The sequence below is a fragment of the Sceloporus occidentalis genome, unplaced genomic scaffold (assembly GCF_023333645.1).
Source record: "Sceloporus occidentalis isolate IW3139 unplaced genomic scaffold, rSceOcc1.0.p SCAF_1, whole genome shotgun sequence".
Taxonomy (NCBI): Eukaryota; Metazoa; Chordata; class Lepidosauria; order Squamata; family Phrynosomatidae; genus Sceloporus; species Sceloporus occidentalis.
Genome location: NW_028316981.1, coordinates 235,857,988 through 235,911,865, shown reverse-complemented (window position 1 = coordinate 235,911,865; position 53,878 = coordinate 235,857,988). Strand labels below are relative to the sequence as shown.

The window sequence follows — 53,878 nt, the reverse complement described above, 5'->3', positions numbered from 1 at the left end:
TCATCACCACCACCACCATCATCTCCTGCCCTTCTCCCAAATCTAGGACTCAGGGCGGCTGTTCAATCTTGCAATGGAAAGATACAAGCAGTGAGGTCTCTCGGGGATCTGCATTAAGCAGTTTACTGCCCCTTGAAGCTGGGTTCCAATCTAAATTGCCAGTAATAAACCTACCTCAACTGTAAGATGACCTCATGTATGTTGGAGGGCAGTTTTGGGGGCCAAAATTATGGATTTTGATATGACCCATAGATAAGTTGAGGGTAAAATTTAGGGGCATGTAAAGATGAAGCAAAGGAAAATAGTGCCAAAGAACTTACAATATTCCAACAGGAACAGTTGTCTGTGCTCACCGTGAAGGCTGGATAGAGGAGAGGGTAGAAAGTGTCAGTGCTTTCAGGACAGATTACATGATTCTTTTAAAAGGGAAGTTAAAGTACCGTACTTACATTGGTTTGTGGACAGGTAGACGCAGATTAATTGGGTCAATTTTTTGACTAAAATTTCTAGACTTATACATAAGTATATACAATATTCACCATCAATATGTCTAGTTCCTTTTAAAACCATGTAAGCTAGTAGTCATAGTTACATCTTGTGGTCAATCTATAAATGAATTATGCTTTGTGTAAAGTAGCTGATTCATTGGAACCTGAATACAGATCCAATCCTATTATGCCAATTACATGCCTCATGTAATCTGAGATCAGAGTTTGTAGCTTACAAATCAGCAGTGATGGAAGTGTTTTGATTACATGTGTATTGCTGTTTACATCAAAATAATGTTGTCATCAGGAAACATAAAGGGAATACAGTAAAATAAAAATAATAAAAATAGGTGACTTAAAAATAGGTCTAGAGAGACGGCAATTTACTGTAACAGCATGATTAGAATAGTGTTTATTCTAAAACAAGGGTAGGGAACATCTTTCAGCTGAAGCACCAAATACAGTTTCAGAGACTTTCTCAGGGGCCACCTTTCAGGGGTAGGAAGGGCCAAAGGTAAAAGGGTAGAACATACAAGGGACTTTTCATACTACTCAGTTATAGTGCTATGATTCTGCTTTAACTGCCATGACTGCATCGTATGGAATCATGGGTTTACTAGTCTGGTGAGTTACTATTGCTCTCTGGCAGAGAGTTCTGAGCACTCCTCTCTAGACTGCAAATCCCAGGATTCCAAAGGATATTGTCATGGCAGGTAAAATGAAACCCCAGTGTTATGTTCATGTTTGTGAAAGGGTCCCAGAGCGACTTTAAGGTTAGAGCTTTTACTGCTAATAACTAAAGCTGTACCTGCACTGTAGAAACAATGCAGTTTGACACTGTTTTAACTGCTATGGCTCAATGCTATGGAATCCTGGGATTTGTAGTTTGTTGTGGCAAAAAGAGAAGGCTAAATATCGAATTGGATTACAAATCCCAGAATCCCATTGCACTGAGTCATTGCTAAAGCAATGTCAAACCGTATTAATAGGTTAATAATTCATAGCTTAATACTATAGATGCAGCCTAAGACATAGAAGAAGCATTTCAGCCTTTTAAAATTAGGGGGAGGGTGTCCAAAGTTCAGATGTGGCTTGTAGTGAATTCACTCTGGGCTTTAATGTCAAATTTAAAGGAAATACTGAATGTTTAATCTGAAATTTAAAGGTAATGAATCTTATCCTTCAAATAGGTCTAGCATATTGGGTAGCACTTTTAAAGTCTCGACTAAAACATCACCCTAGCAACACAAGAGAGTCATCAGCTGCTACTGTGAAAGCTTAGAACAATGTAAGAACTGTGGAAGGGAACAGGGCCATCCAGGGGACTCCAGCAGGCTAGACTGGGACCTAAGGGCCTAATGTGCCCACCCTGTTCTAAAACATTTTGAAGAAGTATTCATGGGTAGCTATGCTGACCATTGAGCAAAATAGAATAAAATAAAATAAAATACAAAACCCACTAAAGAGCTATCGGCCAGCCAAAATTCACAAAACACATAATGCAAGCTTTTGAAGCTCCACTGGCTTCTTTATCAGGTGCAAGATGTAAAAAAAATAAATATGATTGTGTTGGAGTCACAGGCCAACATCTTTTATAAAAGTTGTCTCTGCTGTAGATCAATTGGTCTGAAGTGCAAGCTGAGGCCCACACCTCTCCTGGCCATGTGGGGACTTTAGACAAAGGACAATTAAAGGTGAATTCAGTTGCAGCAGTAAAGTAACCTCACTTGGGATCTAGGGTGTCTCAATCTCTTTACTGCTGCAATTGAGTTCAAATTTCACTATCTTTTGTCAAAGTACCCATATGACCAAGACATATGTGGCCTCGGACTATATTGATCTCAAGTTAACTATAGCAGAGATAACAATACAAAATGTAAGCCTGTGACTTCAGCACCATCACTTTTCCCCCAGTTTAAAAACACCTTTCATCTGGTGAAGAAGCCAGTGGAACTTTGAAATCTTGCATTATGTGTTTTGTTCATTTTGGCTTGCCAATAAATGTATCACTCCTTTGTGAGGCTTGAATTTTGTTTTAGTTGAAAAAGATCTTTTGAAGCGGTGGTATCCTCACCCCTCGTGTCACCTGGTGTGGGGGCTGACACCCAGTCGGGCCCTCCTATCTTTGCGATGAGATGAATGTTGTTCTTGTGCACTAATATTCTGTTGCCTGTCTTCCAGGAAGCAACTAGTGGTGTGAACAGAATGCTGGACTATGGAGGCCCCTGGTGTTATCCAACAGACTTCCTCCTAGATTCTTATCAAACACCCCTAAATTAAACATAGGAAAATTATTATCTCAAAAGTCCCAGGATAAAGAAAGCTGTCAAAGACAACAGGAGCCAAATGGCCATATTCAGAAATAAGTTATTTCAAAGCAACAGCCTTATCACACCAGTTTAATTGTTAAGCAATCACATCATTTTTGGAGCTGCCTCTAGAACATCACCATAGAACGTCTTCTTTAGTAGTTGTTTTTCTCCAATGTTGAATTCACTGTGTATGAAAAATCCTGCCAGTGGTATCACTAGGGTTGGTGTCACGCAGCACAGCAATTCATGGTGTCACCCCATGGGCCTCCTGGGGTGCAGAGGAGGATCTCACCCTGGGGAATCTAGCATCCTGCTGCCTCTCCCAACCAAGATAGCAAAGACAGGAATCCTCTTGAGCATGAACAGTTTTTAATTACAAAAGTTCTCCCCTCTCAAGGAAAGAGGAAGTCACAGCAAACAGCCATGCAACATCACAGACAAACAGATCAGAAGGGGAAGGCTGTGGGAGGGAGAGCAGAGAGGAACGTCCATGGTTTCACTCTCATCCTCATGCTCCCAAAGGGGAGTGACATGTCAAGAAGAGGCAATGCCTTGGTGCAGTCTGTGCCCCTACTGTCACCACTGGATCCTCCTGCCATTTAAGCGAGGCATTTCATGCAAGTCTTTCCAACTCACCCATTCTTGATCAGGGATGGGCAACTGCAGTGGACCCTGGAGTGTGAGAATGTGGCAAGATGAAACAAAGTCAGAATGTCCAGAAGCATATCCTCCAACATTCACAACTTGATAGACTCCTGATTAATCCTATCATCTTGATTTTTCAGCTACTTTAAAATGTCCCAGTTTCTCTCTTTTTCAAAACACGTAATTGATTTTATTCTCAATAATACCATACAACATATAAAATAAATCATTGCTAAATATTACCATTTTTGCACCATATATATTTCAGCCCCTCCCCACTCATCCCTCTCCAATGGCTATAAACAAATAATTTAGTATCCAGTACTAATAATATGGAATATTTTACTAAGTTTCCCTAACTTCATTGTACCCTTTTTCAGCTTTAACTTTCTTGATCCAAAAGCCCCTTGTCCCAGTTTCTCTAACCTACTCCCATTTTCCCTGTTTGTTCTTGGCTTACTGCAAACTGCATTCATAATGTTTACCAAGAGTGGGGAGAGGAGAGGGCAAAATCTTGTCCTTCCCATCCAGGCTCAGGCAAAAGCAAATTGCTGCAGCTTCTGGTTTGTGTGTGTTCTTTTTGCTATCTTGACCTCACTCTGATGGTGCTTGGCCACATATCTTCTGATTTTCATTTGTGAGATGTTGAAAGATGTATTGGAAGTCCATTTCTGACTCTGAAAAACAGATTTTTAAAACATTAAACAGCACAGAGGCTCTTTGCATTCTGTCCAGAAGGTGAATAGCTGTTGCTGGAGGTTTCCAGAAGTGATTCATTCTTAGTAGGGGAAGAAAAAAGATGGTCTGGAGAGCCTGGCAGGGTCAAGGGCCACAATAACAGCTGTAGAAAACAGTGTAGGCCATAATTGGCCAGTGTCATGGCCAGTCACGAGGAGGATTTGGAGGACAAGGAGGAGGACTTGCCCCCTTGGCAGCAGATAAATATATTGTGGATCATTCCAGAACAAGGATCTCACATAGACACTGGATTGAGGGGTCTGTGAAGTTCACATGGAGTACTCTTAAAATGTATTTTATTGGTTATGTTTATGTCCTGCCTTTGTTCCAGAGACCTAAAGGCAGTATTGCTGTCCTTCTCCCCATTTTATCCTCACAAAAAAATTCAAAAGTAAGTCAGTCTGAGAAAGAGAGAACAGCTGGGTCAAAGTCATCCAGTGGGCTTCATGATTCAAGGGGGAAGGCCGGGGGTGAACCCAGATTTCCCAAGTCCCAATCATAGGGCTGGAGCACCTTAAATAGCTTCTTTAAATTTTCAGGGTAAAACCTGGAGCAAATTCATCATTTTGAACACCCCTTCCCATTTTAAAAGGCTGAAAAAAGACAGGGGCCCTTTCACATCACATTTAGAATTCTCTGGCAGATAACTCTAGTTCCTCACCAAACTACACATTCTAGGATTCCATAGCATATTGCCATGGCAGTTAAACTGGAAACATAGGGCTATAATAGTGTAGTACAGTCTAAGAAAGCACAGAATTTGAAAAAGTTGCTGGCTTTGTATTACAATTCCCTAAGCCTGCAAAGCGATTCTGGGAGTTGTAGTCTCAAACATAACTTTTCCAAACTCTGATCCCAGTCCAAATTGTATTACATCACACTGCCTCTCTCTCATATATCAGATCTCTGGAGAAAGTCAGAGTTGGAGACAAGCCAACATATTTTTTTGGAATATGCATTAATCTGATTTTGAATCTGGAATTCAGCTGAGGGGCCCAAACTCGTTTTGTGCCACAGAAAATCATTAACTCTGATACAGAGACTAACTCTGATACGGAGACTAAAACCTGTTTCCTAGTAGCCTCTTGGCCTTAACCTAGTCATTTGCCCTGAGTCATTGTCGCTGTCTGACACATTGCCGTTCAAATGGTAGAACTGGTTTCAGTTCAGCCAAAATCATTGAATCATTAGAGTTGGAAGAGACCTTGAGGGCCATCCAGTCCAACCCCCTGCCATGCACGAATTCACAAAAAAGCACTCCTGACAGATGGCCATCCAACTTGTTTAAAAACCTCCAAAGAAGGAGACTCCACTACACTCTGAGGGAGCATATTCCACTGTTGAACAGCTCTTACTGTTAGGAAATTCCTCCTAATGCTGAGGTGGAAACTCTTTTCCTGTAGGTTGAACCCACTGCCCAGGTCCTAGTCTCTAGAGCAGCAGAGAACAAGCAAGTTTCATCTTCAATATGACATGCTTTCAAATATATAACATGGCTATTAGGTAATGTCTTAGTTTCCCCAGGCTAAACATACCCAACTCCCTAAGTCTCTTTTCATTTCCAGACCTTTCACCATAAAGGTGCCGATTCGAATTGTTGAACCCTCATAGTATGCAGTGGTGTGGTAATACAATGTGCACTCACTCTGCTTTGCTTGAATCCACATCACATGACTTGCTTGGAATCGAACTGACTTCTCTTCCCCCTCACTTCAGAAGAGCAACAGAAAGGCAACTAGGTATGGTAAAACATCACGTTTTAACCTTAATTTGCATTGCTAGACAGGAGTGGCTCTGGATCTGGTGTGAAAAAACATCATGCTTTGCATTGCTAGAACAGGAGTGACTGCGGATCTGAGCTGCAACCCCTCACGTGTGATAAGGTCCCATGTCGGTCACCTTCCTCTGGACATGTCCAGCTTGTAAATATCCCTCTTAAATTGTGGTGCCCAGAACTGGACACAATATTCCAGATGAGGTCTGGCCAAAGCAGAATAGAGCGATACTATTACTTCCCTCAATGTAGACACCATGCTCCTACTGATGCAGTCTAGAATCAGATTGGCTTTTTTAGCTGCTGCATCACACTGTTGACTCATACTCAGCCTGTGGTCTACTAACACTTTTCTGCCTAAGTGTAGTACCTTACATTTCTTCTTGAAATTCATTCTGTGAATTTTGGTCTAGCTCTCTAAACTGTTAAAGTTGTTTTGAAGCATAGGTAAGATGTTAGTCGTTATCCTTTAACTGTTGTCTTTTAACTCTGATGACAGCTGAAGCTGCTTCGCTTTTGCGTGACATCAGCTTTTATCTCCTGCCATGTCAGTTTTTCTATGTCATCTATTTTGTGAAGATTTTTTTCTATCACTCATAAAGTAAGAGCAATACAATATTGGCCACAGAGCTGTCTTGGCCTAAGTCCCAGACAACAAGGTCACAGAAGGAGAAAGTGTTTTTCATCACTAAATATTTTAGTTCATTCCAAAAACCTATGCAGAAAAGGAAGAAATTTAGTCAAGAGGTCATGCAGTAGCTTATTGGTGAGAAGTTTTAAGAAGTTTGGATCTCTTGCTATTGTTTTCTGTCTTCACAGAAATTTTTCTCCGACATACTGACTAGCCAGGATGGGCTGAAAAATTACTGACAAAATATTTCACTTATTTCAGATATAATGATATAGTCTGACTACTACAGCAGGTATTCCGGGGGTCAGACTACAGCATCCATTTCTTTTTCCAACAAATTGTATAGGACAGGAACCTGCAATTCCTTACCACGGTCAGAAAGAATGATAGCCAAAGTTGCATCCTTTGTATCCTTAGTGGTAAATAGCTATGAGTGTCTCAGTGAACATCTTGAGTAAGGATGAATTAGAACAGAGTTTCTAGTTCACATAGTTTGGTGGGGAGGGGAGGAGAAGAAAAATAATTTATTTATTTATTATAAAAAATATCCAAAAATATTCATCTAATTTCTGCCCCCCTCACCTTTGGAAGACAAACAGATAAGATGCTATTTTAGAATTCCTTTGTTTAAATTATTATTGAGGTTTTATGTTGCAAACGTTGTTTTAGATGTCTTGCCTAATTTTTAATAATGTTTTTATTTTGTTTTTATAACAGTTCATATTATACAGACGTTGATTTATTATTCTTTTTGTTTTGGGGGGTAGACATTACAGCAGATTCAAAGTACAAAATGTTAACTCCACTTGTCTATCAAAGTACATTTAAGATGCAGGTGCATTTCTTTGTCCAGGAACATCAATATTCACTAAACATTTATGAGCAGAGGTGTGTTCCATATCAGAATAGAAAGTAACCAGAAGAATTATTATCCTCTTAGCATACCATATTTGCTTTTAATAACATTTCCTGCTAATTTTCTGACTCAGGGTCATAAAATGATGTTTCTTGGCAGGTCCTACTCATGCATACAATCACACACAGAGAGAAACACAAAGAGTTAGAAATAACTGGCTTGGTATGCTGGACAATTTCTGCCAATGTCTTATTTAAACTTTTGATTAGAAGTTAGATGAAATTAACTAAAAAAAATGAATATCTTAACTCTCTGATCGCTACCTCCAACTCACACACACCACACACACATGCAATCTCACCTCTAATATCAGGAATGGTGTTGCCAACAAGCCTTGAAGATATTTCCCGGAATGTTTTACCAAAAGCCAAAATCCCAGGAATTCCCCAATATTTACTGGAATATTCAGTCAAAATCCCCGGAAAGAATTAAATTCCCGGGAATTCCCAGGAAATTGGCATAGGCCTGTTGTAAAAATGTGTTAGTGTTTTAATATAAATTTTATTAAACAAATTAAAATTTAAAAATGCTACATCCATTCCATCACATTTTAAATACATTGTGTACATCAAAATACAGTAACAAAGTTTCATAAAAAAGAAAAAAACACAGATAAAAAGAAAAAAACCAAAAAATACATATAACATAAAACAAGGATGAAGAAGTTTCTTAAGTTATTGCATTTCAACTATAGTCCTCCATAGTAGAGGACTATAGTCAAATTTCTTTCCTGTCTTCCTCACACAAACTTTGTCCTCTTTCTTACCCTTCCTTCTACAGTTCTGTACCAAATCCTCTCACAATCTCTCCATCTTTTCTCTCTAAACCCAAATCCTTCCATTTATGGTAACCTAAGCTTTCTTCCTTATCACTTCTCACATCACAACACCTTCCCTGTCCCATCTATACTTATTCCACTTTCACACACCCTCCTCAACTTCCTTTTATCCTCTTAACTACTACTTTAATTCACTTCTTCCATTCTCTTCTTCATCCATACCATTCACTCTTAACTTCCTTCTTACCCTCACTAGATTATTTAATGCTTTTCAATGACCTTCTTATCTACATTACCCTAAGTAACTATTATTATAAGTTTGATATAAGTCTTATCTATTCCACCACTTGATCCAATTGTGTATTCTTCCATATATTATAATCTTACCTCCAAGTATTATACATCCGACTACTGCGGTTTTGTTATCTATAAAACCATATTCAAATATCTTTTATATTTTATATTTCATCATCTTATCTTAATTATAATACATTTAAATGTACATAATACCTTAGACTTCAATTTCTCTAATCATAGTAAATTCAGTCTAATCTTCTTTTTTACATATATATGATTTGTTTTTATTTTTCCGCGTATCCACATTTCCCCACCACTCTCAACAATCTCTATATTCCAATATAAATTTATTTCCTTATCAGGTTTTACTTAGTTTTCACTTCCCTCCCTTGTTTTCTCTTCCCCTTCCCTTTCTCTCTCCTTCTATTTCTCTTACATTATTCTTTTAGAACTTAGAAGCTAATTGAGGCAGTTTTCCCCCATTCTTTTTCCAGATAAATCAGGATCGATACCCACTCATTTTTAGTATTGCTTATTATCTTAGATCTCAAAAATTGTGTTAGTACATCCATCTCAATTGCATTGTATAATTTTGTTAGCCATTCTTTTATGCTTAGGATACTTTTAGATTTCCATTTTTGCACAAGTGTCACTCTTACAGTCATAATCAAATAAAAGAGGATTTTCCCAAAAATTTCTATCCGAATCTTCATCCCACATATTCAACAAATAAGTCTCTGGACGGAACTGCAGCCTCCTCTTGAGGATAGAGTTAATAACTTCATTCACCTTAGACCAGTATTTTTAAACTAATTTACATGTCTATAAACAATGATATAGTGTCCCTGGTTCCTTACCACATAAAATGTGTTAGTTTTATGTTTCATGATTGGTTCAAATATCAGGCCTGTGGCTGGGTTGGGTTGAGCTTTATCTCAGAGCCAGCCTAACCACGACATTTACTTTCCTCTCAGGGATGGATCAAGGGCATGTCTCTCTCTGTGTTGTGTGCCTTCAAATCATTTCTGACTTATGGCAACCCTGAGGAGACTCTATCATGGGGTTTTCTTGTCAAGATTTGTTCAGAGGAGGTATGCCACTGCCTTCCTCTGAGGCTGACTGCCTATGATCTGCCCAAGGTCACCCAGTGGGTTTCATGGTCAAGTGGAAATCAAGCCCTGGTCTCCAGAGTCATAGTCCAATGCTCAAACCACTGTGCCATGCTTGCTCAAGTGCATGTCTACGGGCCAAATCAAGTGGTTTCCCCCAGCCTCATGATGATCTTTCTTCATCACACAGGGCCAAATCCCCGATTCAAATGTGGACTATCTTCATGATGTAAGGCCAGTTCTGCACTGAATCTGCTCTTTCTCTTCCTTAAATTGGCTTAATTAGCTCTGGAGCCAGAATACTCTCAGAGCAGCCCAAGTAGTCTGGCTGGTGTAAATGAGCCCCAACACAATTTATTCCCCAGGTGCAGTCATAAATGGTGTGCATTCTTTCACTTCAGTCAAAGACAACCATGAGCTTTAAAGAGTTTTTGACACATGAGTCAGATAATTATAATAAGGAATTTATGAAAAATTGTTATTGTTTCATGACACCCAAATAGGGTTTCTAGACCTCAGGCGCTGGCCTAATTTCTTAGGTCTATGTGGCGAAGCAATGAATTGCAGAGTGATAGTACTTCTCTGAAAACACAGTATTTTAATTCTTTATTTATTTTTACTGTCTGCTGTAATCTGCTCTGAAGAAGCTGCTATAAGAAACCTCATCTTGCTCATCTTAAAAAATTGCATGACATAAGTTCAGCAAGTGCTCAATTGAGACTTATATATATTATGCTTAATTAACTCACTAGGCCCCGCCCACTGTGACATCATCGGGGGGTGCAACCTCAGATTTCAGCTGTGAAATCTCAGGGCACATGATGGCACTAACCTGGCAACCCTACACCCCAAATCTACCCCCAAGGTGAGTGCCTCTGTCTGCCTAATGGAAGAGCTGACTCTTATTCCCTTACTCTGCAGATACTGGTTTTCTTTATGTATCTAATACTTATAAGCAGTGCTTGCAAAGATGAGAACGATATCTGATTGTTGAGGACTTTTAGCGGTTTTAAATTTTTAATGGCTGAGAGTATGCATGAGTCAAGGGGGCTATAAATCAAAAATGGGAATTGTGGTAAGATCTGGAAGCAGATGATGGTTAAAGTGAGAAGGGACAGTCTCTCTCTTCTTTCTCCCCCCATCCCCATAATATTTCCAGCTGTACTTCATCAAGACACTTGCTAGAAAATGGCAATGGGGATTGCTTGGCCTAAATAGCACAAATCTGTTTCCAAGGAAGGAAAGGAAATGGAAGAAAGTGCAATGTCAGAGAAGTTTGTTTCATAACCTAAGCTATGACTCTTACGCAGGGCCTTCCATGCAAATAACTGTATTGACCTTTCCCAGAGAAGGGTGAGAAAGGTCAAGGCCCTGGTAATGGGTCCTCTTCAGAGCTTTGGAAAACTACTTATTTGGAGTATAACTCTCAGAATCTCTGAGGAATTTCCCCAATTTCTGGTTCTCTGGTACTCTTGTCATTCAATTACTGTAGTTTGTCTTGCCCAGGCTACCTGGCCACTAGCTCTGTCTCTGCAGGAGGAAATGAATACAATACCTTGTCAGACAAGTGCAACCCTACTGATAAAAACAAATTTCCTGGTAAACTGGCTCTTTCTTTCTCATATTTTGCTGATGTATTGTACATTCCATTTATGTAACTCTTACTCTTGCAGAAAACAGGTCGCACGATGATAAAAGCACCATTCAGCAAAGCACAACCCTGTAATTACTTTTCACCATCGAAAACTTAATACTTCCGTTTTTCTAATTAGCCTAAACTCAGTTTCCGGGGACAAGGGATTAGCACAATGGCTCTTCGTGCCAGAATGGTGTTATTAAAAACAGAGGATTCTAAGTCATATATACACAGGTTTAAGGTTCTGCAAGGCCCCAAGGATCTTTTTAATTTCCTTTCAGTTTCATCAGCTAAGCCAAAATGTAATTGCTAGCTCGAGAGGGACCTCATTTGCCAGGCTCACATAGTAATTGAGCATAATGACTAAATTTTCTCCTTAGAGTCACATTGCAGGTTTGTCATGTAAAATAGGTAATTGCTGTCTCTCTGGGTTTCAAATGCAAATGTCAATCTGCAGTGCAGAATCCTGCCTGAGAATTACTCCAGTTACCTTTGGAGAAAGTATGTAGAGAGATCTTGTAGCACCTTTGAAACTAACTGAAAGAAATACGTTTTGGAGAGAAAAAGACAACAGAATTCACATGATCAGAAAACAATGTTAAAGGTGTACTATGAAAAGGAATGGGGCTTCAGTATTAGGAAGCAGATGCCTCAGGATGGGCAACTCACACTTTCTCAGCCTCAGAGTTGAGCAATGGCAACCCCCTTCTGAAGATACTTGCCAAGATTCCTGTGATTCGCCTTAGGGTTGCCATAAGTCAGAAATGACTTGAAGGCACACATCAACAACATACAACAACAAATGATGGTCTTGTGAAACTCCAGTGCATCATAGACCTTGTTTTCCTTAGCCACAGGGCTGGGGTGCTTACTTTCAGCAAGACTTGGGCAAAAACAGTGAATTTGACACTCTTAGCCAGTTACTAAAGGTGTAAGAAAATAGAAAAGAAAGAGAAGGAAATGCACATTAAGATGTACAGTGATGTTGAATATGCAAAATAAACAAACTCAGTCTCTCAAATCACATGTAATTAATGTCATGAGCAAGTATTCACTACAGGTTTAGAGATATAATTAGCAAACTCAAATTACGTCGAGCTCAGCCACACCTGCACATCCAGGGGCCATTCATCCTCTTCTGTCTATTACACTGATGGAATGGCAGAGTGCTCATTCCTGGTGGTTCAGTATGAACTCTTTACACACTCTCCCTCAAATACCTGTCATTTGGATCAGAGAGCTTGTTCCAAACATCATGAAAGACAGATTTGGATAAGCTATAAAGTCTATATCAGACAGTAAATCCTAGCTCTGCAGTGTATGTAGCCATGTTATTTTTTAGTTGCATTCCTACTTGATCTTCTCAGATTTTGCTCAGAAAAGATTATATGTAAAGAGATCTAGAAAAGAGATCTTTTCTATCTATCAACCATCCATTAGTGGCTTCTAATGTTTTTGCACCATTCCATATGCCAGGGCACGGAAAATATAGAGCCCAGGCCACAAACAAACTTCCTGCTTCTACTTTCCAAATGTGCCATTGTGTGCTTCAGCACGCCAAGTCTCATAATAATGAATGAGCTTATTTCTCTGCCAAGGGCACAGATAGCACTGGTAGCCTGACACTAATATGTATTCAGACTTATACAGCCGATAATTCTAGCAGCTTATGTGAAACAACTGGAGCAGGTCTGCCCTGCTGTGCTGAGTCCCACTGTGTACATCCTTAATATGCTCCCTTGACATGTCATCTGATAAACAGGTACATGAACCATTGGCCGCTAGGGTATTTTTTGGAACATTTCCTTAAACAGAGGTTGGACAGCCATTTCTCAGGAGTGTTTAAAATGTGTATTACTGCATGGCAGGGCAATATGTCCCTTGTGGTTCCTTCCAACTGTATGATTCCTCACATGTATCATACTAACCAGTGATGTAGTGGTATATTTTGAATAATGAGCGCTCATCTTAATTTTCATAGGCACACAACCCAGAGAGATTGTAAAATGCAGGCAACTGAGCTAATCCATTTTAACAAATTGGTTCCCGCAGTTTTCATTTCTATCAGCAGCAGTTATTTTGTAAAATGAATGGGTCAAATAACCATCCAAGAGACAAAGCTACCAGAACACACTTTAAGTTACAATAGGGATGCCTCAGAACAACATATTGTTCCAGGAGAGAAAAAAAAGTATGCCTGCTGAACTACTGGGAGGAATGTAGCTAAGCACAGAGGGAAAAGTGTTGCACTAAATGGCCTTGCAGTCCCTTCCAACTCTATGATTCTACAGTTTTAGCATGGAGGAGTCAATGATTTTATTGTCCTTCATATCAAAATGTCTCCATGCATTGACCCAGAGGACCATGACTCCAATACATCACCCTCTACCGGTGCCAGTCTCCTCTTACGTATGAAGTTGTGTGAGTCTGCATAGCACACAGTTGGCAATGCTTATTGCTCTCACTATACCAGTCAGTGGTCATCTATCATTAAGTGCTTACCTGATTCCAGGGTATAGTAGATCTTCTAAATGCCTATGTGCTGAACTGGTGAATCTTGGACAATAATGGCAAAGAAGCTCAGAAATTAAGGCATTCTTTAGATCATTTTAAAAACAGCTTCTACAATTACTTCACCCCTGTTGGGTGTAGATCTCATTGGATTTCTCTGAACATACTTCTGAGTAAACAATATGCATGGATTGGGATGCAAGCAATGTCTTAGCTATATAAGTGACAAGTAAAGGGACTGTTCCTACTCTTAAACCCATGCTCATAGACATCCAGAAATAGATTTACTTTTTTAAAAAAGTATTTATTCCCATTCAACAAGAAAGAAAGAAAGAAAGAAAGAAAGAAAGAAAGAAAGAAAGATTTACAAGATATTGATTGATGAAATTAAAACTGTCCTTATCTAGTCTTTTCTAGCATGTTGCTTTAGGTAAGAGAGCACGGATGAATTGTATTTCCTGAAAGGACTGTGTTTTTGTGTCAAGAGGTTACTATGGCTAGTATCAGTGCTGCTGAAATAACAGCCACTCACCCAGAGCTCAGACCAGTTCCTTTCTTGGACTACAACTCCCCTTTTCCCCAGCTAGCATACCCATATTAGCTGAAGGATTTTGACAGCCCAAAAGAGCTGTCAGAAAGACCCTTAAAAGTATCTTACCAATTTTTCCCTTCTCCCCAAAAGATCAATATGATTCTGTGGCTTTTCGTGTGGACTTATGGCAATCCTATGAATTTGATGGAGTTTTTGTTAGGCAAGGAATATTCAAAGGAGGCCATACTTCTGTGAAGTATAGTTTACAACACCTGGTATTCTGTGGTGGTCTCAAGTCCAAGTACTAACCATATCTGATAGGATCTGATGTCTTCAGGATATTTAGGCCTTACTTCTGCAGAAAGCACTGAGTATGTTTTGTAGCTTAGATTACTAAACAACTGTCATAGCACTGAGTTTTTTTTAGTGCCTTCTCTGGAAACATCCTTCCCTGGAAACATCCAGTGACATCTATTTTCTCCATTCTTCCCCTTATGGTAAAGGAAACGCATGACAGAGTGCTGCCACTATTTTGTGTGTGTGTCTATTTCACGTCTGCACATTAGGGTAAGATGTATGGTTTTTCCTAGTAAATATAAAGAAGAAGTGAGACTGAGTTGCTGCTTTTAGTGGAAACCTCACGACCTACCTAACATCTTGTCCCTAGAACACTCAAACATGTTGCTTCCTAGGAAAGAAGAATAAATGATATGCCCCTTTCCCCAAAGCTGGTGCACATTAGTCAAGATGCACAGTACTCAAGGTGCATAGTACCCAAATTGGAGAATTTGGTCCCTCCCTGATTAAGGGGTTAGGCTTTTGTAAATCCCATTATTAAGGAGGCTCGGCTCCTTCTCTGCTGGGAAATGGAACGTTTCCCAAATTGGAAAATTTGGTCCAGAAAATCTCATGACTTCCTATCCCAAAGGGCAAACCCCACAAACAAACAAAAAACCAATAAAAACAGTAATACATAACCAAAAAGCACTTGCTCTTCAAACCACCTGCCTCGGGTAGCCACCATGGTCTGTCTAAACAGTAGAACCAGTCTTTCTCTCTAGAAAAGGAAGAACACCTTTTGTCTCAGTAGAATGTTGCAGAATTGATATAAATTAAATGTTTTGTAAGTTTTTTTCAGGCTTGCCATTATCAAACCAGGGAAGCTAACATATATATATATATATATATATATATATGCGCATTAGAGAGGTATTAACTGCCTTGTGGGATCTCTTGAGCTGTATTAAATGCAAACCTACTGTTCAAGTGGTTTGTGGGCAGTGGCTCTGCATTAAGCTGGAGACAAGGCTAGAACCTGAAACACTTGCCAAGCCATTCCTGATGCTTACCAATACAGAGGGAATCGAGGAGACTGTAATTAGCATCCCTTCTCTAGGCATGACTAAGCCTTACTAATAGGATATTGCAGTCTCTGCAGTGTGAGCCAGAATGAGAAATCCTGCTTATAACATTAGTGCTTGCTGCAGCTCTTTAAAGCTAACAAAGGCTGCTAAGCAATTAACACAGCTCTGCCCACAAAGGGCCTACAATTAAAACACAGACAAGACAATAGGAAGGAAGACGACTCAGACTTGGTGAATCATAGGAGGCACGTTTCCTCCTGGCACAGATGGAGGTTTGTGCAAGAAGAAAGGAAAAGTGATTGGAGTCATCCTTCCTTCTATGCCACCCACTATTTCTCTTGGTCTAACATACACCAGGGGCAGGTAGGTAGACATCAGGCTTTTATGGGACCTGCTTTCTTTTCACCTGAACAAAGCAATAGATGAATGTACAGCCTGGTGCAAAGTAGTTACTCAAGAAGGTGACCATCAATTTGAAGAATGGGGTGTCCCTGAGTACATGAATTCATTTTCATTTTCTTTATCACAGGGATGTAGCTAGGATTTTAGGAGGGGGGGGGGTCCAGACTAAGTGCCACCATTATAATGGCGCTTGGGTGCGGCGGCGCAGCAGCACACACCATTCATTTTTCTAATGGAAGGGGGGTCCGGACCCCAAGAACCCCCCCCCCCGGCTACGTCCCTGTTTATCAGATTGGAAGCTTGCACACACCCTTTCACACACAAATTGATTCCTGTTCTCTCAAGATTTCTTGTCTAATTTAGGTTTTTTAAATCTATTATTATTATTATTATTATTATTATTATTATTATGTTATTACTGATGTACCATTGAGAGCTGCAAGCCCTGGTTGAATCACTGTAAATCACCAGGATATCTACCAGCAGCCAACCCATGTATACTTCTGCCCACCAAGATAAACACTAGGAAGAAGTATGCCATATAATCAATCAGTTATCTCCATTGATAAAGAATTTCATCAGGAAATTCATAAAACAGGGTTGGGGATCGTGTAGTCCTCCAGATGTTCGACTGAGGTTCCCAGCATTCCCCACCATTGGCTATTGTGGCTTGGGCATGCATTCCAATATCTGGAGGACTACATGACCCCCATCCTTGCCATAAACATTCTGACTCTGTGTGTGTGTGTGTGTGTGAGAGAGAGAGAGAGAGAGAGAGAGGATGATGATGATGATGATGATGATGATGATGATGACGACGATGATGATAATGATGGAGGAGTGATGGAGCTGGGGGTGTTGCTGGATACTTGAAAGATTTGAATAGCTGTAATTAGGAACAGACAGATTCTCTTTACAAAGTGTGGTGGGTTTTTATGACTCTACAGCCCACAAGTTTTCTCCTCATATTCTGTTTAGTTGGAAGATTTTAAAGCAGCATCAGCACTGTGAATGGAGAAACAGACCTTTAGTGTTAGATTGCAGCAGTATTTCTGCAGTAAAACAATAAAGCCTGAGCTGTGAAAGAATGTGATTCTGCTCTAGCCAATCCTACTATAACTCTGTGTGCCTGCCTACAGCAGGCAAAGTAAACAGAATTTGTCACCATACCAATACACAGTAATCCATATTAGTCTACTGCAGCTAAAAAAACACAGAGTCTTGTGGCACTTAGAAATTTATTATATGTTGTCATAGAAAACAGCCCACTTCCTTACACAGAAATATTTCTCCAAACTATTTCTCTTTCATATTACAGAACAACATATTTGCAGGAAGGAGTATGCTTTGAGGGCTTCAGATGTTCTCTATAAATTCAGTCAAAATAAAAACCATTTAAACTGGACCAAGATTTATCTGGGAAAAACAAGGATAGTTTCAATCACATAAGAAATTAAAGAAAAATAAGGCATTCTTTCCTTTACCAGTAAAATTGTAATTTCTGATAAGGGTTTTTTAAAGTGTAGTGCAGGCTTGGTCAATGAATACTATTACTTAACTACCTTCAGTCTTCTCTCAAAGAAGTCCTCATACACATTTAGAACATAATTGTTGCTTGTTGCTGATTTCTAATTCTATGTCACTGAGACAATGGAATTTATCAGACAAGGGAAATTGGAAGTATAATCCGATGGCAATCTGAACACAATCATGGGATTTAACGTTATTGAGTGATAACCCACTACACACAAATTCAGGCAATGGGAAGTCAGTCCGAACGTAATCATGTTGTTTCACGTTATTGCGTGATAGACTGCCATATGCAAATTCGGGCAATGGCATGCTATTTTCGGGCAATGGGGAGCCAGTTCGAACACAGTGCGCATTCACGTAATTGTGCTAAACTAGCGACTGGCCCCACTTTCTTTTCATTCAAATTTAAGAGAAATTCCTCCTGTTTGATAAACTCCTAAGAGTATGCGCTAGATTTTAGCTTAAATTTTAAAGGCACCATGTAAAGTTTTGATAGCATTCAGCACCTTAGAGATAATCACAAAGGCAATCTATGTACTACAACTCTACCATGCAGAAATTCACAACTAAAGTGCTCCAGAAAGAAGCCCTCCAACTTTGGTTTAAAGCCCTCAAGAGAAAGAGACTCTACCACCCTCCAAGGCAGTCTATTTCATTGCTGAATAGCTCTTATCATTAAGATGCCCCTCAAATGTTTATATGGATTCTTTTTCTTGTAATTTGAACCCAAATAGCTTCTTAAGTTTGGACTGAAAGCCAGAAAACACCCATTGCCCCACTGATATGTGAGTCAGATTTGGCCACATTGAATTCCGCCTTCTTGGTACCACTCCCCATGATCTTCTACATGAGGCATCTACCTCCCTGTGCCAGGCCCGCACAGTCTTGTTTCTTCTCCCTGCTAGATTCAGCTTGAAACAGTGGGATTCTACTAGCTAAGGATCCTGGTATACTCAGACTTTGCTACACTGGTAGCTATAAGTGCTTTTCTTCACTATTGTAACTGGATGCTGCAAGTCCTTGTTTTCTGTTCCCTTTTTTCAACACAGCCTGGAGCACCATGTCTAGATAATCCAATAACAGTGTTCGCTATCTGACTCAAATCCAATACACCTGTCTTTATTTGATTAGAGTTTCAAAAGGGGAAATGTCTAATTTACATATTTAAGGAGGTCTGACATGCCAAATTGCTAGCACAGGCATTAAGCCATTAATCTAATGACTCTAATTAAGTGGTGCTTTGCTTTCCAAAGGAGCTCCATGAAAGTGTTACTAAGCTAAAGAAACTGGTTGTGATCTGCAGGCAGCACACAAATATCCTTGTAGACCTACCTGTCTCACAAACAGCCATCATGATCAGCTTGACAGCTTGAAATCATCAGCTCAGCATTGAATTTCCACTGTCCCACATCTCCTGAATCAAGTGCCCTAGAAACACATGCAGGCCAAAAGTTGTTATTATTATTATTATTATTATTATTATTATTATTATTAACCTTTATTTATAAAGCACTGTAAATTTACACAGCGCTGTACATACAATCTTTTTAATTAGATGGTTCCCTGCCCTCAGGCTTACAATCCAAAAAGGCATGACACAAAAGGAGAAGGGAAAGGTGGTGAGGGTAGTAGGCTAATACATATAAAGTACATAGCAATACAGAAAATGGTTCGATAAAACAGGCATCAAAAGAATATCAAATAGCAAGCGACAATTATGCAATGCCTGGGAACGCTTCTCTGAACAGGATGGTCTTCAGCTCCGTTTTGAAGCTGGTTAAAGAAGTGATGGCTCTTGCTCGCGGGGGAAGAAGGTTCCAGGAGTGAGGGGCAGCGAGTGAAAAGGGGCGAATCCGAGATGGGGCAGAGGAAATCCTGGGCTGAGACAGCAGACCTTGACTACCAGAACAGAGGGCCCGCGTGGGAAGGTGAGGAGAAAGAAGGTCTGATAAGTAGGGAGGGGCCAGCCCATGGAGGGCTTTAAACGGCGACAGCAGGAGCTTGTACAGAATGCGGAAAGGGAGTGGGAGCCAGTGAAGGGATGCCAACACAGGAGAGATGTGGTCAGAGCGGTGGGTGGATGTGATAATGTGTGCAGCTGAATGCTGGACAGAGATTAAAGGACGGAGGTGAGAAAGAGGAAGCCCAGCCAGGAGGATGTTACAGTAATCCAGTCGTGAGATCGCTAGGGCATGGATCAGGATCTTGGCAGTAGAGGCAGAGAGATATTTAGCAATATTGTACAAAAGGAATCTACAAGCCTTGGTTGTGGTCTGGATCAGCCCCATGACAGTGTAGGTATATGAGGACCAAACAGGAGGTTGGATACTGGGTTCAGCAGTGTTTTAAAAATATTTTATTGGTCACATTTATACCCCACTTTTCTTCCAATGATCTGAAAACAGTGTACATGTACATGGATGTTCTCTTTCCTAACTTATCCTCACAAACATCCTGCAAGATAGGAGGAAAGAGAAAAATAAGAGATTGACTGGCCCAAAGTCACTAAGGGAGTTTCAGGATTAATAGCATCTGGCACCTGGATCTTCGAAGACATAGTCCATTACTGCAATTGCTATACCACAGTGTCATTTCTTTCTTTAAGTATTTATGTTCCAATATTAGAAAAAATTGCTTTACCTTTGTTGGAGGCAGAAACCTCTGATGGCAAAGTCCCAGTGCACTGGCTCTCTCTTCCCCTGTGATGGCATGCTTTACCGCTATACCACCTAAAGTTTTCCTGATGCAAAACATGAAGACTTCTTGAGAAATTCAGTGTTCTCTACCTACATAGGAGTCTGTGGCTTCACAAAGGAAGGAGACATGCTGGATTACAAGGAAACATCTTCTTTGAATTGCAAATGGGCATTAACTTTTCTTGACTTTAAAAATCTACCAGTGACTGCATGGCCAAAGGGGGAGGCGCCAGCCTGCAAATAGCCCTCCTTGCCATCTGAACTAAGACCAGAAACAGAAAATGCAGGCCTATGACTAACATCTTCAATTTCTTTCTCCTGTTTGCCTGATGAAGAAGCCAGTGTGACTTCAAAAGCTTGCAACATGTAATTGTGCATTTTGGTTGGCTCATTAAAGGTATCATTGTTTGGATGTCATTGGAAAGGTATCTGTGAGTTTGTGTAAAACTTGACTACAAGGTTCTTAGTGAACAGCCACATTTTCATCAAGGGGAGCATATTTGATAACTGGGATGCCACAGAAGAGAAGGCCCTCTTCCATATCCTCCCAAAGTGTACTGCTCTGACCGATAGGACAGAGAGGAAGTCCTCATCATCAGATTTCAGTAGTCAGTAGGGATATATAGGGAAAGGAGTTCCTTCAAGTATTGAGGTCCCAAGCCATTTAGAGCTTTAAATGTCATCACCATGCCCTTGAATAGGCAGCGAGTGCAAAACTTTAAACTTAAGGTTCTATGGTTTTTGTATGATGTTCCTATCAGCACTGTTGCTCCTACATTTTGCACTAGTTTCTGAGCTGTCTTCAAGGGCAGCCTCATGTAGAGCACATTGCAGTAGTCTAATCAAGAAGTGACATGGACTACTGTGGCTCAGTTATTTTTATCCAGGAAAGGCCATTGCTGGCAGACCAGTCAAAGCTGGCCCCAAGTATTTTGAGCCACGGAGTTCACCTGGGCCTTCAGGTGTCTGGGCAGAGACCCAGACATGCAAACTACACACCTTCACCCTCACATCCAATTCCTGGACCTGAGATACACCAATCCACACAGCTTCTGCTTCAGTCTATTGGCCAGCCCATTACAGCATCCAGGCATTGTCTAGCACCTGCACAGACCCAGATAGCTCTGACCACCAGGAGAAGTGGAAATGAGTGTCACCAATATACTGATAGTACCCCACCTCAAATCTCCTTATGATTTCCCCCAGTGGCTTCATATAGATACAAAACAGGATGAGAGACAAGATGGAACTCTGTGAAACCCTACTGTTTAAGGGCCATGAGGCTAAACAGGAATCCCCCATTGTTAATTTCTAGGACTGGCCCCACAGTCAAGAACAGAACCACTGCAGTGCCTCCTACTGGCATCTGACAAAGCAGGTCCAGTAAGATACCAAGATCAATCCCTGTCAATCTACTTCTGCTAGATTTTGTCAGCCAAGATAGGCAAGCATCACTTTTGGTGGGCCAAAAGTATTCAAGGATCTTGTCCACATCATCAGGCCTTATCAACTACTGATCCCAATGACTAGATGGAGCACTAAACACTTCTTCAATCTCTATAATAAGTCAAATACAACCATCTCCTCCAAGTGCCTAGAAAATTTATCACAGCAGGTAACCAAGCATTCCAGTCTTTCCTCTCTGAGCCTGATCCCAATAAGCTCCTCATCACTGAGAAAATCTCTTCTGGGCAGCCTGTTGAGGATGCATTACCTGAAGCACAATAAGACTTTTTCATTGATCTCCCGGTTGCATAGTGAACAAGCTTCACTTTTGTAACCTGTGGTTGGCATACAGAAGAGAATGAAGTGACACATGTCTTCCGGAGACCACATCTCCTTGGCTCCAGAATGGCAAACTTCAAAGGTTAAACTAAATTGGCAACACATGTTCTTTATGTTGCTGAGCCCTAATGCTGTTCCCAGAGAGCATGGAGAAATTATTTTATGACTATGTTTCTCAGAATCCTCCAACCAGCATGCACACTGGCCATGGTGACTGAGAGATCCTGTGATAAGTAGACCAAAAAGGCCTACCCACACTCCCAGGAAAAGGAGATTTCATCCAAAGTTGTTTAGTTACTAGAACAGATAAAAGCACAGGCTACTAGAATGCAGTTCAGCTTATTCCTGCATGACACAGACTGGGCCAGCACAGAGCAGCCCTCTGCAATCTGGGCCCTTTCTTAAATAGTGGACTATGTATCCCTCCACCCCCAGCCAGTGTGGCCATTTGGCTACGCTGGATGGAGGCAATATGTGAGTCATAATTCAACATAATTCAACACATCTAGTGGGACCAGGTTGAAGAAATCTGCTGCAGGGATAAGCTGAACTGCATTCTAGTAGCCTGTGCTTTTATCTGTGCTAGTAACTAAACAACTTTGGATGAAATCTCCTTTTCCTGGGAGTGTGGGTAGGCTTTTTTGGACTACATATCCCAGTATCTCTCAGTCACCATGGCCAGTGTGTATGCTGGTTGGAGGATTCTGACAAACATAGCCATAAAATATTTTCTCCATGCTCTCTGGGAACAGCATCAGGGCTCAGCAACATAAAGAACATGCATGGCCAATTTAGTTTAACCTTTTAGTTTACCATTCTGGACCCAAGGAGATAAGGGACAGCCTGACGCAATCCTGGAGTCTTATGGGAGGGAGTGTAGGCATTAGAAGGAAAATTGCAACATTTGGGACTTTTTAGCTTGAAAAATCGAGTAAGAGGAGAAAATGACACAGGTGTGTAAAATTATAAATAGTGTGGAGAAAGTAGATATGTGTATGCCCCTTAAAGCTGCCTGTTGACTTATGATGATACCATGACTTTCATAGAGTTTTCTTAGGCAGGAAGTACTCAGAAATTGTTTTGCCAGTTCTTTTCTGTGAAATATACCCTACAGCACCTGGTATTTGTTGGTAGTCTTCCATCCACATAGCCAGGGCTAATCCTACTTAACTTCAAAGATCAGACAGAATTGGTTGCCTTTAGTGTATTTAGGCCAGCTACAAAGTGGATTTGTCGTTTTTGTCTGCCTTCAAGCCATTTCTGAGGAATAAATTCTTCCAGAACACGGCCACAGAGCCTGACAAACACAGAGAAGAGAAGTATCTCTTTACAGAGTACATCATTAAACTGTGGAATTCATTGGCACACATCCTCCAACATAGGTGCTTCATATGGGATAAAAACAAATGCATGAGGCTACAAATAACTATGAGTTGTGATGGCTACACATTTCATCAAGTAACAGAAGCCACTTGCCTCTGAATACTAGTTTCTGGCATATGAGGATGAGAGGGCAATGCCCTCATGCCATACATTTGGGCTTCCTATTGGCATCTGGTAATCTACTCAGTGGGAAGTAGGATACTGGACTAGATAGGCTTTTGATGTGATTCCTCACAGCTTCTCCTACATTTCTGGTCCTATGTTAACAACTGTCTGGACTCTCCAGTCTATGAAGGTGCAGTGACCTTTTTTGGCTAGGTGGAACAACATGCAGGACACCCAGTATGTAGCACCTGTAAAATCTGCCCTTCTGCTGCAGCATACAGTCGGCCCTTCTTATACACGGATTTTTTATACACGGATTCAAGCATCCACGGTTTGAAAATGTTTAAAATAGTATAAATTTCAAATATCAAACCTTGATTTCCCATTTTTTATAAGGGACACCATTTTGCTATGTCATTATATTTAATGGGGCTTGAGCATCCATGGATTTTGTTATACACGGGGGATCTTGGAACCAAACCCCAGCATATAACAAGGGTCCAGTGTACTAAAATAAATCTATGCTATACCTCTCAAATCTATGCAGGTCACAAGCAAACATTCAAATATTGCATCTGTACAAAGTTCCCAAGTTCAACATTTATATGTAGGCAAGGATATCATAGAATTATAAAATCATACAGTTGGAAGAGACCCCAAGGGCCATCCAGTCCAACCCCCTGCCATGCAGGAACTCACAATCAGAGCATCCTGGACAGATTGCCACCCAGCTTCTCTTTAAAGACCTCCAAGGAAGGAGACTCCACCACACTCCGAGGGAGTGTGTTCCACTGTCAAACATCTCTTACTGTCAGGATGTTCCTCCTAATGTTGAGGTAGCATCTCTTTTTCTGTAGTTTACATCCATTGTTCTGTGTTCTAGTCTCTGGAGCAGCAGAAAATAAGCTTGCCACATCCTCAATATGGTAACCCTTTAAATATTTAAATAGGGCTATCATATCACCTCTAAACCATCTCGTCTCCATGCTAAACATACCCAGCTCCCTAGCTCTGATCTCATAAGGCATGGTTTCCAGACCCTTCACCATTTTGGTCACCCTCCTCAAGCTGTAGCTTGTCAACATACTTTTTGAATTGTGGTGCCCAGAACTGGACACGGTATAAGGCCTGACCAAAGTAGAATACAGAGTTCAGCTTCATCTTGTTTATTTCCCATGTTCTATGCATTAGTGTAGAGACATCTAAGACCATGGGTCCTCCCTCTTATCTGCTTGTGTAAAGTTTTTCGCTCCCACTATTGAGTACTTGCACTATTTGCCTTGTTCCCTCTATGAAAGTTTGACCCTTGATGTACTCCTGCTTTCCAAAATACTATCTTCCTCCCCCACATAGCTCAGTTTAAAGTCCTACTGATCAAATTTTTGAGACTATTGGCAAAAACGTTTTTGCCAACTGGCATGAGATGCAACCCATCTTTTGCCAGAAGTCCCTCTTCATGGAACCTGAGCCCATGATCCAAGAATCTAAATTATTCTTGGTGGCACGATCTGCGAAGCCAGTTGTTCACATCCACTATTTTCCTCTGTCTTCTGGACCATGCCTTTCAACTGGGAGAAGAGATGAGATGACAACCTGTGCATCCATCTCCTTCAGCCAAAGCCTCATTATACCTTCTGATATTTTGAAGGCTGTGCCATGCAGTATCATTGGTTCCCAAATGGACCAAAAGGAAGGGGTCATTCTCTTGTCTTGTCAGCCTCTGTCACATCACAGATTTTTGCCCCAGGGAGACAACACACCTTCTGAGACATCTAGTCAGGCCCACAAACCACTACTTCTGTACCACTCAGCAGGAGTCCCCCCACCACCACCAAACGCCTCCTCCGAGGCTTAGCAGTGACTGTTGCCAGCAGTGGTACTTCCAGGGTCCCCTGCACTGCCTCTGTGGGCTGTATCTGCTGTTTTTCCTCATCATCCCTGATAAGAGAAAGAGCTTTAAATCAGTTCTGCAGCTGCAAGCTCTTGGAATGATCCCTGGTTTCCCTACTTCTGTGTGTGACATTCCTCCAACCATCCACCTCCTGTGTATGTGAAGTGAACTTCTCCCCAGCAGCTTCCTCTGTGTGCTCCCCATCCAAGACTGTCTATTCTGTTCTGTCCAGGAAAACCCCTTGCTCCAAAAATGCTGAAGTGTAGATACCCAGGCCTCCAGCTGCTGAACCTTCTTTTTCAAGAGGGCCACCAACTTGCACTTAGTGCAAGTGAAGTTCCCCACATCCATAGGCAAGAAGACAAACATCCCACAAGAGTTGCAGGTGACTGCAGAAGCTGCCTCAGTGTCAATATGGAGAAGTCTTAAGTAGGCACTGAAACAGGACTGTGGACTTGTCCCTCAAAAGGTTCCCTGTTAAACACCCATGTAAGGACCCCTGTTGGCCTGGCCTTTGTCTTCAAACTCTGCCAATGAGCTCAATCAACTGGACCTATAGATATATAGTGAGCTCCTGGCCGCTAGCTCCTTTCAGAGGCAAGTCTCTGACTCACTTCGTCTGAGCAACCCACCCCATATAAGCCCCCAGCCAAAATGGCCACCCAGAAACAGCTTTCCTTCTTCTCCCTGTGTAAAATACTTTCTGAAAACTTTTTGCAGTAGATGGGATGGTGAGGAGAGGAATAATTCAAAGTAAGATCCTAAATCAGGACTGGAGGATCATAGCGAGTTCAGGATTTGCATCTACGCCATTGCCCACCCCCTGGGATTTCTATGGAACACAGCTGCCCTGTTTTCAAAATGGGCCAAATGGCAACTTCCAGTTTTGAACAAAAGACTTATCTCCTGTTGCACGCTAGGAAATGAGATCCATCTGAAGCACTTACTGAAAACCAGTGTGAAATGGCAGCAGTCTCAAAGTTCACAACTACCATTAGATGGTGCTATTGCTATATTTTTACTCATCACTAAACCAAAAAGGAAAAGAAAAGAAAAAAGGAAGGAATTTATAATTCTCCTAACTGATGTGGCAAAGCTTCCTTTTACAATCCCACATCTGGAGTTCACTGTATATTTCTCTGTATATGTAGTCTTTATTTATTTTTATTTACTTAATTGGCATAAAACACTGGGGGAAAATTATGGACCCACAAAAAGCAATGCAAAAGGAGAACTGCTTTTTAAAATCATTACTCTCAAAAAGTATCATTCATGCAAGCACTCTTAGCAACAGTTTGCAATAACTTGTTTTAGGAGTCTCGCTATGCTTGTGGCATTGCCTGGTGATAAAGTATATTTGTGAAAGACCTTGGAAGTAACAGCTTACAAATAATAGAGTTGCTTGCAATTGTTTTTCTTTTCTGGGAATGGGGGATGAAATTTCAAAATTAATGTAAAGAAGTGGGAATTATGTTTCTTGAGGGGCTGTAAAGATGATATTTCATAATAACTTTAAAATTACTTTAAAAGCAATTTTAGAGACATTTTGAGTGGATATTTCATCAGGTTTTATACCACTTTCTTATTAATTTCCAGTCTCTGGCTCCAAAAGCACTAGAAAAGCAACATAAAATGTCAGTCACTTGAAAACCTGCCGATGTAACAACAATAGTCACAAATTATTTGGGGCTTTTTGTAATTAGTTACATAGCAAATTATTTTTTAGAAAGTAACTTTCAAAGCTTTGAATTTTCAAATCAGGAAGAGGTACAAGAATATGCCACACAATTTGTATTGTGTTCTTGAGGATAGCCATACTTAACAACAAGAATGTCTCTCACACAAATTTGATCAGCCATAGAACATATTAGAAAACATAATAGAACATAATAGAAAACATAACAGTTCAGCTATGGAATATATCAAGAGAGATTACCCTAAGTGCCTTTCCTTCAACACCGTGTAATCATAGCTGACTTTTGTATCTCTAGCATTAGAAGACAGATCTTACAGCTCTGATTGTAGCTTTTCATATATGCTCGACTTCAAGATCCTCTTATTTAGAAACTCAAATATTTGTTCCCCATGGGGAGGCAACCTCCAGATGCTTTGGATTTAGGGTTGCCATTTGTCCCAGAAAACCTGGAAAATCCTTGGATTAAAGGAACTAAAAAAATGTCCCAGCTGTCTGGGACAGTTGAAGTAGCAAATACTGGATTTCTTCTTTGTTGCAGGCTGATGGGTGCAAGAAGACTGGCACTGGCGGAAGCCTCCTCCCACCCTTCAGGCTCCGGAATGAGCAGGCGTAGCATTGCCACCTTATTCTTCCATTCCCCCTGACAAAGCCAAAAGATGGCAAGTAGAAATGGCCTTGTGTTGTGTGGTGATTGTGTTGGCAGCTGGAGCCTAGGGCTAGGCAACACAGTGGAACTCTGTTTTCAAACAGCCTTGAGAGAGTAAAAGGAGTCCCTATACTCTCTGGGGATGCTTGGAAGCCTCCTTCTCTTCACATCAGCAAAGGGGAAAAATAAGAAAAAGAGAGTTCTTAGCTTGGTATTGGTACTTAGGTTGAAACATAATGGTAGAAAAAAGGCAACGATTAACGTGTTGAATTTGCATAAACAGAATGCAAATTAATAATCATAATTATAATAATGTGCATAATATGCTAATTCGATGCCCGGATATGAGGGACTGGAATATGGCAACCCTATTTGGACTATAATGCTCCAAATTATTCAACTTTAGGCATATTGCTTGGAGCTGATAGGAGGTGCAGTCTGTACCATCTGGAGGAGATCAGATTGCCTAACCTCCCATGAGAAAACAGCATCGTAGAATTAACATGGTCTTGTTAAAACATGACAGAGCTTTATGGTGACAGAGAATGGCAAGTCACGATGCACTTCGCTGTTAATTACCCAGGTGGCCTCTTTCTTTGGAAGTAAAAAGTTCTTCAATTCCAATTAATCACCCATGCTCAGTACTGTAAACTCGCCACTTTCTTAGAACGTAGATACGCAGAACTAGTTTAATAGATCAGCCATGCTATAATATTTAACAAAAAGTTCCTGAAGTTCACAGGAACTATCTGTACTTTCTGAGTTCATTCTGCTAACAGAATTGTGGGCCCAAATCTTTTGCTAGATCCTAGCCAATGCCTGCCATGAATGGAATAAGCAGCACTTTGTCTTGGGAAAATGGAGCAATGGATATTGTCTTGGAAGAGAGGCTTTTTTATTAGGCAGGAAAGAAGAGTTAACTTTTGAAATATAAAGTATAAATACTGAAACAAACAAAGATATCAACATACGCATAAGCTAGAATGGAAGGGTCTGCAGGTACCACTACATGTCTGCAATCTCTGTTCACTCTATGCATTTTCAAACACCCAGATTTGTGAGCTATTTGGTGTATTGTATATTCTTTGCAGTAAGGCTGTTGTAGAAGCACACTCAGCCACAGATGCTGGCGAAATGACAGGAAGAAACTCTTCTAGAACATGGCCACATAGTCCCGAAAAACCCACAAAAAACTATGGATGCCAGCCATAAAAGCCTTCAACTTCACACTCAGTACAGTTTGTCTGCTGTACCATCTGCTCAACCCAAAATACTATATTGAATTTTCCACTACTCTGTGAACAGGGAGAAAAAACAGTACTTGCTGTTAAACATGCCAATAATTTTGAAAAAACAATGTATTTGCTGATTGTTTGCATTCTTGATTATGACATTACTGATCAGAATGTACAAATGAAATGGTAAATTTTGTGACAGAAATGACACTAGATATATGCTGTACTTGTACCTTCTGTGCTATTGTAAGGGATCTGTGACCACACACTTATGATTATAACACATGGCAGCTATTTATGGCAGTCAAAATGTTTCCACAAAGAACATCACGGCTTCTCAGAGTGCCAGATGCACTTTAAATGGCATGCGTCACAAAACAGATTTTGGTTAGCAGGACCCATTGACTTACGACTAAATGGAATGGGGACAATTATTTGGGAACACTCCAGCTCCCAGAATCCTCCAGTGTTGGTCATGCTGGTTAAGGGATTCTGGGAGTTGTAGTCCAAAACAATTTCCCCCCATGTTCTGATGTGGATGCTAAACCACAATTTCTTTTCAGTGCTCAGCCAAGTGTGTGAAACAGTTACTCAGTAACAGTATTCTTAAGCACCTGCAGAGTACCCTTCCTCAGACATACTTTCCCCCCATCTCTGATTAGGAAAATTGGCTTCCAATTCAAAGAATGTTCTTCCTTCTAAGTAAACAAGAACTTGCTCAGAAGTTATAATTCTAGAAGTGGAATATGTACAGTAAGCAATCCTACAGATCAAAAAGGACTTTTTGTCAAAGGATCAGGCAGTGCTTTAATGGAAGCATCACACTCAGTGACCTCTGGATATGTCCCAAATTGCACAATATTATGAGCGTCAAACTCAATGGAATAGATCAACCAGTTATGTTTATTCCAAACTGTGCTACTTCAAATGAATTGCTTTCCAAAGCATAAAAAAAAAGCATCCTCCTGTTTCTCTTTGACTGATGTCTTCTCCCTCCCTTCAACCCCTGGCACCATTTACACATTATTAGTTAACCAATTTCCTCCACCGGATCCTCATTAAGGATAATTCTCTTCCTGGTTTGCAGTCTGAGAATGCAATCTGTTCATTGGGTGTGAAAGCTGCATTTACAGAATGAGGTGAAGTATGGACAGTCAAGAGTTTTGATATGCAGCCATTCCTTTCCCTCATTCCTTCCCAGCAGAAGAAAACAAGACTATTTGCATGTTGGTAAGTCACATTCTCTCAGCCTCAGATAAAAGAACAAACCTCCTTTGTGCTAATTCTGCTAGATTCATTCTAGAGTCACCATAAGGCAGAAATGACTTGAGGGCATACAACTAACAATACAGCTTTAACAAATGGATTGGGTTTTCTCATGTTTCTTTTAAATTCTATTTTTTCATTTTTTTTGGTTGAATCAACACCACAAGGGACTGAATTCTGAACTCAGAATGTATGTATGAACCTGTAACTAATCATCTGTAGCTATAATGCAAAGGAGCCAAGGATCTGGAGGGTTTATTTTTCTATTTAGCAAGGACAATGATATAAGCTGCCTCATCTTCCCTGTAGAGTTTAAAAATCCAAACAGGCACTTGGCAGGATTCATTTTCCTAGCAACAATATATTGCTGTGAACTGCCCCTAATGCAATGCAAAGTATTTTGGGTTGGCCTGGTCTTGAATAAAGCAATTAATATTCATTAGCTTTACAAAAGACCTGTTCCCAGTGGAGATGAAAAATGGTTGTGCTTTCAAGTTATTTCTGACTTATGGTGACCCTAAGACAACCCTATCATGGAGTTTTCCTGGAAGATTTGTTCAGAGGGGGTCTGCCATGGTCTTCCTCTGAGGCTGAGAGAGTGTGACTTGCCCAAGGCCACCCAGTGAGTTTCCATGACTGAGTAGGTTTCAAACCCTGGTCTCCAGGGCTGTAGTACAACACTCAAACCATTTTACCATATTGGCTCTCATTATTGATATGGATCAATGTGCATTTTTAGACACACCATGGGAACTCTCAAGATCACTGCCTGCACTTGAAAAATTATCACTTGAACTGGTTGTCACAGCATTGGATTGAAACTCACAATTAAATTATAATTAAAAGACAGGTTGTGCTCTTGTAAAAGTGCATTCTTTTTGAGGTACAAGGAAGCAGAACATTTTGCTGTCTGTGGCAGAACAACAAATGGCACTCCTCTTCTTAGTCCAGGTCCATAGTGCCCAAGACTAACCAAGTAATTTTGGCATCTGAGGCAGACAATCTCATGGGGCCTCTCTACCTCAGAGTAACAACAAAAAGACCACATGAAATAGCTAACCATTTGCGTTTGGCTTGTCATTATATAAGTGTTCTGATGTGGCCACAACATTCTCTCTAATGGTACTGCTGGAGCTGGTGCCCATTTGCACTAAACAATTATATTTGTATTATTCCACTTTAACTGCCATGGTTCTGGTCCCAAAGAATACAGTTTAGGAAGGGGCACTTAGAATTCTTAGGGAGGGTGTTCCTTTCGTGCCTTGCCAAACTACAAATCCCAGGATTCCATGGAATGGAATTCATGGCAGCTGAAGTGGCATAATAGGGCTATAATTGTGTAGTGTGAACAGACCCTTGGAAAGAAGGTAAATGAGTGACAGAGGCAAGGCAAAAGAGAAGAAAGAAATATGTAGGAATGGAGAAGAACCACAATAATGTACAGTATTAACATAGTAAAAAAATAATACAATAATGTAGGATAACAACTTGAAAGATGAAACCAGGGCAGGGCGACAAAGAATTTACAGTATACTGCTGAACAGAACAGCATTTCAGACAGCAGGTGGAACCAAATCACAAAACATTCAATTTCTCTTTCCCTTACTTAAATGGATGAGGCTGTGGGTCTTTCACACATGAGGCTTAAGAAATACCCTTAAAAGTAGACTTCATCTCTTTCTCCTGTTGTTTATGTTAACTTCTGATCAAATTGATGTTCACTCAGTTGAGGGGAAAGTGTTAGCAGATGGGCATTCCAGCTAACAAGTTTCACTTTTGTGTTACAAAGCCAGCTCAATCAAGAACACTTTTAAACCTCATGGATGAAAACACCCATTACCCACCTGGCAAAACTGTTTCTACTTGATTCACCAAGCTTGCTCTGTCACAAATCCAGCAGGTACAGCTTTTCCCACCATGATGAGAAAGTGTACGAATACGTACTGTACTGTATTGTTTGCTCGTTTATTGTATCCCTCCTTTTCTCTAAGGCCCTGAACCCGGCTTGCACATTTCTTCCTCATCAATTTTATCTTTACAACACTAGTAAGGTAGGCTAGTTTGAAAGACTTTAACAGATGCCAGGTCATCCATAGCTGAGCTACTATTTGAATTTGTCACTTCTTAATCCACTGACTTAAACAGGGCCACACAGCTCTCCCACTCCCACAGTATGATCTAAACATCAGCAAGGATATTTGAGGGCACGTTGTGGGATTTCAAGATGCCCCTTTCCTTCCATTTGTAATAGCTTCTAACTGCCATCAGATGATAATTGCTATATATTACACACATTGTCGTGAGATAAAATCTATTCTTGAAAAATGGCACACACTACTTTGAAGTCAGACTAGAACTTTGACAAAATGGATTGGCATCCTCACTCAGCATCAAGTTAACTGGGTGATTTTGTTTGGGCCAGTCATATATACACAGCCTAGCCTACACAACAGGGTTGTTGTGAAGGTAAAAGGGGCCTATGGACACTGCCTTCAGCTGATTGGAGAAACGACAGTATAAAATAAAATAAGAAAATTAGTTTATTACTCTTGTTAAAAAATTAGGAGTCTGAATCCTATTGCTTAATCCCAATGGGACTACACCAAATGAATCAATTTTTGAATAAGTCAGTGCCTAAGTAATTCCCATTGGTTAAGTCAGTCTATTTTATTTAAGACTAACAGTATGATTAAGGAAACAATGCAGTTTGACACCACTTTAACTGCCATAGCTACAGAATCCTGGGTTTGGTAGTTTTGTGAAACACCAGCACTCTTTGGCAAAGTAGGCTAAAGACCTTGTAAAACTACAAATTCCAGGATCCCATAGGATTAGGGTTGCCATAACTGTCAACCTCCAAACCGGGACAAATGGGGGAAAATGTAGGACAATGTAGGACAAAATTTAGCCCCAAATATAGGACATATTTTTAAAATGGAGAACACGCAAAATTTTTTAGTGATTTAAAGAAGTATTGATATAAACGCATGTTTCTTAGGCATGCACAAAATGGAGGACATTTTGGCATTATTCCTTGACAGATGGCAGAAATGTACTTCCCTTTCTGGCCAACCCCCCCCCCCCCCCCAAATTCCAAAACACACACAACAGCACAAGTCCAGGCATCCTTAGCATTTGAGCCAAGGTAGACAGGCAGCCCCTTGAGCCGGCAAACTACATGTTCCAAGCCTTCTTAGCAATTCCCCCCCCCTTCCTCCTTCTCCTTGTCCCTGCAACCCCCACTCCAACCCTCCCCTCCTCTTTTCCCCCAGGTACAGTATATCTCAATTGGCTGTAAGGGGGATTTGTGGGTCAGTCTTTTTTTTTTTTTTTTTTTGCATGGAGGCAAAGCCCTGAGAAGCCCTGGATCCCTGAGAAGGGGGGGTAAATAGATGGAGGATTAGATAGAAGGGGGTTAAATAAGCGGGTTAGAGAAAGAGGGGCTAGAGAAGGGGGGCTAGAGGCAGGGTTGCCATTAGTCAGAAAGGAGTTGGGCACACAACAACAACAACAACAGCAGCAGCAGCAGCAGCCGCCTAGGAGGAAGAGGGGAGGAGAAGAAAAAGGAACGGGAAGGAGAAAGAAGAAGAATAGGGGGAAATATAAAAAGAAGAGGAGGAGGAGGAGGAGGAGGAGGAGGAGAAAAGAAAAAAGGGGAAGAAAAAGAAGAAGAGGAGGGGGAGGAGAAAGAAGAGAAGGAGGGGAAGAAAACAAAGAGGAGGAGGAGGAGGAGGAGGGGAAAGAGAAAGAAGAAGAAGAAGAAGAAGAGAAGAAAAAATAGGGGAAGAAAAAGGAAAGGAAGAGAAATAGCTTGCCGGCAAAGCTCTTTCCTGCCCTCGGCCCGCGCAAGGGACCAAAGAGGAGACACTCCTCCTCTTGAGGCTGGCTGGCCAATGGGGGAGAGTGGAGCTGGAACAGCCCCGCCCCCTGCTAGCAGTCACAGGCTCCTGCAGCAGGAGCGGGCTGTCCAGCCATTGGCCAGCCAACTTGAAGGTCAGGAGCTCCTGCTCAGCCCTACGCAGGGCCAGGGAAGAGCGCGCAGGGCCAGGGCAAAGTGTGGCAGGCGGTGGAAAGGCCCCAGCAGCAGCCGCAACAGCAATGGCAGTGGCAGCTGCAGAGCGGCTGTGGTTGTTGCGGCGGCAGCGGCAACCAGCTCAACCCGGGGGAAACCTGGGCGAGGAGCAAAACCGGGGCGGGACCGTGCCAACTGGCCAAAAATCGGGTTTGTCACGCCCCCAGGCGGGTTATGGCAACCCTACATAGGATGGAACCCTGATGGCACAGTGGTTAAATGCCTGTATTGCAGCCACTGACTCACAAACTGCAAGGTTGCGAGTTCAATACCAGAGTGGCAGAGTTTACTGGTATGGAGTGGGCAGTGGGGCCAGCTCCTGGTCATTCTCCATTGGGGTTTTGTGTGCCAGTAGGGCTGCGTCTAGCCTGCAGAATTAATGCAGTTTGACTCTGCTTTAACTGCCATGGCTCAATGTTATGGAATGGGATTTGTAGTTTTGTAAGATATTTAGCCATTTCTGTCAGAGAGCTCTGGTGTCACAACAAACTAAAAACCCCAGGATTCCATATGATAGAGCCATGCCAGTTTAAGTGGTGTCAAATTTCATTAATTCTACCGTGTGGCAGGAACCTAAGTTAGCCTGCTGGCTGCTGCCCTCAGGTGAGATAGAAACTGCTGTCATTTCACCAGTTTTGAAGTAAGATTCAAGAATCAGTCCAGTCAGCTTCTGCAGATGGAATGAATGGAGAGCCATCTTAACCCTTGTATGCTGCAAAATGGCCTGAGCTGGCCCTGACAATAAATAGCTAACATTTTAGTAATTAGCAAACACATCAGACCTATTGTTCACCTTGTTGTTCTGACAATATTATCTGACAATATTTGTTAGTGTTATGTGCCTTCAAGTTGATTCAAATTTATGGAGACCATATAAAAAAAATATTTGCAAGATTTGTTCAGAGGTGGTTTGCCATGCTAAATCACCATTTGACAATATTAATTTATATTTTGACATACCCAATATTTTTTTAAAACTAAAGGGTGGCATTTTCTGCAAAATAACCTCAGGTAGACCTCCTGAGAAAGCAAGTAATACTCTGCCTACACTAGTATTTATTTAGTCAGATTCCTCACTAAATATTAAGGATTAACCTTTGTTTTAAAGGACCATATCTGAACCTAGAAAACAAAAAACACACTTCATTAGATCTTAACTCGTTGCCATGCACCTTTGGGCACCTCCCACAAACAATAACACATTACCATTGCTATATCTAATCTCCACATAGTCAATTTTGGTATAATTTGTGTATGATCTTATTGCTGAGAATTGAAAGAAGTCAATAAGTGCAATGACAATATATTCTTAAGTGTCAATGAGTGCAATGTGTGCTCAGTACCATAATTATTGCTTATGTGCGGAGGTCAACAGGGCTTTCAGATAATCTTACAGTGATCTTTATTACAGTAATTTAATTGTTCAGTTGGGGCTATGGATTCTTCAATAGGGCTGGTCTTACCATTAGGTAGAGTGCGGCGTGGCCTCGGGCAGCTGATTTTGGTTGTCATAAAAGGCAGCAAAACATTATCTAATACGTTATTGCTGTTGAGTTTATTTTAATTCCCAAAGAGAAGTGCTTGTGTAATTGAGTCCAAGGTGCGAAAATGAGAGTGAAAATACAGAACACATTTGGCACATTTTAGAATGATGTCTTTTTATCATGGGCCACATTTTTCTTCACCTATGCATCAAACATTTAACATACATTGCCCCAGCCAGCCTGCCCACTGGCCCAAGCTCTGCTTGAATCAATACTGGTACATTTCCCAGGTGTTCAAGGACACAAGATATAGAGCTGCCTGAACATATGCAAATATACCCATATGGTTGATTTCAGATGTGGAATTTAGTGTGTATTAGTGGCATAATGGAAGGGGGAATGCAAACACTTGCTATTCTGATGCATCCCCTTTGCTTATACATAGTCATTATAGAATACTTAATAACATATGAAAAAGGACTACTCTGCAACTTGTGCAACACATTAAAACATTGGAATTAATTTGAAATGGCAGCAGCCCTATGTTTTCATTCTCTGCTTGTGAAAACAGAATTTCTTCTTCCTAGCCTCACACTAATAAAATATTTTAGATACTATCATTATGATGCTCAAAGCAAAAGGTGTCTATTTATCCAAGGTAAAGATGGACAGAAGGTAGATCTCTGGATGATTTGCCATCATTCTGCAAGGACTTTTGATTTTCAATTCTCTAACAGTCACTAACAGAAACAAAAAAATTATCCCACTGAAATTAAGAAAGCATATGGTATAAATTTTTTGGGAAGAAGAACTGTAACCATTCACCTCTGGTACTCAAATTAATTACTAGGTTCCAAATTTTTAAATTCTAAATGTATATCTTCTGCACCAAAGCTCCAGCTGATGGTTCCTGGAGCTGTATTTTTTATACACATATAAAAAGTGCCTGCAAGTTTTCCCATCTCTAATTCTAGGATGCCCAGCTTTGGGCAAGAGCAGGTTTCTTTATTCAAAGTTAAATTATATTTATTGACACACTGCATTTCTGTGATGCTTCCAGATATTTTTTTTTTAAAGCAAGTTCACAGAAAAATAAAATCTAGAAACATGTTAATAGAAGGAACATGCATTTCAGTGTTTGGATTCTAAAGCCTGTGAGAATAAAATTATCTTGGTTAGAGGCCAAAATTATAATTACCTGGTTGGGAGAGACGGGTGAGATTCCATAACTGGGGGACCACTACTGAGAAGGCTCTCTCTTCAACTGCCTCACTTCTCATGGCTTTTTGGATGCCTAATGGACCAAGACCATGATCAGGATTTTTGGCTTGCACTGACTACAAGCTGACCACTAGAACCTTATGTTTTCCAGAAATTTATAAAATAAAACTTGACTTAAAAAAATTAAAATAATACCAAGTGTAACTGTCACCTTCCTGCTGCTGAACAGTTACTATGCCTTCCTCACTGTTCTATTGGCTGATCAGCCCACATAAGCATAATAGCTCTCCAGGAGTTTTCATAGTCTTGACACTGGAACACCCTGTCCTTGGCAGCAATCCAGTGATCATTCCTCAGTAGGAAAATGGCTTCCTATGCCAGCTGCCTGATACCACCTGCAAGTAGAGAAAATGGCTCTATTTTACCATAGAGCTCAACTAAATTATCATACAGATATACTCAATTGCATGGTGCTGTATTTTTCACCAGGGGTGGGAATCATGCACCCCCCCCCCCAGATGATGCAACTCCAGACTGCAATTCCCAGCAGCCCTAGTGAGCACACGCCAATTAGACATTTGGTGTGTCTATGGCAGGGATGGAGGAGAACTTCCACCGTAACACCCAATGCAGGCTATCAGTAAAGGAAAACTGTTATTTATAAGCCTTAATACTGGCTGTTCATAAATTATAGATTGTCATTTGGGTGAGAAGGGGCCAAATTGCTAGATATGGCCTGAGGCTGCTAGTGGCTAATCCATCTGTTGCACTGTAAGGAGCAGGTTTGTGGAGCCAAGATGGCATCGCAATCCTGAAACGCTGAAAAGTCAGGTCAGAGGATAGCCTAAAGCATGTTTGCAGTCAGAACAACATTATTTCCTATTCATTTGAAGCATACTTTTTTTTCCATAGCAGTTTACAAAGACCAATAATAGGACAGTCTTGTCCTCAGGGTTACATGATACAAAAGAAAAAGGAGATTGGGAGGGAGGAAGAGAAATACAAATGCAGAAACTAATTCTTATAACAACCATCTGCAGTTCACAGTTGATGGAAAGAAGGGCCAAATGTCACTGGTCAAAATGGCTATCTTCTCTCCTGCACCTCAGTCTGATGGAATGGCTCTTTCCCATGACAGTGGGAAGGGAGGGCCAGGCAGCTGCTAGGCATCTGGAGTTACATTAGTGATGAAATGGTACAGTTAAAGAATTTATGTCCCACATTTCCATTTAGAAGAGGTCAAGGGACCACAAGGTTCTCTTTAAATCACCAGAACATATAATCAACAAATAGTATAATAGAATTTAATATTAAAAAGAGTATGACTAAATATACTAAAAGAAGAATGTAATACTAAGGAGTGCAGTGGTTAAGTGCCGGTACTGCGGCCTCTCACAAGCGTAGGGTTGTGAGTTCGGTCCTGCAGGGCTCCAAGTTTCACTCAGCCTTGCATCCTTCCATAGGTCGCTAAAATTAGTACCCAGCTTGTTCGGGGCAATTAGCTTACACATTGTAAACTGTTTAGGGAGTACTTAAGTATAGAAATGTATTTGCTATTGCTATTGCTAAAAGTCAGAAACAGCAATAAAACCCACCTGCACACTCAACCAGATATCATTCTCCAGAAAAGCTAGCACTAGCCACCATGCGACAGGCCAAACTCCTTCCTGCTAAAGGATTTTGCCACCTGGAAAGAGAATGGAGAAAGGTGAGACACTCTAATTAGGGAGTTCCAGAAACTAGGAATGGATACAGAAAATCTCTTTTACACACATAGACATACCCCCCCACACACACACACACTCCAGCATTTCACAAATGAAGACTGAGAGATGTGTGGCCAAGCAACATCAGAGTGTGTTCAAGATGGCAAAAGTTATTAATGAGGAAGAATACACAAAGAGAGGTTGCAGAAGTTTGCTTTTGCCTGACTCTTCTGGGGAGGACAAAATTCTGCCTCCCTCTCTCCCCTCACTGAGTTCTGAATATCATGCTGCACTGTTACAGTGATATTATTCCACTTTTACCGCTACAGCTTCCTCCTGTGGCATTCTGGGGTTTACAGTTTAAGGAGGGGCATTTAGACGTCTCAGCCAGAGAGCTCTTAGGCCTCATTAAGCTATAAATTCCAGAACGCCACAGGAAGCAGCCATAGCAGCTGAAGTGGCATAATAGCATTATAACAGTGCAGTGTGATATTGACTACTTTTGCACTTTGTATTCAATTTGAAGCAACTGAAGTAAGCTGACAACAAAAGAGGAAATTGGAGAGGGAGGAGATGGAGAGAGAAATTGGGACATTTTAAAAATAGGTGAAAAGGTGGAACAACAAAGGCTGAATCTGGATTGTCTCTCCCAAACTGGGACAGTTGGAGGGTATTACTCTTTGTGTTACAGTGGTTGGTGAGACCTTATCTACCTGAGGCTTCAAGGCTCCCAAGTACCAAGAAAGTGATGACAGTTAAGACTACAACAAGGCAGTCCCTGCAGATGTCACTATTCACCTCAGCACCTTAGGTGCTCTTCGTTGCCAGATGAATGGTGTGGCAGCAGTGATGTGACTGTTCTGGAAGGGCAGTTTGAGGCGTTGACACTCTTGTCTAAACTGCATAACAATGAACTTGCAATATAGGTGACCATATTCCTGAAAAAAAAGAAGAAGAAGGCCTTCATGAAACAAGTTGCACTACAAATCTGCTAAGTAAATGTCACTGAGGATGTCTTACCGTAATCTGGAATGCTTTTTATGACCACGTAGAGGTGATATGTAAAGGTGACTCATAAGCTCATTGAGTTCATTCTTATCTGGTACTGAGCAGAAAAAAAATCTCACTCTTCTAAACCAGATTCTAAGTTCAAATCTCAAGGTAAATAATAATAAAAAAATACCATGCAAAACTGATTCAGTCATGAAAGGAAGGCTAGACTAGATCCTTACATTATTCAGAGACAGATCAGGGCATCACCTGGGTTAAATGTTGCATGTAGCCCACCCTTTTGACAGCCCCCAGTCTCCCCCCCCCCCCCATCACTCCAAAAAGAGAATCACCTCTTCTGGAAGCCTCTAGGATTCTCTCCAAGGTATAGAGGAGTGGCCTTGCTTAGTGTGTATGAGTATGTGAGGAGGGAGTTTTTATTCTCTCTCCCCCATTCTAAAAATGGAAATAAACTTCTGGTCTCTTTCTGTTCTTCATAAAATACTCTCAACCTCCTAGCATTTTTTGTACATAGTGGGACATCCCCATGTGGGAGGGCAGAGTGGCTACAGATCCATCCAAGTTACCCTTGCTGATTTAGAGGAACATGATTCAGAATACCTTGGACTTTGGTTTAAATATTTCACTTTATCTCACTGAAAGGCAGAGGCATGTACTGCTCCCCCATCTTTTCAATGGTCTGACTTGTGGCTACTAAAAGAGGGAGAATCTGGTGGTGTAGTGAAATGTGAACATATTGTTATTGTGTGCAAGGTAGTATGCATCGAGAACATGATGTTTGACTTCCAACTCATGCTGGAAGATGCACATATCTCCCCCCGCCCCCAGTGAGTCTATTGAACATTCTATGAACCTTGCAAGATTTTTCAAGTGTTCAGCTGCACATTCAAAATAGTCTTCACATGGTCATCCTCACTTTGATTTCAGGGAAATCCTGACAATAAAAAGCGGCACAATTTGTCCACTTTATTCATGGGTTAATGCCGGGACAATTGTGAATTTGCACATCATTGTCTGAAAACAATCCTGCTCTTGCGGGATATTCATGGATTTAATACCCATTTATTCACAGGATACGGGTGCTTCCCTCTCGTATGATAAACTCCTGTGATTGCCTTTTTGTCTCCTGTCTCATCTCAAAGAGGCCACTTTGTTTAAAACAATCACAATAGAGATTCTCTTGCAACTGTTTATTATGTCTTTGGCTATTAACAGAGAGGTTAATCAAGACTCTTATTTCCTTCCTATTTCATACCAGGAAAGAAAAAGAAGAGACATTTCAATCTTTTCTTGAAAGATTTAGATTATTTCCATCTTGCTGACTAATGTCTTAAAAATCCACCACCTCACATCTGATGGGCTACTATGGGTCATAATGAAGTAAGATCTTTGGCTTTGTTTTAATTACTATCTGCATTGGAGAAGAGAGTACCTGGATTTTAAGATTCCCAATACCTGGACATTAGGATTCTGATGTTCAGAAGGCATTCTGCTGTTTCTCACACACCAGCCCTATTTTTGAAGGTGTTCAGTCAAGTTTCCAATACTCCTAGTGTTGTCTTCTAAATGATAAACTAATTAGCCCCTTTTTTCCTCTGTTTTTCCAAAAATTCTATCCCGCAATCACTACCTGCATCAACAATATCAATGTATATGTGGCTCATTATTGCTTTGCTCCAACAATGTCCTTTTTTTTTGCTCCCTTCCTTTCATGTGCTTTATTTTTCTCTCTGCAATTCTTTGTCTCATTCACCTTTCCAAAACAAAAAGACATCTTTGACTTTGGGGCTCCCTTTTCAAAAAGTTTTATACATACAATTATCCCACCCCCGAAACCATACCACCCCCAAGATACACACAGATATTCTCCAAAGTCAACCAAACTGATTATAGTACTTAGCGACTGGTAAGCAAACCTTTCCATAAGTTACTATGTGAAGCAGGAGGAGACTATTATTATTAAAATAATTAATAAATGGGACCCACATTGTATAGAATTAACTATGTGGATGGTTCTTTTCGTGCATTTACATGGCCCACTTTTCGTAAGGGCCATTGAACAGAGAGTGTTTTTTCCCAACTATGAAGAGTCACTGCCTCTTTCAAGTGGTAAGATGTTTCTAACGTCACTAGACAGAAAGAGACAATCAGCAATTTATGCAGAATAGGCTCATTGGATCCCAGGAACTGTGCTAAGGGACTGTGGCTAGTTAGTAGTATTATTGCTAAGAGCCTGATTTCTGGCTGCTGACTTGAATTTTGAAAAGATACATTAATTGACAAAATTAAGTTGAACACAGTTTAATCATGCCCCTCCACCCAAAGGTAAAGGAATAAAAAGAATGCAGCACTGTGTACATTGAGACATGCATTGGTTGTTTTTGGCAGCAGCTATGGCCTAAATGGAGCCCAAATAGTGTAGTGGTTTGAGTATTGGGCTATGACACTGAAGACCAGTGTATAAATCCCTGCTTAGTCATGGAAACCCACTAGGTGACCTTAGGTAAGTCACACTCTCTCAGCCTCAAACACAGGCAAAGAGCTAGACAAATTAATGCCTCTGTTTGATTTGTTCAAATCTTGCAATAACATTCCTTGATAAGTTTGCCTTAATGTCACTGTATGTCAGAAATTATTTGAAGGCACATAGCAACACCAGGGACTGGCACCTTATTTGTGCCAACTGACTACAACTCTTTCTTTCCGGGAATTTTTCCAGGGTTCACCCGCCAATAGCTTGCAGACTGGCACTAGTTCATAGACCACCATTTTGAGTAGCACTACTTTAGGGAATGCAGGACAGGGCAAGGGGTACAAGCAGCTGGGAATGTGGTATAAACAGCTATATCTTCAAAGAGAGGTGGATATACAGTGGGCTAAGGAGGAATGAAGAATTGCCACTCTGCAACCCAGCACCTGCCTAAGATGGTTGCATCACTTTGCCTAGTGATAAGGCCCTGATTCCAGATTCCTGCCTGGCTTGGACTATGCACTTTCTGGAATGTTTCTGGGGTGTATCCACACTGTACAGCTTTACTCCTTGGATGATATGACTCCATTCTGCACAATGTTGGGAATCTGAAGTTTGGTAATGTACTTACTGCTAGACAATTCTAATGCATACTCCTTTAAATTAGAGCATTAGATCTCTCAAGCAGGGATTTCTAAGTACCTCAACAGACTACAAAATGCCAGGAGTGTGTAGGATGGAGGCGTGGCAATTAAAGTGGTTTCAAAGCTCTATAGTTGTTGTGCAGTGTGGATACACCCTTGGCTTTCTTTGCTGCCTTGGAACACGATAAAGCACATGCTTTTGATGAAGCAACTACTTCCAACTCCCTATGAGTTTCTGTTGCTGCTTCAGATCTTGATTGCTACTTGTTTTGGACCACATTCCTGGTTCTGGCCCATTTGCAGTCTCAACGGTTTCTCCTGGCCTCTCTCCCCTTACTCACTGAATCTTAGACCAGGGAGTGGGGGACATTGCAGAGCTATTTGGAGAGGAAATCAGAAGGCAGGCAAGTATTTGTCCCTAGTTTGGCTCTCTACCTCCCAGAGTACAGAAAATTTACTTTTCTGAATGACAACCCCCAAGATTCCCAAGCCTTCGTGTGTCCAGAGGGATACTGGGAAGTTAAATTTAAAAACAGTAATGTTGCTCATTACTTTCAATTTCTGCATAAACTCAAGGCAAACCTAGGATTTAAAACACTTTGCCTTGGTCGGCTGCAGCTATGTAAGAAGGTATCACCTTTTAAACTGTTGTTACCATATCTTTGAGCCAACGTCCAGAGTGCAGGAGGACAGTGAATTTAAAACTGACTGCAAATTCCAGCAGGATTTTTCTCTACTGACATCACTGGAGGCGTGGTTGTATGCATAAGTTTACTGTTCTTTTACTTTACCTAGCGCATTCCTGTGTCCTTGACAACTTTATAGAGAGACACACTGCGTCATTGGTAAGTGGACACAGAGAGAAGTGACAACAGTGAAATGAACATTGGCAGAACTAGGATGATGGTGATTTACAACAGCTTTAACAGTTGGACCGGTGGTTGGGTAATATATGTTCTTTCCACTCAGTGACCCTGGTATATTTTTGGTATATTTCTTATAAACCAGATAGACGTGCAAGTACAATGATGTCTGCATTTCCAAATGACCTCCAAGGAACAGCAGCCCTGTAGAACCATTTGTGTGTCTACACTCTGCAGCTTTAGTGGCAAACTTTGCTGGAGGCCTTTGGCTGCAGAGTGTGTTACTATAATCCAGGGGACAAAAATATTCAGGAGTAGCCATGTCGGTTGTGCAGCAAAATACAACAAAATCCCAAATCCACAAGCAGCAATTCATTTTGGGACCAGTTCTGTAGCGTATATTATGCAAGCTTTTGAAACTTCACTGGCTTCATCATGTAGGAGAAAAATAGTGATGATGTACTGCTGCTTGTGGATTTGGGGTTTTGTAGCTGTAGTGTATCTGAAATGGACCCCAACTGTTAGGCTGGCAACAGTGAGAGCATTTTTTTTTTTTTTGGTAGGCAGGCAACTCTAATTGTCTCCTTCTCTCCCCCACATCCCCTGCTATTACTTTTATCTTCCTCCAGCATTCATATAGGCCAATTTAGAAGCATAAGTATAGCCTCTAAGATACTGTGAATGAGAGTTAATGGGAAGCATTATTGCTTCACATTTCATGCCTTTACCCTGTCTGAGATTTGTAGTTTTGTGAGATATTTAGCTTTCCTTATCAGAGAGCTTTAGTGCCACAACAAATAACAAATCCCAGGATTCCAGAGGATGGAGCCTTGTCTAACTGTCAAGTAGTGTCAAATTGCATTAATTCTGCAATGCAGATACAGACCATATTACAAATTTTTGCCACATTGCCAAAAAAGCCTTTAAAGCAACCACATGCCACTTTTAAATAGGGTGCACTGGGAGTACACATCTTGTTTTGAAGCTGAATCACATTTCCAGGAGAGCAGTTTGGCTTCAGAACAAATTTTAACGTGAAATTTCTCCTTTTAATGTTTATTGTTGTTGTCTCTGTATAATTAAACAAAAGAATCTCAAGCTAAATTTTGGCAGGGACATAGCAAATTTAAAAGAAAATAGCTTTTTAAAAAGTGCTGTAACTATGACAAATATGGCATCAATGGAAGCTTTTACATAGCTGCAAACTGGCTAGGATGGGGATGGGTAATGACCAGCTCTGCATTACTGTGCACACATGCACATGCATACACACGTACGTGCACACACACACCACGTTTTATATTATCTGGTAGTGGAACTGAATATTGTTCTTAGTACTAATAAAAAGTACTGGCAGTGACTGAGATTATACAGTTCCTGGATTCTCAGTGTGATCAGGTCCAGCGAACTGCATTCTCACTGCAGCATCTCAGGGAGCTAGGCTGCAACACTATTCCCACTGATTGTATTGACATATATATGTAGCATCATACATCCAAATTTGGTTTGTGTAATTTTTTTTACAAATATCATGGTAATATGCTAACATGCAGGTAAGAACTACAGCACTGAGATTACCAAAACAATTAACTATGGTGTTCTGTCTTCCTACAAATGTCTATGTCTTCCTACAAATAAATCCCATTACACTTATTGAGCCTTGTACTTGAGTGAGGGTATACTGATTGCAGCCAGTGATCAAAATCTTAGTCAGTGGTGGTGAAGATTAGTGTACATATGCTGGAAATCCTGTGGGTGAAGCCTGTTTGTTCTCTGGCAGTATGACAGCAGCCAATGGACTGAAACAGATGGGGGGGGGATGCTATTTAGGGGGACATGGTGATTAGATGACGCAAACTGCATGGAAGGCATCCTAAACCTGGCTACAAAAAGAGTGGATTTTATCCACCCCTTTCTGTGGTCTATTTGGGACCACAGCAGTGAACAACCTTGGGATTGCAACATCCGGTTGCCACAGTCCTGCAGTGATTGGGTTGGTAGCGGCCTCTGGCTGCTCCTTTTGCCCCATCTGCTTGATGCCGGTGTGAAGATACATCTCCACAGGACACTCTTCCAATACAGAGCCAGGTCACCAACATTCAGTAGCTGGAGAAAAAGGAACAAGCTTTACTGTCCTGGGGCTGTTGGAGGTTGTTAGTACACGCTGCATCCCTGCTCTATATTTGAGGTTTTCATATTTTCATATGTTCATATCTGGAGCCAGGCATGTTCTTAAGAGGTTACAATGACCTTTGAAACACCAGGTGAATTTCCCTTGGGAAGGACACAGAGACCCGAAGACACTTGAAAGTCTGGACTTAGGGAGCTGGGTATGTTTAGCCTGGAGTAGAGACAGTTAAGAGGAGATATGATAGCCGTTTAAATATTTGAAGGAATGTCATTTTGAGGAGGGAGCAAGCTTGTTTTCTGCTGCTCCAGAAAATAGGACCTGAGACAATGGATGCAAGCTACAGGAAAAGAGATTCCACCTCAACATTAGGAGGAACTTTCTGACAGAACTGTTCAACAGTGGAACACACTCCCTTGGAGAATGGTGGAGCCTCCTTCTTTTCAGGTTTTTAAACAGAGGCTGGATGGCCATCTGTCAGGGATGCTTTGATTCTGAGTTCCTACATGGCAGGGGTTTGGACAGGATGGCCCTTGTGGCCTCTTCTAACTCTATGATTCCATGATTCTTGCACACAGTTGGCCTCCAGCCTGTGCTCCCTGTGCACAGAGCGATTCTTCCACTCACTGTGTCACCCTCAGACTTTGTCTGAGCCGTTTCACACTTTCCCTAGTCTACTCTTCAGGATAGGTAAATACTGCCCTCTCTACAACCCTAAAAATCCGCTATCCAGTTTCCATACCTCTGCTTTGGTTAGCTCTGTGTGGTGTGTCTGTGTGAATTACTATCATTGGTTTGATTGCAATCTTGCATATTTCTGAATAAAAACCTTAATTCACCCAAACTTGAAATCCTCCTCAGTTAGTACTGGATGCAGGTGGAAACGATCTTCAAGTTAGCCAACCTCCTGCTAGCCTTCTTGAGCTAAGCAAAGTCCCCCAAAGTTCTGTGTCCCTCAGCTGATACAGTTGATGGGGATCCCCTGTCCTTCCACTTTTCTTTGGGTAACAAGATCTGGAAGGGTGAAGGTTGATCTTCTTTTCCTGGCTGTGCAAGAGCGGTCAGACAGTGCTAGGGTGCAGTTCTACACCAGTCATTGATCATTTGAGGAGGGATCTCCCTGGTGCTATCCAGTTGCCATTGTGCAGGTGGAGAGGCATTGCATAATGAGGTACTGGCAACCTCCTTGCACTGTGTCTGAGAAAGTAGCTATACTGGCATAAGCCCCTGATGATACCAGTATAAACCACCAAGAGAATTTTGGCATAAATGATTTAGCTTGCCAAGAATAATCCAAACATGTAGCAAAGGAAGAATAATCCAATTTACAGTGATAATTTTTCCTGTCCATGTATTATTCTATTAAATAAAATATGGAAATCTACAGAATATCCTTGTTTTAAATTTAGAGCATTAAAAAAACCCTACTCTTGTGGCAATCTCTGAGAACATGAAGATGTTGTTTTTTATTAGGCTTTTTAAAATATAAAAGCCTACACTTGTGCAACAAGTTGTGTATATTCTGGGAAAAGCCTTACACATTCCAGTCCAAACTGCCGTAACCAGCCTAGGCAGCAAAGTTTGCTGAGTTTATGCTGGCACTGAAACAATACAGGAAGTATATGTTGGCTTTTCCCCAGCAGTGTTTTGATTATAAATTAATCTCTTGAGATATTGTGACTGCTTCAAATGGTTAATGTGTATAGTTAATGATTGTCGGAGCAGGTGTCCAATGAGCACTTTTCTCAGCGCATATAAAGCCTTGAGGGAGTTAGGCAGGAAAGAGCACATGAGAGAAACCCAGACAAAATAAGCGACTGGGGCTAACTGCAAAGATGTCAAAGAACCTCTTAACCTTTCTCCGCTTCTTTGTGCTCTTGCTTGGCTTTTCGATTATTTGCTTAGGAGCCTTTTGCATCTCTACAGGTGCCCCTGGCTGCAAGTGCAATAGTTTACCTATAGCCTATTTTCTGTTACCCTTGGGGTTCTTTCTTCTCATCACTGGGATTTTCTGGAGCACTTATCATGAGGCCAGTAAGCACAAGAGCTTATTTCACAGCATTTTACCTGGAAATCGTAGAATTCGAGAGAGCCATGTCAATACCATAGACAGGTACGTCTCCAGTGTTTCAGTCCACGGTTCCAGTCTTTGCATTTGTTCAACATTTTGAATCCTGCACACATTATCATCTCTTTTCCCTCTATTTTAGCCCAGTCCTTGCATTTTTTCCATTCCAGTATCTCTCCAGTCATTGGCTAACCCATAATTTCTTATGATGTATTTGATCACACCATTCCTTGTCTCCCTTCCTGATACTATCCAGTATTTGTTAAGTCAAAAAGCATGCTGTACTTTTATTTCTATTATATTTTAAATGTACTTTAATTTATTTTCAGTATTTTAATAGGCTTGCTTCATTTAATGATTTCAAAACTTTTGTACAATTTATTATTTCAACTATATTTTGTTTAACTTACTGGAAGCTGTCTTGTGTCCCATACTGGGGAAAAGGTGGGATATAAATGAAATAAACCACTACTAATTTTTCTTCCCACCCAGTTCTGTGCACATTATTTTTCATCATATGTTAAGTCACCAGTTTAAATCTTCTATTTTAATCTATTATCAATTTATTATTGCTGTGCACAATCCATTGTCTGTTATCTTGCTTCCTATTTGCTTAAATGATTTTTTATATTTGCTTAGTACTTTCCTGATCAGGGCCTATATACTATAAAGACACCAGATCTTGTCTGATATTAGAAGCTTAGCAGGGTCAGCTCTGGTTAGTACTTGGAAGAAAGATTGCCAATGAATGCCAAGTGCTGGAGGTTATATTTCAGAAGAAGGAACTGGCAAAACCACCTTTGAGTATTTCTTCCCTAAGAAAATCCTGTGAAAATTAATGGGGTTGCCATAAGTCAACAAATAATATGAGAGCATATATACACACAACACACATGGTTTGTATGGGTTGTGCATCAGTTTCTATGCATAAATACATTTCACATTTAAAGCCATTATTTTCTTCTCACTTATGTTTAGGAGACTGTTCCAAAAAACTGTGTTTTTTTAAAAATTAATGTTTTGAGTCGAGATTACCTGTGGGCTGAACTCTGTTAGTGGGATTCTCTGTTGCTGCTCTTTGGAATGACATGAGAGGAGGCACTGGGAGCCACAGGGCGAATCTAATCCAGTGGGCTGGATCCAGATTAAATTAGTAGTATTTTGAGACTACAGTGAGCTCTAAGTATCCACTGATTCCTTATCCACTGATTCGGCCATCCATGGCTTGAAAATATTCAGATATAAATTCCAAAAAGCAAACATTAGTTTTGCCATTTGATATAAGGGGCGACATATTACTGTGCCATTGTAGTTAATGGGACTTGAGCATCCACGGATTTTGGTATCCACAAGAGGTCCTGCAACCAAACTACAGTGGATACTAAGTGGTCCACTGTATTAAAATCAGTGTGAAAAACTAGGTATGACCAACTTAAATTTTAATGAGGCCTCACCTGACTTAAATCAAGATCCCAATACATTCTGCTTTTTTCCTTTCTTTGCATAACTACAGCAAAGCCAGTTTGTTGTCTTCCATTTGTTTAAATAACTGACAACTGTGCAGGTTACAGTTAGTGAATAAATGAATTAAGAATGTCGTTTCTTTATTCAATATTAAAAAAATGAGAAAAATTTATTCTGCAGAAAGTCCAGGACACTATGGTCAGAGTTTTATATTGTTTTTCTGTCCGTGCAACTTTTCTTGTTTTCAGCATTATATGGAACATTTTTTAAAAAGCTAAAAAAAAAGTCTTAGGTCAATAAAAGCAGTAGAAGTTACCGTTCTTTTTTCTAATATTTTATGACTAGTTCAGTTCTGGAAACAATTGCTTACTTTGTTCCTCCATTAATTGAAAAAATATCTGATCCATATTTAACTATTCATTTAATTTTATTCCAGTCCTTTAATAATTTGGTCTCTCTCTCTCTCTCTTTTTATGCAACATTCACTGTTAACATTGCCAGTCAAAGAGCCAGTGTAGTGCTAGAGCACTGGGCTTGGTGGCAGCAAAATCAAATTAAGTTCCCAGCCCAGTGAAAAAGCTCCTTAGATGACTTTCCGTGAGTCACTCCCCCTCATAGTTGTTATGAACACAGGAAAAGTCTGTGTGCTCTTCAGAGGAAGGGTAGCATTTAAAAAAATGTAATCAACAAATTACTGAATGACAAGGTATCTGCCAGGGCACTTCCATTTTACTTTCAGTTGATTTAAGCAAACACTTTAATGATGGAAATAATTATCCAAAGATGCCCTGTGACATACAGCACACATCCTGATGGGCTAGATTGCAAGCGCTGAAGGATTCTTAATAGCAAAATAATGAGTTTAAAATGATTCCAGAATATTGTATGATCTAAAATAGAATCTCAATCTTTAAAAAAATATTACTGGTATAATGCAAAACCCTACACTCATAGGTCTCTGCACTATTTTTTCAAATAGATTTTAACATGCTAGATTCCATATTGTTCAAGCAGTGCTCAGCAACAGAGCGCTTCACTGTTATCTGCACATCCTGCAGTTTATATCTATGTATCTCAGCCATTCCTAGAGTGAAGACTGCTGCTCTCACAGTAAGAGTTTCCATAAGTCAAAGTGGCCTCCCGCCTGGTAAAGTTTGTTAATGGGCCATGGATACAAATGTCACTTCCTGTTCTGTTGTGGTAACAGCATCACAAACACTCACAATCGACAAAGCAGCAGCTCTATAAATACAACACAGCACGGACCCTGGTTAGATATCCAGAAATAACGCTTTGAAACAGCTTCTAGCCTGCACTTCCCAAATAAATCATACTGTATAAATAAGCTTAGACAGACTACAGGATTCTAATAGAAGGCAGGGATATAAAAACTGAGAGAAATCCTTCCTTATCCAAATCTTATGTCATTGTCAGTGGTAGATATATCAAAATTCCTAAAAGCAGAGTGGCTACCTTTCTGGGGGCTACCTCCAAATTGCCCTGAACATACCTTATCTTCTATGATTTTGGAAGCTAAGCCGGGCCAGGGCAGGTCTGCTTTAGGGCTTGAAAGACAGACCACATAGTAATACCAGGTATCACCAGACAGGACTAGGAAACCATTCTGCTTGAAACCCTAGAGAGCTGGTGCCAATCAGTTGACTGAGCTAGATGGATCCACAGTGTGACATCTGACTCAGTATAAGGCTATGTTCTTTTGTTTGAATTTTGACCACGAGGAGGAATGTGGTGAGCAAATGCAAGGACTGAAGGCCAGATTAGGTCTGTGCAGACATTTATTGTTGTTGTGTGCCTTCAATGTTTCCAACTTATGGCAACCCAAAGTAGACCCTATCATAGAGTTTTCTGGGGCAGAGAGTGTGTGACTCACCAAAGGTGGGTTTTCATGACTGAGCAGGTATTTGAGCCCTGGTCTGCAGTCACAGTCCAACATTCAAACCGCTACACCATACTGTCTCTCATACAGCAGAAATTTGTTATTATTGTACCTTCAAGTCATTTCTGACTTATGAGGACCCTAAGGCAAGCCCGTCACAGGGTTTTCTTGGCAAGTTTTATTCAGAGGGTTTTTTGTCAGTACCTCCCTGAGGCTGAAAGTGTGATTTGCCCAAGATCACTCAGTGGCTTTCTATGGCCGAGATTCAAACCCTGGTCTTCAGAGTCATAGGTCCAATGCTCAAACCACTGCACCACTCTCTACATCAGAGATACACCAGAAATGTTATATACAGTAGATGGTTGTACATCCTTAAAAACAACTTGTGTTTTTGTCCTGTGTTATTTGCAGGCCTGACTTCTACCCTCCCTCTTATGAAGACAGCACAGATCCTGAAAAGCAGACATTTCCCCTGCCAGTCAGCCCACTGGAAAGAGAGAAGGAAACGTATAACATACCTCCACCTCTGTACACAGAGAGCAGCTTTGAATTCATTGACGAAGCGAGCACCCAGGAAGAACAGCCGCCTTCATATGAAGCATCCCTGAAGCAGGGAACAACTGAACATGATTCAACACCTATAGAGACTTCTAACCCACCTGTGCCAGAGACCAGCTGCTAATGAAGCGGCTTGTCAGAAGGCTTGAGCAGGACATGGAAGAATGTCTGCTGTTCTGGGAACCAGGCAGCGGCTAGGGCATTGTATGCCAAATGCTGTGGAAGTGGACGGAGCACAGGGCTGCTCTACCAATGTGCATTGGGTGCCAGGGTAGCCTTGTGAGTAGTACTCAGTGGCTGGCAGTGTGGCATTAGAAAGGTTATTTCAGAAATAATGTGGTACTCTCAACCAGGAAAACTGCCTAGTGTGTTTAAGGCTATGACTGATGTCACTGGGTTCAAAACAGTATAGCTGGCTGGTTGCGATACTGTTTGCTTTGAATCTGCTTGTTTACATTGTTGTGGTTTTACTCTGCCCATGTGAAGAAATGGCAGCAAGAACCAACACCATCGTGTAAAGAGCAACAGCAGCAGCAGCAAATAAACTGCCAGAGGCAGGGACATTGTGGAAAGAGTGAAAAAAGAAATCCTAATGATTTCTAATGATGAACTATGGAGGCATGTGCGTGCACACACATACACATGTTCTAAATGAAATCAGCTATGCTATTGCTGAAGGGAAGCATTTTATTCTTCCTTTGGCATTTACAAAGATGATGGGAGGCATTTTTCCAGCTTTAAACTCCTGAGGGTAAATAATACATCTTGTAACAGAGAGCCAGTTGTGGTGGCTGAATAAAACTAAATCTTGATTGGATCACAGAGTCTAATTTTACAGCTGAAGTAACCAAAAGGCTTTGATTTAAACTCAGGTAGTTTCACTAAAATATGTACAAATAACACTGAAGAATATGGATCTAGACTGTTTTATCTAGGCTGCTGAATTGGCTTTATTTTGTAACTGTTGTGGCATTTTTATGCAATACATATAGATGGTGGTCTTCAGCCACATGCCATGTGGACAAAGTGTTGTTTAGGATGAAATATAATGGTGAAAGCAGTTCTTTGTTGATGAATATTTCTTTTGAAAAATGCTATTGGTATTAATAACGTAATTTCCCCATTATGTTTAATAACTGTGTCTCAGGTCTTGAGGGGAAAAATTCCAAAGCTGATGTCTTGATAAACGTGACCAACTAGGTATGGAGACCATGAACACTTGAACTATAGAATAACTAGAATTGGTGCATCTGATGTCAATGTGTGATATCTGTTTACATCTCCCGTCAGCTCTGACATCCATTTTCTTTGTTAGCAAAGGCTAAATGTGGGATAGAAAATCTCTTGATGGATTATCTAACAGTTGGCATTTTGTAATGTAATCTAACAGTTGTTTATTTTGTAATGGCAATGAGTTTGTACTCTGCTCTGGGACCACCTGGTTTACATACTGCATTGCACTTTCTTCTAATAAAGTTTTGTACTGAAAACTGTTTTCAGAGAAAACTAGTATTTTTTAATCAAAGAGAAGAATATTTGTTTCTATATTGGACAACGACAACAAGAAAAGATCTGACATGTTATGCAATACATTACAGTTGAACAAAGTAAATAAAGGTTAATAATGGATGAATAGAGAAGTCCCACAAGAGACTTTTAATAGTATAGTCTCACAGGTTTATCCTTATATGTATCTTTTTTCTTGTGTCCTTATCATGTGAGGATTCCCACCGCCATTTTAAAATTTTCAAGGAACTCATGGCTTCCTTATGTTTCTCAACATTCCCAAACAGAATAATTAGGGCATTTTTGTCGTGTGGAGAGCTTTACTCCACATCAATTGTCTTATTATTTTCTATACAGCAGTTGTCAGAATAAAGTAAGATTATTTATTTCATTTATCTTTATAACAGTATCGAGTTA

General features: G+C 40.7%; 1 protein-coding gene and 1 long non-coding RNA gene across 5 annotated transcripts; one reads left to right on the top strand and one right to left on the bottom strand.

The window, feature by feature from the left end:
- Positions 1–2,886: 2,886 nt before the first annotated feature.
- On the bottom strand, positions 2,887–39,780 carry LOC149323635 (uncharacterized). 4 transcript variants are annotated; one of them, XR_016277312.1, is made up of 8 exons: positions 39,651–39,780; positions 38,742–38,833; positions 37,358–37,541; positions 37,124–37,219; positions 20,307–20,406; positions 18,999–19,094; positions 3,931–4,122; positions 2,887–3,472 (listed from the first exon to the last, which is right to left on the bottom strand). It is a non-coding gene; the product is annotated as an uncharacterized LOC149323635 (long non-coding RNA). The 4 variants fall into 4 exon arrangements; XR_016277311.1 differs by having other exon boundaries at positions 37,124–37,541; XR_016277315.1 differs by lacking the exon at positions 37,358–37,541.
- Positions 39,781–47,803: 8,023 nt separating this feature from the next.
- On the top strand, positions 47,804–53,448 carry TMEM252 (transmembrane protein 252). Its single transcript, XM_089490333.1, has 2 exons — positions 47,804–48,081; positions 51,809–53,448. Exons 1-2 carry the CDS (start codon positions 47,804–47,806, stop codon positions 52,077–52,079), a joined length of 549 nt encoding a protein of 182 aa, XP_089346459.1. The 3' UTR covers positions 52,080–53,448.
- The last annotated feature ends 430 nt before the right edge of the window (positions 53,449–53,878 follow it).

Excerpts from the sequence above, each read along its gene's own strand:
- TMEM252 (XM_089490333.1), top strand. The coding sequence starts at position 47,804 with ATGTCAAAGAACCTCTTAACCTTTCTCCGCTTCTTTGTGCTCTTGCTT. Across the intron at positions 48,082-51,808 it reads CATGTCAATACCATAGACAG|GCCTGACTTCTACCCTCCCT; the intron begins GTACGTCTCCAG and ends TGTTATTTGCAG.